The 64,385-nt window shown below is 36.7% G+C and overlaps 3 protein-coding genes, 2 long non-coding RNA genes and 1 other non-coding gene across 6 annotated transcripts; 5 read left to right on the top strand and 1 right to left on the bottom strand.

The window, feature by feature from the left end:
- The first annotated feature begins 16,215 nt into the window (after window positions 1–16,215).
- Window positions 16,216–21,173, top strand: LOC113326033 (protein ECERIFERUM 1-like). Its single transcript, XM_026573842.1, has 9 exons — window positions 16,216–16,475; window positions 16,614–16,840; window positions 16,923–17,155; window positions 17,270–17,489; window positions 17,608–18,028; window positions 18,139–18,249; window positions 20,027–20,386; window positions 20,494–20,703; window positions 20,817–21,173. The coding sequence occupies exons 3-9, from the start codon at window positions 16,951–16,953 to the stop codon at window positions 21,021–21,023; spliced, it is 1,734 nt and encodes a 577-aa protein (XP_026429627.1). The 5' UTR covers window positions 16,216–16,475; window positions 16,614–16,840; window positions 16,923–16,950; the 3' UTR covers window positions 21,024–21,173.
- A 9,912-nt stretch (window positions 21,174–31,085) lies between these two features.
- Window positions 31,086–34,313, top strand: LOC113326085 (protein ECERIFERUM 1-like). Its single transcript, XM_026573887.1, has 9 exons — window positions 31,086–31,350; window positions 31,478–31,710; window positions 31,808–32,046; window positions 32,139–32,358; window positions 32,451–32,856; window positions 32,937–33,047; window positions 33,293–33,628; window positions 33,784–33,972; window positions 34,062–34,313. The coding sequence occupies exons 1-9, from the start codon at window positions 31,291–31,293 to the stop codon at window positions 34,248–34,250; spliced, it is 1,983 nt and encodes a 660-aa protein (XP_026429672.1). The 5' UTR covers window positions 31,086–31,290; the 3' UTR covers window positions 34,251–34,313.
- A 3,027-nt stretch (window positions 34,314–37,340) lies between these two features.
- On the bottom strand, window positions 37,341–37,422 carry TRNAS-GCU. The gene has a single exon. It is a non-coding gene; the product is annotated as a tRNA-Ser (tRNA).
- Window positions 37,423–46,095: 8,673 nt separating this feature from the next.
- On the top strand, window positions 46,096–47,717 carry LOC113326946. Its single transcript, XR_003348629.1, has 2 exons — window positions 46,096–46,734; window positions 46,821–47,717. It is a non-coding gene; the product is annotated as an uncharacterized LOC113326946 (long non-coding RNA).
- Window positions 47,718–51,350: 3,633 nt separating this feature from the next.
- Window positions 51,351–52,924, top strand: LOC113327019. Its single transcript, XR_003348689.1, has 2 exons — window positions 51,351–51,963; window positions 52,050–52,924. It is a non-coding gene; the product is annotated as an uncharacterized LOC113327019 (long non-coding RNA).
- A 3,647-nt stretch (window positions 52,925–56,571) lies between these two features.
- LOC113326284 lies at window positions 56,572–57,453 on the top strand. Its single transcript, XM_026574040.1, has 2 exons — window positions 56,572–56,907; window positions 57,187–57,453. The coding sequence occupies exons 1-2, from the start codon at window positions 56,572–56,574 to the stop codon at window positions 57,451–57,453; spliced, it is 603 nt and encodes a 200-aa protein (XP_026429825.1).
- The last annotated feature ends 6,932 nt before the right edge of the window (window positions 57,454–64,385 follow it).

A 64,385-nucleotide genomic window follows, 5' to 3' on the forward strand; every position in this document is an offset into this window, starting at 1 on the left:
AACCATGAATTTTGGTAAATACTCAAAGTGGGAGGAAGATCAAGCCGAAAAGAAGAAAATCTGGGAAATTGACAGAATCTTGGTAGATACGGGGAGCTCGGTCGATATAATCTTTTATCATACATTTAGAACCATGGGGTACAAGGACTCGGATCTTGTGCCATCAGCGTACAACATATATCGGTTTAATGGAGTTGCATCTAAGCTGAAAGGAGAACTGGTTGTAAAAAATTTCGTTGGCGAGATGGAAACAAAAGTCACAGTATGCGTGATAGACATAGACTCACCTTACAATGCTCTCATATGGAGACCATGGATACACGGGATAAAAGGGATTGCATCTACATATCATCAGGCAATACGATTTCCCATGCCAAGTACGATTGCCGAGATAAGAGGAGATCCCCTGGATGCGCAAGATTGCATCAAGATGGATGTCCATAACTATGAGGAGAAACAAAGAAAGAAAATCGAGCAAAGGAAGAAGGCTTGCGAAGAAAGAAGAGAAGAGGAACTGATGGTTTAACAATCGGGACATGTGAAGTGTTGGACGCAACACAGAGGGACTTAGACGAGGAGGTAAAAATGACGAGTGATGGTGAGAAGGAACGCGAGATGACTCCAGAAAAGGGAGGTCAAGTGAGGTAAAGCAGAGTGGAAAGGAAAAGAAAGTAAAAACGGCTGAAGGAAGCGAGGTATCGAGAAGTGAGAAAGAAACCCCTACCGTAAAATAAAAACGCGAGGAGGAGAAAAGATAAACACTTCTAAGCATAAAAGGGCATTGAAACAAGAGGATGATGAAAGCGTTGAATTGCATGATTCTCTAGGTAAAGGGAAAAAGGCTTATGAAGAAGAAGAAATGGAGCGATTGAAGTAGGAACTCTACCAAGAAAGAAGAAAGAAGGAATACTTAGTGATGGAAAACATAAGGTTGGAAATACAAAACGAGAAGCTTATAATTAGTAACAATCATTTAAAAAGGAAGCAAGAGGGCAGTAGTGCACAAAGAGGAGAATATGCTCCGAAAAGGTTAGTTGAAGGATGTCGCGACTACCGGCGAGATAACAAGGGGCGAGGGGAACAAAACGAACGAGAAGACTTAAAGAGAGCCATAAAGAATAGCAGGAGGGATTTCATAGAAAAAGAATATCTAATGCAGCAATCGATGGTGGCCGACAGGAGAGGAAACAATACCCAAATAATAGAAAAGGCAATCGGTCTGCAACCCAAACTAATGAACAAATGCGCAAGAAGCGAACCATTCAAACCATAAATAGCAGCATTGTTTTCGTTAAGGCAAAGAAAAAATGAAAATCTGCGAAGTCTAGGGGCGAGATGGGACGCGATCTGCAGAGAACTAAAAGAAAGGATTTCAGAGAAAGATTTAGTGAGCTCATTCATCTATGTGTTGTCAACTAGGCAGTCGTTATTCACGACGTTGTTTAGGATCAGAAATGAATTAAAGATGAAGGAATTGAAAAGATATCAGTCTGAGCACATTCGCATGGAAGAAGAACACTGATAATCGAGGGAGGATGATAGAAACAAGACAAATGTACTTAATTTAATTTATCAATTGATAATGAATCAAATTTCAAAAGGATAACAATGAAATTTTCATGAATTTTGAGGAATCATATCTTGAATATGAATTTCACATTTACCAGAGCAAGATAAGACCTCATATTAGGAGGCAAATAAGATTCATGAAATAAGCAGTTTCTAGGGAAACTTAAAACCTTCGCCTAGGAAGGCTGAGAATCCACGACATGCACCTTAATTCGCATGAAAGTGCATGAGGAAATACCTGACGCATGTCGTGAACAACTCTCAGAGATATAAGCTAGGGGAAATGATAAGACCTATCCGCTAAGGGTCCATTTTTATAATGGCCTTCAGTAAGGGGTGCAGAAATATGACCAATGCACCGACGTATTCGGTTGAGCTGCGGGTGCCTGGGACGTCTAGAGCGTTACTGTCCATGTATGTATGGAAAGTCTTGGATATAATGCACTCGATCCCAAAGAAACCTCACTTAGGGTGTGACTTAGTAATCCCAAGACATATCGGCGAAGGTGACAAGAAGTCACGAAAACAACTGAATGTCGTAATAACTGGATGGTAGGAGACCAACATGCATGTTAGGGTTAACCTCCTTGAAGGGGAAATCAGGGGGAATATAAAGGGATGACACCCTCCATATTAGGGATCTGTGTGACCAAAAAAGACGACAATGTCATGGGACTAACATTCATGGGAATGGATAGACCTGTCGCATTGTCGCGAGATGGGTCAAAAAAATGTTAAGAAGAGGTTGATGGATTATTTTTTGAAATAGTAATAAGCGCCTGAGACTTCGTCGAATTAAAATCCTTCAAAAAGGATGATGCAAAATAAGACCTTAACTAGGAGGCGCACTAAGACCTTGTATAAAGTAACACATAACAGTCAGAAAGTGAATAAGAACTAAATATAGCGAGATGCTTCATGGATTCCAAAAGAAGAGAAGGTAAATGAAAACTCTGGCGAGATTCAAAGCTTGTGAGGTCACAATGAAGTGATAAAGGCAAGGCTATAGTCCATCTTGTGTGGCCTTGTCTTGATCAGCTAATGCTTAACGAGAACAAGAGTGAAGGCAAAGACAAGAGGCAAAGGTAAGAGCAAACGAAATAAGAAAGCTGATGATGAAGACAACATGAGAGATGCAGACGAAATACAAGATAAGATGTGGCGAGATACTTCGTGAAGGAAAAGGTCGAGGCACCACTGGGAAGGTATCGATTAACTATACACCCTACCTCGGAAATACACAAAAGAATAAGAGGCAAGTATATACTTTAAATTTCATTATTCTTTTGACTATTCCCTCGGTAAGTATATACTTGGAAAAATAGAAAATCATGATATTGACATAAAATTAAGTCAAAGTGTTAACCGAAAAAGTTAAGATATTTTGGCCCCCAAGCTTGGGAATGCCCGGAAAGATAAATTGTTTCCAAAGTAGTCAAGCATAAAACCAAAATATGAAAGAAGAAAACTAAGACTGTTGCTGAAGAAGGACGTCGTCAATAACTGTTATTTCAGGGATTGCATCACCTGTTCCAACAAGACCAACACCAGTACTAGAAGAGGCACCCTTGGACTCTTCCTCCTCAACCTTAGTGTCATCGATCTTCCGCTCCTCGCCATCTTCAGTGAGCTTATCTTCTTCACCCGAGATGACCCTATCATCCTCTGGTTTCTCTTCATCAGAGAACACCTCCAGAGGAAAAGTAGGATGAGGAAGACCCTGCTCGTCGCAGAAGTTGCCTAAAAGAGAGACCAGATAGTTCTGAGTATTCTTGCGAGCACACTTCTATACCTTCGCAAAAGTCTCAATCATCTCGTCCATATCAACGTTCAAATCATCGACCTCATTCTTGAGGAGAGAAACCTCTGTGGGAAATTCATCCCTTTCATGAGAAAGGGAAAGGACTTGGTTCTTACGGCGCTCTTCGGATGCTGTAAAAAGAAAAAACAAACAAAGCTTCATCAGAAACTAGAAGTTTGACATCATCAATAATATTTCGCACTGCACCTAAAGCTACCTTCCATCTACAAAATAGTGGTATTTAAGGTTCCTTGGACGTCGGTATAAAAATGGTCCAGCCTGGAGATCGCTAGATCCGACTCTTGGAGTTGGACACACAGCTCATGATATGCATTGTCCCAACCTTTACCATGGCCAGATTTCGAAGTATCTTTATCAGATCGAATGATAAGAGCACTCTTGTTTTGGCGAGAATCTGCGGACTTGGCTTAAGAGGAAGATTTGATGGACTTCGGGCAAGAGGAGTTATCTAGCTGAGACTGAAGGAGTTCCACTTTCTTTTTCAGACAGTCAATCTCTTCGTTTAGACCAGCTACCTTATTACGAGACTTGCGAAGATCAACCAAAACCTTATTTTTGTTAGTGATCACGCGCTCGTTATCTTCTTCCAATCTCTTGTAGGAAGTTAATGACGAGGAATGAAGATTCCGCGAAGTAAGAAGGGAATTGTTGACTCGTTGAAGTTCCAGCTTGAGGTGCTCATTGTCATCATGAATGAGATTACACATCGCCGACGAAGACGCTTGCTTCTTCTTCTCGTTGGCAGAAGGATCCCTAGTGGGCTTCTTGGGGCGCTCAACTTTGGGAAGAACATGAGGATCGACTACTTTGGGAGATGCGGTCGTGCGAGGATGAGAAGGTTGAGGCTTCGGAGGAGTAGAGAGGCTTGTAAGTATGGCAGATTTTGGAACTGCGGTCAAAGAAGCTAGATCCAAGACCTTCCGTTGCCTCTTATACTAGCCTGAAGGAGGGGCAGTATTTTGCGAAATAACAATATTAGCAGGAAGATGGCTAATAGTTTGAAACAAGAGAGGTAGTAATAATGACGAAGTACAATACCTGAGAAAAAGGAGGAGGCGCAGTAGGGTGGTCACGCCTTTTTCGCCCCTTTGTCGACCCCGAGGTAGGATGCTTAACAAGAGGAATATCGTCCTACAAGGAGAAAAGGACTATAGTTTAAGGATATCACGAGAAGAAAATTATAGGCGAGATGGATACCTGTTTGGGAGTTGAGGACTCGGTAGTTACAACTATTTCCTTGCCCGTCTTGAGAAAACCAGCGGCAGACATTAAGAACTGAAAGAAAGGAGAAACATGAGAACTAACCGAATCCCGAAACAAGGTGGATCGTAAGGAAGGAAGTCATACCTTGGATGGCACAGACCATCGAATCTCCAGGGATCACAACCAGCGAGATAACAATGTTTAGGAAGAGGTCCTTGGCGAGGAACCCCTTTATCGTCAAAACCCCAAACAAAAGGGCCACCCACCACCATAGGAAACATCGCCCAATCATCATCACAAGAAAGGAGAAGTTGGGAATCCACATCTAACAAGAGAGCTTTGATCGGAGCCACGACAGTCTTTCGAACAAGCTCAATGCCCCACTCCTGGTGCTCTCTCATGCCTGTGAACTTAACCGAATAGTTGGCCACGAAGGAACCCACGTTGAAGTCGCGAGAATCAAATTCTTCAGCCTCTAATGGAACCTGCGAAATACTATTACCAGAACGAATTTTAAACTCGTTGGAGATGCGGATTGCGTCACCAGAAAGCTGAAAAACCCCGTATTGCAGCTTTTCCAGAATCTCAAGGAAGATGGGGTTGGAAGGATCGTAAAGTGGTAAAGATAATCCAGACCTCAACTGACCAACAGTGATGATCATCTTGTCGGCCGTCCAAGTATCCGACTGAATCCACCTATAGTTAAGTTCCATGTCCTGAGTAGCAGTAACAGGTGGACTCACAGAAGAATCAACAGCAGGAGTTAGGGTTAAGCCCATCTTTTGAAAATATTCTTGGAAATCCTCAAGGGATTTGGGTAAAGTAGTTGCGGAAAACTTCTTGGGAGCCATGATAACGAAAGAAGAATATAGGGTTGAGAAGGAGAATAACAATGGCAGAAGAAGGAGAAAGTGCAAAAACCAGATAAACACATAAAAGGAGAAGAGGAGAAGAAACCCCAGACCTAAGTCAAAGTTGGATATCAATAGCACGGAAAAGATGACTGGCGTAAAGGGTTGACGACACGTTCGAGGTATACTAACTGGCAATAAATGGTTACCCAGAGAACGTAGTCACGTGGAGGCAGGGAAGTGGAGAACGTGGCGGCTAAGGAATCCGAAGCGGTTCTTATTCCATTCTCGTATGACTCGAATATAATAATAAAAGGCAAAATGTAGGTACACGAATAGGTTATCCACGTGTCGGACATAAAGGGAAGAAACAGGGATAGAAAATCTCACTAAAATATCCCAGTCAGAGACTTGTCAATTCAAATGTCATAATTATCTCGTCGTCGGTCTTCTTTGCGAAGTACAAAGAGAGTGTGTGAGGAAGCGAGGAGACTTGCACCAAGTTGAAGTATCCAACAAGATATCAAGGACGAAGTCTTAGGGACGAAGTAAGATTACTTGGCTGAAAAGACAATCCACGAGATAGATAAATTATGGAGAAAGAAAGAGACAGGTGTCCCGACAAAATCATGTGAGAATAGCGAAAGAAGGGGAAAAACTTTATGGAAATTGGTCTGGGCGAAGTATAAGGCACCTCTGCGAGAACGTAGCGAAGTAAAGTGAGTTTTACACCATTAGGGTTGGTTGGGCTATAAATAGAGGTCCTTGGGCAAGATGTGAGGGATCGTATTTTCGGAGAGTGGGAGAGCTTAGCCTAGAGATATGTTAGGGTTTCCTTGTATTCAAGAACTTGTATCTTTGTTACTTTGAATGATTCATCAATAAAGATTTTTGTGTTTATATTACTTAGTATGACTTAGATCTTGGTTACTATCACTTTAGGTGTGCTATTGGATTTCCAGTAGTTATATTTTGGCGTCCAGAAACAAGGATCTTAGATTGGGGATTCATCCTCATCTAAGGAGTGGAGAGAAGCTAAAGTTTTAGGAGTAATAGATCTTAGTGAGACATCTTAGCTAAAGTTGTAGGAGCAAGATATTTTAGAGAGACATCCCTTTTAAGATTAGGTATGGATTCATGTATATGTATTAATGTATTGAATTTTATTTATTTTTTTCATTAATTTCTCCATTGTTACGCCTGTAATACTCAATGCCGGCATGGTATTCCTACTTTCACCATGGCGACACACAATATCTCCCAAATTTGAAATTGTAGTCGGCATTTTTTATATAAAGAATGCTCCTTAAGTACACTTTCGGCACAAAATGTTCATTATCGAGCATGCCGATAGTGGTGACGGCATGGTACATTGCTTAACTTGCTATGCCGGCACATGATGCAAATCTCACAGAAACTTGAGTTTTTTTCACTTGACTATCAGCAGTGATAAATTTCTATTGAGCATGCCGACAATTAATTTCGGCATGGTATTCATACTAAAAGCAGTGAGGCATAGTAAACGGCATGGTGTTCATACTACAACTATGCCAATACGCACAGGAGCGAAGCCAAGAATCATGGGATGGGGCTGCAAAAATTTTCTATGGAGTGCAAAATCATTTTTTAGGAGGTGAAAAAAAACACAAATAGGCTTATATGTAACAAAATTCTAATTGGGCCTAGAATGGGATTTGGAGCTAGCTGAGCAGGGGATGAGCGCATACCCTTGCAATGGGCTGGCTCCGCCCCTGAGTACGCAAAATCGACATTGTACTCATCATGAATATAATGCTGATATTAACTGAAACTAAAAGTTTTCAGTTACAATCTTTGGTTCTAAGCTAAACGAGTTCTTTTAAAAAAAAATCGATGATTAGGTTTATTTCAAGGAGGCGTGTTTATATAATCGATTAATCGCCGAAGAAGTTTTTGAAGCAACGATAACACCATGTTGATATCGATGATGCATAAGTAAAACTTAGAAAGAGGAGAAGAAAAGTTGAAAGGGAATGGGGGTATGATGAGAAGAATAGATTTAGGTTTTTAGATTTAATTTTTATTTGTTTTAAAGGGTAATTCAGTACTTTCGTCCCTAGAAAACACCCCTTAGTATGGCCCTAAGGATGGGAATAGTATTTCATATCCCCTAATTAAGCTTAATTTTAATGGAGTTTTTAATTTCAGAGAAAAATTCGATCAGGAGAAAAAACTTGCGACGTAACCGAACTCAATATATATTGATTTCATAGAAAAGTTCGGTTAGGGAGGAAAAAGTTGTGAAGTAACCGAACTTTTATCTGAAAGTTCGGCTTGCAAACTAAAAGTTCATCTAGGAAATAAAAATGTTCTGCCAGGAATTTATTTTTTGCAAAATAACCGAACTCAATGTATAGTGATTTCAGAGAAAAGTTCGGTTATGGGGTAAAGTTCGGATAGGATTTTTTTTTTTTTTTTGCGAAATAACCAAATTGTTCGAGAAATTTCGACTACTTCGAGAAAGTTTTTTCAAAAAATTCCTAGCCGAACTTCTTTCTGGAAACTGTGGAGGGACGACAAACTTTCCTTACTGGGACTGAAGTATAATTAATATTCCTATAACTTTTACAGCCCAAATGAGTGGAAAAATATATATGCTTTTTGGCATTTGGGTGGCTCCAGCCAGTGGAAGATTGGCTTGCTTTCACCGAGGAACTAGTATCTTGCCTATGCGTTGCACGAGGAAAAGTTGATGTAGCCCGATCACCATCTCTGTATTATCATTTGTGCTGAAATGTAGAGATTGAAGAGTATTAGCACACCGGATAGAATCCACATACACAAAAGGCCAATCTTCTTCATATATACTGTACTAAACAAAAACGCCTGCACGTGCTTTGCACGTGCTACAACCAATCTAAATATCTTTAACCATGGATGGATTTTACTTCGTAGTGATAACCCCCTAAACCTAAACCCAATATAGTCTTCTTTCTTCTCCCTCCAAACCTGTACAATCTCTTCCTAAACCTAGACCCAATATAGTCTTCTGATCTAGTTGGCTTTATTAATTTGACGTGATTATCCGTTTATCGAGGGTGGACTGTTTGTATAACCATAAATTTTAAGGTAGAAGAGAGATTGTCCAGGTTTGGAGGAGATTTTCTTCTTCACCGACATCTAGATCAGAGATATTGCGATGACAGCATCTTTAGGGAGGTTGAAGACCAGGGATTCTATTCACTCAGGAATGCGAAAGAGAATGTGAATAGAGGTAGGCAATAGCAGATAGGAATTGGGAAAAATATCGTTTGGTCCTTTTTTAGGTGGGTCCATGTCTGTTTGGTCTTTTGGTCAAACGCCTTTACTGTTTGGTCCATAATTATTTAAAAATATTAAACTGACAAAAATACCCTTTCATGTTAATTTTTATTTATTTTCTTGTAGCAGTTCATTCCAGATATGAAGTTCATACAAAAACCTAAAAAAAACAGACTTCATTCCAAAAAGAAACTCCATACAAAAACCTAAAAAAACAGACTTCATTCCAGAAATGAACTCCATACAAAAACCTAAAAAAACAGAGTTCATTCCAAAAATGAACTCCATACAAAAACCTAAAAAAACAGAGTTCATTCCAGAAATGAAGTCCATATAACAACCTAAATAAACAGACTTCATTCCAGAAATGAATTCCATATAAAAACCTAAATAAACAGACTTCATTCCAGAAATGAACTCCATACAAAAACCTAAAAAAACAGAGTTCATTCCAAAAATGAAGTCCATATAAAAACCTAAAAAAATAGAGTTCATTCCAGAAATGAAGTCCATATAACAACCTAAATAAACAGACTTCATTCCAGAAATGAACTTCATATAAAAACCTAAATAAACAGACTTCATTCCAGAAATGAACTCCATACAAAAACCTAAAAAAACAGAGTTCATTCCAAAAATGAAGTCCATATAAAAACCTAAAAAAACAGAGTTCATTCCAGAAATGAAGTCCAGATAACAACCAAAACAAACAGATTTCATTCCAGAAATGAACTCCATATAAAAACCTAAAAAAACAGAGTTCATTCCATAAATGAAGTCCATATAAAAACAGAGTTCATTTCTGGAATGAACTCCATATAAAAGCAGAGTTCATTTCTGGAATGAACTGCAGCATCATCATCTTCGTCGTCTTCAACAACAATAGCAACATCTTCGTCTTCAAAAACACCACCGTCTTCATCATCAACGGCAGTAGCAGTAGCAGATCTTTATCTTCTTCATCTTCTTCATCATCAAAATCAAGATTAACACCATCGCCTTCATCGTCAACAGCAGCAGCAACAACATATCTTCATCTTCTTCATCATCTTCGTCGTCAACAGCAGCAGAAAAAAGAAAATCAATATTAACACCATCTTCTTCATCATCATCTTTAAAATCAAGATTAACACCATCGTTTTCATCGTCAACAGCAGCAGCAACAACATATCTTCATCATCTTCATCGTCAACAACAGCAGGAAAAAGAAAAAAATCCCTAAAAAAATCGTATTCAACAGTACCAATATCATCGTATTCATCGTCTACAACTACCGATCTAAATATCTAAATCGATTTTCACCTTCATCACCATCGTTTACAGCAGCATGAAGCAAAATAGAAGAAAAAAAATGGAGACGCCATTAATAGGAAGAAAAAAAAGAAGAAAGAAAAAAAGAGAGAGATTAGATTTGGAAAGATGAGAGAGAAAGTAAATCTGATAATGATTTATTGTCTCTTACTTTTTGACTATATATATGGTCCTTATCCAAAAGGGTATTTCTGCCACCACAAGGTGACATTTACATCATCCATGACATCATCCTAGGACCAAAGCATAATTTTTAGAACCAAATTATAATTTGTATTACCAAATAGGACCAAACAGACAATTGACTAGGTCCACTGGACTAAACAGTTTCTAATATATTATTTATAGGACCAATTGGTATTTCCTTCATAGAAATTTTTGGTTAAAACTAATTCGTATCGAATTTGTTCGAATTTTTGACCAGCTTTTTCGTGGACACGATCATCTAGCATAATATATTATAAATTTGTCCTTATGTAGTAAAACGAATTTAAATCTCTTTATGGTGTTCTTTTCATATGAAAAAAGAGTCATAATCGGCTAGGTCTTGATTTTTTTGGACCCAGTCGATCACGGTGAGTTGGGCAAGTTACGAATTTCAGGGTTAAAAAAAAAAAAGTTAACCCAAAAAAAGTTAATAATTTCAAAGTAAAGTATGATGTGCAAATAGTTTAAAGGATGATATAATAATTTTAACAGATAAAAGGTAATTTACTCAATTACTATATACTAGAACATTTCTTATTGTTGAGATTACGAGACTCAAATTATCTGGGTTATCTAAAATCCTGCGATTTATAATTTTTAGGGCCACTTTACTCATCGCCAATTGGTTTTGAGTTAGATGCCCATATTATAACATGGTATTAGAGCAGGTTATTTATACTGTGGCGTCACCAAATTTATTTTGTCCATCCACGTGTTAGACCCTAACGAAACTACACGCAAGGGGACGTGTTGATATTATTATTAGTTAGTTCCATATTGTCTGGGTTATCTAAGATCCCGTAGTTTATAATTTTTAGGGACACTCTACGCATCGCCAATTGGTTTCGAGTTGGATGCCCATATTCTTACCCTTATCCACTAAATAAACTTTTCTAGAGAGAGTTGAGTAGTGTATGCTTGCTAGATCCGTCAAATGATATTAATGCCAAAATGCAGGAAGAAGCAAACTATGTAACCACAGAAGTTTAATCAATTCAATCTTTTAGTTTCAAGGAAAAAAAGAACTTTTCTAGAGAGTGTGAGGACACTTACTGGCCCCAAAATGACAGTCATTGACCATCATCACTTCTCTAATGGGCCGACGAACATTTGGTCTCCATCGTCTCGATCGGCTCTTGTTATTTTTGTTGAATGATTTTTTAGGGACCATGGTTTTTTTGAGGGGACCATGATTTTATTAGGCCATCTTTCGTATAGTTATATGGAATGTCTTAAAGTGTTGAAATGACTAACCTACCATTAACCTAATTTAATGTAAAACCAATCTAATAACCACCTATATATATAACCACCACCTCCTCCCACCACCACCGCCGATTACCACCACCACCACCACCAACCACCGATTACCACCGCCACCTCCGATTACCACCACCACCACCTCCAATTATCACCACCACCAACCACCGATTACCACCACCAACCACCACCACCTCTATATATAGCTTAATTTAAAACATTAACAAAGATAGTCTCACAAACCCATTACTTGTCATTCGTTTTTGGTGGAATAATTGAGAAGTAATCATCAAAATAAGTTGAAAATGGAAGTTGCAGAAAGGATTAATGGAGGGTTTTTTTTCAGAGAAAAGTTCGGTTACGTCGCAAAACGTTCGGTTTAGTCGCAAAAAGTTTGGTTATCATGAATTAATTTTTTCTTAAACGAACTTGGAGTTCGGTTGATTCGCAAAAAATACTTTTAACCGAACTCCTTATATTAGAACAACACAAGTCCATAAGTTTGGTTACTTCGCAAAATAAGGATATCAACGAACTTTAAGTTCGGTTGGTAGAGCAATTTGATATGTAACCGAACACACAATATCTACCCATATAAATTGTTAAGTTCAAAGTTCGGTTACCTACCATTTTATACTAGGTAGCCGAATATAGCACTGTAACTTTGGGTTTTTTTTATCGGTGAATTCGGTTAGATACGCTTTTGGATAAAAGTTTGCGATCCAACCGAACTTCTTACACTTGGAATAATTTTTTTTAACGTAAAGTTCGGTTGGATAGTTGGTTGGTATGAACTTTGCGTACCAACCGAACTATGTACAGTTGGTAAAATTTAATTTTCACATAAAAGTTCGGTTAGTTATTGTTTGCAAAGCAACCGAACTTCTAGACCCTAAAGTTCGGTTACATTGCGGGAAAACCGAACATTATACAGTACGACCAAAACCTCTATTAACGAGCGAGTTTGGTAACCTGCATGTTTGGAAAACGTAACCGAACTACACTTTCAGGTGTGTTTGGTTACATGTTCTTGACATATGGTAACTGAACTGGCCCAAATCTACATAAAAAATTTCATGTTTTATGAAAGTTTGGAGCAATTAAACCAACATTATCTAAGTTTGAAGCATACCTGATAATCCAAATGCTCTTCCTCCGGTTTTGGTTGAACTCAAAAAAAATTATTTTCCATGTTTTTCTTCTTCATCTTCTCCAACTTTACTCTCTCAATAATTCTACTTAATCATTTCACTAATGATTTCACTAATCATTACCCAAAATTAATCAGGAAGGTAGTTTAGGTATTAATATAAATATCTAGATAAGGGGTGATCTAGATTTACTTCTAAATGTCTTATTAAAAATAGAACTATGGTCCCCCAAAAAAACCATGGTCCCCAAAAAGTCGTTCTTTTTGTTTCCGTTCGCGAGAAACTAACCTTGTTGCTGATCCATGAAGGCTTGAGTGGAGAGAAACTAAATTTGTTGCTGAAATATATAATAATTCGATCGCTCTGACAGTATGACTGTTGTATAAAGTGGGCATTTTCCCCTATTTTAAAAGAACGATTTTCTAGGGACCAGCCTTTTTTTTGGGACCATTGTTTTATTTTGAGTAGGACAGTTAGAAATAAATCTAGGTCACCCCTTATCTCATATTAATATTAATACCAAAACTAGCCTCCTGATTACTTTTGTGTAATGATTAGTTAGTGTAATTAATCATTGATTAAGGTTAAATTAATAGATGATTTTTTTAAATAGAATTATTGAGTGATTAAAGTAGTAGAAGAAGAACAAGATGGATAAAAAAATTATTTTGAGATGGGTGAATTCGGAGAAGAAACATCATTTGGGTACCCAGGTATGCTTGTAACTTAGTTAATGTTGCTATAAATGGCCTAAAATATCTTCAAAATGAAAATTGTAACAAAAAATTTCAACTAGGTCAACATAGTTCGGTTATATTATATGAAGAACATGTAACCAAACTTTCTACAAATGCAGTTCGGTTAATAAATCCAAGATACACCGGTAACCGAACCAGAGCTTTAATGGAGTTTTTGTTTGTCCGACTATCTGATGAAAAATAAAATGTAACTGAACTACTATGCTTTAGCTTACAGAGTTTTGTTTGGTTCAGTCGACTCGAACACGTTATGACCGAATTTTAAACAACGGAGTTCGGTAGGTTCGCAAAATCTGTACGAACCATCCATTCAGCCGAACCCTTAGTTTTTCCATGCACTTGAAATCTATAGGTTTGAAATGATCACAACGTTTATAACACATTGTCGATCCCTTAGTTCGGTTAGAAGAAAAAATTGTGACTTTACCTAATTCATTATATAGGTTTTCAGAGTAAAGTTCGGTCAGGAATTTGTTTTTGCGATTTAACCGAACTCAACATTTGGCTATACAAAGAAGATTTCGGTTTTGAATTTTTTTTTTCAACTCAACCGAACCCAGGCATTCGGTTAGGAACAAAATAAAAATTTTAGCCGAAGTGTTCTTCATCTTTATAAGTTCCGTTATAAAACTAGGTTTTTTTTTCAAAATTATCCTAACCGAACTTACTACTGTAATCTCCATATTCAACCTATTTTGATGACTACTGCTCAAAATTTCAATCAAAACCAATTTAGAAGTAATGGGTTTGTGGGAAAATTCCTATAGACGGGTTTGTTTACAAAAGATAGATTTATCGACGATGAAAATTCATTGAATCGACGATGATGAAAATTTGATGATTTTTATTAGATTTGTGTATGATCAGGTATAGATGATCATAAATTGATGAAGAAGAGAAGAAAAAAGTTGTAGAATTAAGAAGAAAAAGTTGTAGATTAATTATAATTTTAATTACGCTAAAGGATAAACTAGTCATCTCCACCTTTTAGAACACCCTTTATACCTACAGGGAAGGTGATCTAATCAAATCATTATCCCTGGAAAACAGTGATGCCAAAAAAAAATCGTTCATATAAATGGAAAATCTCTTTTAGAGGCCATCCCATTAATGGTGCTGGCGGTGGGGCTCTACACTCGTTGGCTATTTATGTTAACTTCGTCGATTTTAAAAATCTCTTGGTGCTGGCCAGCTGAGCTGGTTACACGGCAAGTCATAGGAAATCCTTTTAATGGCCATCCGTCTTAGCTAACAAAACATCGATCTGAGTAGTAAACCATCTAGCAATTTCCGGTACATACGTGTTCGTTCCTCAGAAAATAACTCAAAAAAGGGTTATCATGATCATGAGTTTGTTCAGAGAATAACTCAAAAAAAGAGTATACAAGGTAGGTACTTCGTGCATGCTTCGTAAAGAGATCCATCTGAAGCGAGTGCGGTTTACATTTTGAGTAAGTTAATTAGTAGTATATAGTGATCGGGTCACAGTAAATAAGCCTCATCTCTGAATTTCTTGTCGACCCCGAGTCCCCGACGAATCAAATCAAGAAAAAATAGTAGTCCTATATGGCTGGCCTAATAAATGTACATAGTAGAAATTGGGCTAGCTAGCTAGACTAATAAATGTGGCAGTGATGATGGATTTCTCATCAATGGCCTTACAACGGCCAACGGCTGTTGCGTTTGTAACCTCTTAATTTTCTGCCAATATCAATTCTGTATCTTGCCATCATGCTCTCATAACTCAGTAGTACTAAAATCTAATAAGTTTTCCATTTAATGGTGTCTCCGTACATATATTATTTTCATTCTCTAGCCACATACATCCCCACCTCCCACATGCATGCATTATATGTATAAAGTTTAAGCTAAATTGATGAAACATAGCCATCTGTCTTACGTTGCATAGATACTTAACCCCAGTATCTATGTTGGGTGTCATAAATGCATATAGTGATCGGTGATCGGTGATGGTGATGCTACCACGTGAATTTGCTTCTTCTGATTGTGATTTTCCTAAACCATAACATTCATGCACGTAGGAAGATTACCTTTCCAGCTGCTTACTGTTGCATGGTATGTTGGGATGCTCGACTTCGTTCTTTGATTGAACTTCCAACGTCTAACCATATTTAAATAAATAGTTTTTCCGTACACTGGCTACGTGTATAGAGAGCGAGGATTTAAAGATGCGTACATAACATGATATTCGTTAAAGGTACGTACTGTTATACTGTGTATATATACGTATAGCAATAGCATGGCATGTATCAACCAATTAAATGCACACTGTTTAATTTAACTCTCAACATCTAACTACCTCAGTCATGATTTAGGGAAATCCGTACATAACATGATATTCTTTAAAGTTTAAAGGGACGTACTGATATACTGTGTATATACGTATAGCAATAACATGGCATGTATCAACCAATTAAATGCACGCTGTTAATTTAACTCTCAACATCTAACTACCTCTGTCATGATCATCAACAATAAATGTTGGCGTTCGTTTTGGACCATCTGATCCGACCATGTCGATCTCTTGGGACGATCGATAATTGTTAGTATTGATTATGCTTGCTATTTTTGGTTGATGAACTAATGCGGGACTTAAACTCAAGATGGTGCTGCTTTTATGCATGTTAATCTTCAATACTAATGGAGATTAAACATACATACATATATATATATGTGATGACAATGTTAATATTTGCAATTGGTAGTTGGTACCCAATTAATTTATTCTAGATAGAGAACCCGAGTGATCATTAACCAGAAGCTGATTAATTAAGCAAACTGAAAACAACAAATTATACTCAAATCCAGGACATCTCTAGATATATATTCTGGAGAGGGATGATATGAAATATGTACCTTGACCAATTTAAAGCCATTCCAGTAGTGTGTATATATATATGTGCCCATCGCTCTTAGCCATTTATACACACACACAATAAGCATTAGAAAATATATAAGAGATATGGCATCTAAACCAGGCATCCTCACTGAATGGCCATGGGCACCTCTTGGAAGGTTCAAGGTATGCAGTACCTTTACAATCACATATTGCTCATGCATCCTTCAATATTATCATCAAGTCATCGATAAACCACAATCGAGATTATTTGTTGTATGTGTGAATGAACTGATAATGTTGTTTCCGTGTTGTGTGATGCAGTACATGTTGTTGGCTCCTTTTGTGTTGGACAGCCTGTCTCCACTGTTCTCTGAAGCAGATACCAGGAAATGGGACTTGAGTTACTTGCTCACTTTTCCATTTCTCTTGTGGAGAGTGATTCACAACCAGATATGGATAAGCTTTTCTCGTTTTAGAACTTCAAAATCCAAGAACAGGATACTCGACTAGTCTATCGAGTTCGAACAAGTCGACAGAGAAAACAACTGGTATGCAAGATTTTATGTGGTAGCTAGCTAGCAGAGTTGAGAGTTCAACTTATAATGACTAACATACATATACATGTTGTAGGGATGATAATATCTTATTGCAAGGACTGATGTTTTATCTGGGACAAAAATATCTCGACGGCGGTTCACACCTTCCCTTGTGGAGAACTGATGGTATTGTCATGACCATTCTACTTCATACCGGTCCTGTGGAGTTCCTCTACTATTGGCTTCACAGATATCTGCATCACCATTTTCTCTACTCTCGCTACCATTCACACCATCATTCCTCCACTGCCACTGAACCCATTACTTGTAAGTAATTACGAACTGGCCTAACTTAATTCATCTGTGATTTTAATTACTTAATATGATGAGGATATTAATTAATGGTGTATTGACATTTTTGACATACGTACGTACGAGCAGCTGTGATACATCCATTTGGGGAGCACCTTATGTATTTCACACTGTTTATGATACCATTGTTAAATATGGTTTTCACCGGGACTGGATCGATAGTAGCTTTCGCTGCGTATATCACTTATATTGATTTCATGAACAACATGGGTCACTGGAACTTCGAATTTGTACCGTCTTCTCTCTTCAAAACATTTCCATTCCTCAAGTGCATCTTCTACACGGCATCGTAAGTATATACTCGACCAATCCCATTAAATAAATTACTTCATTGTTATATATTAATCTTCATAAATAACATAATAATTATATGCATATATATTTCTATTCATGGTATGATTCAACAGGTATCATTCACTTCATCACACCCAATTCAGAACAAACTATGCACTGTTCATGCCAATGTACGATTACATATACGGTACAATGGACAAGTCCAGTGACGATCTTTACGAAACCTCGCTGAAAAGGACGGAAGAATCACCGGATGTCGTTCATCTAACTCATCCAACAACACCGGATTCCATCTACCATTTACGGCTAGGATTTGCATCCTTAGCCTCAAAACCATATATGAGAGAAGCTAACAACAAACACTATTTCATCATCAAATGGATTCTATGGCCATTGACATTTTTGTGGAGCGTATTGTTTCAAAGGATGTTGAGTCACACATTTGTACTCGAAAGAAACATTTTTGATGATCACCATGTGACCAAGAAGCTACTCCAAGTACAGACATGGGCAATACCTAGATATTCTTATCAAGTAAGTAAAGAGTTATTAAAAATTACTTGAATTAGCGACATTTTTCTAGGATTATGAAAACCATGCATCTAACCCGCCATATATACGTGTTGCGCTGTTGTGTTTTGTAGTACAAAAGGTTGACAAGGCAAAGAGGAACAATAAATAGTTTGATCGAGAAGGCCATACTTGATGCTGATAAAGCTGGTGCCGAAGTGATAAGCTTAGGCCTCTTAAATCAGGCACGTATACATAACTGCTTTCTGGATTACCTGTATATGCTGTGATAGGTCAATTATCCACACGATGCATAGCTAGCTCGCCTTTAAAAACAACGGTATGAAAAGGATAGCGCATAGGTATATATTAATCGGACGAAAATGATATAGATACCGAGCTAATATCCCCAAAAATATCCCAATATGAGTTGGGGAATTAAAGCATGATATGACCGGGCCATGTGATCGTACCGATCCATGGATATTTATTTCTGAGTAAAAAGTACTAGTAATTAAGCGGTGTACAGAGTGCATCAAGATAAGATGCCGGCCGGCCATACATATATGGCTGGTGGGGGGGAGTGATAAGTGACCAAACCAGAGGATCAGCTGATCATCAGGCATGTGATCAGAAACTTTATGATTCAGCGGAAAACCTTCTCTTTCACATTTACTGCTCCTACATTTTAATGTTGACTGAACACATCCACTCCACATTAAAATGTCCTAGCCTTTAGGGAACAACTTTAATATAAATCATCATAAATCCAACCTAGTCATTTAAATTTCAAAAAAAAAAAGAGTTTTGGTGGAAACTGATGCCAAATTGTGGTATAGCCAGATTATTTAGGGTATATACCTTATAAGACAAAACCCAAGTCATTATAAGGTAAAACACAATACCTCTTAACTAGTTATTTTCAAAATGTCTAATCTATCCTAACTTATTTAACATTAATAATGTATTTAGTTTAATTAATTTAGTTAGTTAATTAGTTGAATTAAAATTCTCAAATTAGGTATTGCTTGGATTGAACTCATGAATTATGTAGTATGATTTTTGAGGATTTTTTTTTGTAACTGAAATGAAACCACACTAGCCAAACACCTACAAAGAGGATTGCAAAGCTGCTGAGTGATTTCATACTCAAAATTACAAAAGGAATCAACACTTTCAATTCTGAAAGTATGAAAAGTCAGCAAGGTCCACAAAAAGAATACCCTGCCGACTATAGGATTTTTGACATACAGAGAAAGGTGTTACAAATACATGATTAGTCAGCAAGATATTAATTTCATAACCTGCCGACTAAACTATAGTCGTCAAGGTATAAGGATGAACACCGTGGCGACCCAGCGAATTCATGAATTAATAATAAGGGTAATTTGGTCTTTTAAAGTTTTTTAAATATCCCTTACTACACTATCTTGGATGGGTTTAAAATTGGTATACCCCAATTTGGTCAAGAAAAAGATCGACTGAGCACAGCTTTTCATTTTTCTGCTAATGGATTTTATTTCAGAGGCCATTGGGTTATTCTCATCGCAAAAGTTTATGAACCGATAAAATCCAGCCATTCAAACTCTTTAGAAGGCCCACTCAAACTTAAAAAAAAACCCAATCCCAATAGAACTAAGTGGTGGAGGGAATTGGTCCACATTTTGACGATGTTTTCGGTCCATCCCTAGACGCGTCGCATTTTCAGCTAGAGAAAATTACTAAGTTATCTTTTATATTTTACTTTGGAACCTATTTTCTACGCTTCCAAACATCTAGTTATTATAATTAACCAATTAATTTGTTTTTTTGATGTTTGATTAATCAAAATGGACCGACTTGAGTTATGTGATGGGCCTGTTCAGGGGTAGGTCCATGGGGTGGATCTGCTTGGAATGGCAGGCCCAAGCGTATCCAGCAACAAATTAAAATTGCTTAATATTGGCCGAGTAAGTGGTGGGACTCCTATGCGTGTTTAAGTTTGATAAGTTTGATAAGTTAGAACATATATGCATGCTGCAGGGAGAAGAAATGAACAGAAATGGTGAAGTTTATATACAAAAGCATCCAAACTTGAAGATTAAGATTGTGGATGGGAGTAGCTTAGCTGCAGCAATCGTGCTTAACAGCATCACTAATCTTACCGCGCAGCAGAAACTAGTTGTTATGATGAGAGGGAGACTGACAAAGGTGGCTTGTCATATTGCCTTGGCTTTGTGCCGAAAAGGAGTTCAAGTTGTAGTTAAGTTACAGAGTACAGACGATTTTGAGAAACTTAGGTCACGGTTTTTCAGCACCTCGTCAGCATCACAGGCGTCGTCATTGGCAGTAAATAATTTGATTCCTTTCACAAAGTATAACAATGCTCATGGCAACCATCAGGTACGTATATATACCTCGTCATGCCTATGTTCGGGTGATCGATCCCAAAAATTGTGAGGCTATTACTAGTTGCCAAACACTCAAACATATGCATCATGTATGCGCAGGTGTGGTTAGTTGACGATGAATTTAGTAGCGAGGAGCACATGAGTGCACCAAAAGAAACCATCTTCATACCATATTCACAGATTCCTCCTTGGTCTAATTTTAAGAAGAATCCGATAGGGGCTGCTAATATTCTTCGCAAGGATTGTGTTTACTATAGTACACCACCCATGATGATCCCTTCATCTCTCGAAAATGTGCACTCTTGTGAGGTACGTAAATGGGACATTTTGATAAGTTAGACGTGTGTGTACGTTGTAACAACGCATAATCATCTCTACCTCCAGTTTATGTAGATTTCTAATTGGATGGTAATTTTTGACAGAACTGGTTGCCAAGAAGGGTAATGAGTGCATGGAGAGTCGCGGGAATGTTGCACGCACTGGAGGATTGGGAAGGACATGAACGCGGGAATTGGTTTATCAAGGAGGAGGACAACATGATCGATAAAGTCTGGGCCGCTAGTTTGCGCCATGGTTTCCGCCCTTATTATTTACTTGTTCCCTGCACCAGCACTGTCATTGCTGCTTAAATAATTAGCTAGGTACCTCTTGTTATCATCTATATTCAGGTTTATTAGTATGAGATGCGAGATATATGTACTTTTCTTCTCTTTCTATATCCTATTTGTAATGGTATAAGTAAACTCCAAATAATACACGGAACCAAGAAGCTTTAACAATCGATCTTTCAATTACATATGGTTCCTAGCTATATGTACTGCATCAGGATTGGCCGAGTGGGTAACATGGGAAGTACACCGTACACGCATCCCTTTGGGTTTCGGTTTAATTTTAATTTTAACTAGTTTTTCACCCGTGCAATGCGCGGGTCTATTTCTTGCTAATGAAATTCCTGCTTATGTAAGAGCAATTCCTATGAACTCAACAGATTTGTTCATTTTGATTCCACTATGGACTCAACAAAGATAAACAAACTAACAAATTTGTTGGTTTGTTTATTAAGTTGGATGATCAACCGGGCGTTTAAGGGAGAGCCGTGCAGGCCTACAGAATTCTCGCGGACCAAGACAATCGGCAGGCGTTTCTACAAAAAAAAACGATGGCGTTTCTACTAAAAACACGCTCACTTCAAATTCCGTTTCCCAAATATTATTTCACTATTTTTATCTCACTTTATCATATTTTGTCTCACCTAAATCCAATATTTTAAACTTTAACTTTATCCTACCAAAGATTTTATATTAAAAAGAAATAATAGTGGGACACTAAAAAACCAAATTTGTTGATTTTTCTCCGATTTACCATAGTGCAAAAACGTGTTTGTTCATCCACGTGGCTCAACAAAAAATCTTTTTTGTTGATTGCCATAGAAATTACCCTAAGAATTGATCTGAATGATGAATCTACTGATTACTGAGGACTTTTGATTTGGTGTTAGGTTCTCCCTATATCTCATCCCCATTTTTCATATTTCTCATCCACTTTACAATTTTTAAAATCAATTTACTTTTTATTTCTGGTTTTTCTATGCATCACCTATAAATTTTTATTTGTCTTCTTCTTCGTTAATCCCTCTTTTTGATAAATTTTCAGATGGAATGTTTGTTGTTGTATCAGAAACCCCAATGTACATCGGATTTTCATTCTCATTAAAGGCTCCTGATTTCAAGTAGATTCAAACATTGCATAAACCATGTGCTGAACACTTGTCCATGTGCATTAACATCTGGTGAGTAGTGTTGTGTCCTTGATTTCATCACATGCCGCCCTATTACTACTTCCTCTCCAACCGAAGCTCTAGTCAGTACTTCAACAACAATTTCATGTTCTAGTAGCTGTTTTATAATTAACCTTGTGCCAGAAACAATTCCCTTGGTCAGGAAACTCAAGGGAATAGTTGGCATTACTACTTTCAATATTAGTTCATGATGCGGCATGTACGTAATTTCAACCTTGTTTAGAAATTTTCTAGGATGCAACTGTGTTGCTTTACTGTAATACTCCGTAGTACATAATCCATGCTTAGGTATTCACGGTCTTCTCCGGGAAAGAGGAACCCCATACGCCTATATATTTCATTAGCTTTTTCATCTCGAAGGGATTGAATAGCCGTATGAGTGACGTACTGTTTTATGAAATTATTTCTTACAAATCTTCATATGATGTTACGATTACTGCATTGACAAACTCGTTCTCTGTTGATAGAAATAGATAGATTTGTTCCGAGTAGTTCTTAACTCACGTATAGTCAACAAAAACTACATTTGTAATAATTAAAAGAATAGAAGAATATAATAGCTTAAACTATACACGTAATCATGTGGCATGCAAAAATAAAAAAAATAAACTACATTTAATTCAACAATTCACAAAAACCGAATATGGACTTAAATCTGATTTTTTGCAGATCCTCTCTATGATCTCATTTTTACACCTCCGCTGATTCATCCTAGCTTGCTCTGGCTCCAAAGTTGGGCGTATTGGTACCGTTGTCGACTGTAAACTTCTTTAGGTACTAAAAACGCAATCCAAGTAAAAATATAAAAATAAAATAAAAAAAATAATAAATCTTCAAGCCAAAAATAAAGATAAAATAAAATAACGAAGAAAGATGGGCTGTTATCGAATACTAGTATACATATGCATGCACCTGCATCTGAACTCCGGAGGATTTCACACATTTTCTTGTTTCTTCTTTCTAGTATCACGCCCTTAAGCTTTATACGATTTGCTCTTGCTTGGACTATATACACGTACAAAAAATAAAAATCATTCCCATAAAATTGAAAATTCTAAAGCATGCATGACATCAGACTAAGCACATACAACAACAAATATTCCACACCCAAAAATACCTGCCACTCCCATCCATTAGCAAGTCAAAGGAACACCCCTCATTTACAAAAAGATGAGCAACTCTCAATATTATGAAATCGTCAGAGGAAATAAAACCAATCATTCACTTTGATTTTTCTAGGTCATGTGGATTAATTTGCAGATTGAATTCTCATCTCATTCGATCAACTTCCCATTTTTAATTAATATATATTTACATATGTAAAATACGCAAACAAACCAAGGAAAAATACCATCTATTAACCTGGGTCCTTTTAGCAAAAACAAATATTATCTATGGCCTTTAACAGGATTTTCTTCTAAATATATAAAGTTTCTCATCCCTGCTCTCTAATTACTATTCCTATCAATAACCATATAAACATAAATGTGTACAAATCTACGCTTAAAATAATTAGAGATATGAATAATAATTTGAGTATTCTTTTCTAAAATTCTTTCCACCGAATGGAATCAAAATGATATTTATGGGGTTAATTTATTTTATTCAAAATTCAATACTAAAATACCCTTTGATACATATGCATGATCCTTCATCCTTGTTATATTCATTTTAGAATATATCTTAAAAAACGGTCAGGAATTACGGAAATCAAACCATATGCATGATCCATGGCTCCATGGAATTAAATTTTTCTCACCGTGATCTAGCGTGGCCATTTTGGACTGGAAACAGGTCCCTTACTCATTTGAGAATGTGTTAATCAAGAATCTTTTTTTTTTTTAATTCTATCTGGATCCAGATTCAAGATCTTTTACGGTTTAACTGAGACCTACTATCTCACATTACATAATATATTGATTTAGCCACCGATTCTAATCATTTTTAGAGAGGGGGATTGGAGATTAGAAAGAAAAGCATATATACAAAGAAAAGCATAATATATGGTTTGTCAGATAATATATCTTCTCGTAAGCATACAGACTGAATCTCAAAAAACAATAACATTGCATCCAATATTTTCGAACCATATACAGTATTGCAAACTGCACCCTTCACCCATGTACATGAAACCTATTTTTCAATGTTTTTCCTCGCATCCATGTCAATATCGTTTTTTGATCCCGTAAAATCAAGCAACTACGAAAAAGTGGGTGCCTGCAATCTTATCAAAAAAAAAAATGCGGGTGCCTGCAAAACAGATACCAACAAAGATATAAATTTTTTGAAAATCCTATGAAACTAAGCTTTCCTTTATAATGCTAATCGGGATACACATATGTAGGATCAATTTCATTCAGTGTGACTCTAACGTATAGCAAGCTAACTAAATAGGTAAGCAAATATACCAGATCAATTACAGAATATTACAGAGATACTTATGGAATGGTCTTTCTTGACCATAGACTGAATATGGCTTGTCACGTGCCTCGTAGGGATGTAGAACAATTTGCTTTCTCAAAATAAGTTCAAGGCTATGTGGTATGTATCTAATTTTCCCATGACATGCCTGCGAACATACTAAGGATTTTTGGCCGGTTTTTAGAGAGGGGATAGGAGATTATAAAGAAAATTTGAAGGGTCACCAGGATCTGTGGTATATATCTAATACCCATAGTGGGTATGTGTCCATGACATGCCTGCAACATGCTAAGAATTTCCAACTCATTATTACCAGGTCTTACAACGGCCTTGACCGGTTTCCGAAGCGCAGGAAATATATGCACGTTAAGGCTATTAGAAATTCAGTTTCACATATATCTTTTAACCCCGATTTTCACTGCGAGTCCAAAAACCAATAACAACCCACAAAAAAAAACCTAGAATAAAAAGAAAAAAAGATTAGATCCATCACCTCATCCATGCATTTGCATCTTCAGGTTATTTAGTTCACACGCCAACAACAAAATTAGCCAAATCAGTTTCATAACCTCGTTCATTTACAGAGGAGAGGTATCACCAATTACCAACAACTGCAAAAAGAAAAAAAAACCAAGAATACAAAAAGGAAAAGAAAAAACATGATTTAACTATTGAATACCGTCTGAGTTTAACGCATCGCTAGAGAGCTCCGAAAGAACCGATATCACTACTCATAACCACTCTCGTTGTCGCAGCTATTAAAGTACACTGCAACAATACAAACAAAAAATGATCAGATTACAAACCCCATTTTTTTAAGTATTTACAAAACCCTAAACTGCAACAGGAAGACCAAAAACAAACATTCCATTAGAAAAAAGTTTATTTAGGAAAATAATATCAGTCCATATCTTAATATTAATACCCTTTTTATATCCTTTTTATAATTTTGGAATAGCTTATATATTTTTGGATAATATGCTTCAAAAAGAAAGAAATTTGGATAGCCGCATTTATTGGCTGCAACATTTATGTTTAAAAAATATTAAGCACATCTTACACGTATAGGAATAGAACCCCCTTTTTTTTTGAGTGTTTTTTTTTTAATTTATGGAAATAGTTTATATTAAGAAAATAATTGTTGATTTGTTTTGCTATGCACCTTTCTACTTTGTCCTATCATAATTCATCATGATTCCACGTTTCTTTACCAAATTGTCTTCAATCAACACACGATTTTAACGATTTTTTCCATTTTGAATCTTGGATAAGATTAATTCATTTTTTTGGGGAAAAGAAATCAGGCTTTTATATGGGTAAGTGTCTACAACACTATGTATTTTAATTTTAATTATTCTTCTAAATTTGACCAAAGTATTTATTTTTTTAATTGTAATTATAACTGTAAACAGTTCAATTATTAGTCTTTTGGAAATGTAATTAGGATTAGTTAATTAAAAGAAATGTAATTGGACATTGGACATCAAACATTTTTATTTTCAAATTTTATGGTTGATTTAATATTGTGATGAACTCGTGATGAACAATAATTTCCTGATGTGATTTGTTTTAAATTGATTGGTGAATTTTAATGTGTGACTTAATTAAAATATTATACTTTTTAATATATTTTTGACAACTTTTGTAAGATTTTATTAAATTCAGTTGTTTTAGGTAATATTTTCTTCCTCAAATTTTATTGGCCGAAATTTGAAATGGTGGGGCCAGAATCAACCAGAACCTCCGGTTAACCACGTCCCTCGAAAAAGCATTGTTTTAATTTAATTTTAATTGTAAGCGCTTACACGTTCCTGTGCCTGCCTCTTTTGCCACCATAGAAGAAGAGGATAATAATCTGAAATCTTTCGAGATAATAATCTATAATCAGTATTACTTACCTGAAATCTTTTGCATTCACATTCAAATTATGAGAACTTATGAGAATAGAAACAAACATTCAATTTATGTTTATGAGAACTTATGAGAATACAAACTTATGATTATGAGAATATTTGCATTCAATTTATGGGATGGATCTGTTAAAGTCCATGGACCTAACTAACCTAAAAAATCGGCTTGCCCAAAGCATATACACTTCACAAACCCAGAAAATCTAGGCGATGCATGTGGGGTTATACTTAACACCAATCCCCTTCGCACATGGGGGAAAATAATAGTGAAAACTACAGGCAGACCCATTTTACAGATTCTTCCCACTGTGAAACCCATGCTCAAAAAAACACAGGCGCGCACCCATTTTCTACGACAAAATATCTCCGAAACCCATAATTTCTGAAATTATGTTTCAGTCTTTTTTCTTTTTCTTCTCCGATTCGTATCTCCCTACTGTTTTCGTCTCAGTTCTTCATTGGAGCTTCAATTCATGGGTAAATCTGAACATCTTCGTATTTGGGGGTTGAAAGGGGATCTGAGCATCATTTTGAGCTTCTGCAGTTGAACTGAAATGGAGACATCAAGGATTGATTGAAGCAGCGATGACGAGAATGGATCTGTGGTGTTTGGGGGTTGAATTTCAAGCCAATTGCTTCAATTCTCTCAACAACAACGATTGAATTTGGGTGTGATTGCTTGTGGATTGATTGCAGGTGGTATAATTTGGGGTCTGTTGATTGAAGAACTGGTGTTGTTCGATGATTTGACTTAGGGTTTCTTCCATTGATTCATGGATATATACGAGAAGTTTAAGCAACAGATTTTGGGGATTTTTGAAGTTAACTGAAACGGGTTTTATATGGAGTTGTTGGATAAATGAAATGGATCTGTTGGGGTTCAGCGTGGTGCTCGATTGAGACAGAAATTATGAAGGTAATGGTGGTGTTTGCAGGTCAAATTGGTGTTGATTTCCGTCGAGTGTTCTCTGGATATAGACAGAGTTTGGTGGAGTTTTGGTTATGCCAGAAAACCAGCTGAAATAGATGCCATTGTTGCTGTCAACTGGGGTTTTGCTGTGGCCTGAAATTGGAGGTTTGTATTTGAAAAATCAACAGTACCTGGCAGAAACTAAAATGGGATTCTGGGGAATTCTGGTTTTGAACTGAAATTGGGGGTCTTTGATTAATTGAATCGATTCCGTGGAGATGGGTTCTTACCCATTTTTGTTCTTGATTAAACAATGGTTGTCGACTTGTCCGGCAGAATTGCAGACACAAATGGAGAAGACTCGAGCTTCAAAGCCACTGGTGGTTGTGCTAGACAGATCTTTAGACGTTGTGAACACGGGGAGTTGAAAAAGATGGTGTCTGTCCTTCTCTACTACATTGCTGATGGAGACTGGAGTGAGCAACGAAGAGAGACTTCGACATTTCTGTGCTTCAGAGACCAAGTCGAAGATGCAATGTTGTAGCGACTCGATGGGTGATTGCAGGCAGCAGTGGTCTACAACAACAGCAACAACACAGATTTGCGGAGGATTTTTGGATGTGGATTAAAACTGGGTTCAATTGAGAGGTGGAGGAATGTGATGATATGAGTGCTACAGCAAAATGTCTATGTTGTTAGCTATAGATTGTATGGATGAGTTGTGAAGAAGGTTTAATTGCAGATGATGGTGTAAATACATGAAAGAAGATGATGGTGTAAATACATGATTTTGACCAAGATCCCCCGAATAACTGAAAGATAATGGTTTGCGTGGGAGTTAATGAAACATGAAAGAAGATGATGATGTGGTTATGACTGCATAACATGTCATTCATTCGAGAAACTGTATGCATAACATGTTATGCATTCGTGAAAATGGATGCATAACCTGTTATGCATCTACAAAATTTGTTGCATAACTTGTTATGCAGTCCAGAAAACCTGCATAACCTGTTATGCGTCCGAAAATATGGCTACATAATGCATTATGCATCGAGAAAATAGATGCATAACCTGATATGCATCCGTAAATATGGATGCATACTGCATTATGCATCAATTTTTTATATGTACGGCTAAAATCAACCAAAACAATGGTTACATAATTTGTTATAGATGCATAACTTTGTTATGCAGATACATAACTTGTTATGCAGTCGAAAAATGGTTGCATAATTCGTTATGTCTAAGTTGCGCTGCCAATTATACCCCTAAAAAAGATAGTATGCATAACGAGTTATGCCTGAAAAGATAGTATGCATAACCAGTTATGTATTGATTCATATAATAATTTCATATAATTATGGGTGTCGCGGTATACAAAATTAATTGTGGACCTGAGAACGAGAATATTATTTTTTTTGGGTCTCCCCCTAATTTCCCAAAAATAATACCCTTACCGAGTCAATATTCTTAGTGGGTCACAAACAAACGATCCCTTAGCGGGCCAAACAAAACAAGCCAAGCCAACCAACAAATATCCACGCACCACCTAAACACCTGTCCTTTTGTGATATCAAGTTAAAATTCATGGGCCTAACTAACCTCAAAAACGGGCTTGCAGTGACGAAAGCAGCCCACCCCAAAATTTGTAAAAAAGAATTGGCCCATGAAGAAGGTCCAAAAAGAAATAATTAAACCCATCCTAGGATCATAGTCGAACCGTATGTTATATCACTCCTATCTTAACTCCTTTGTAGCGTTTTCTTTTTCAGTTTTACTTGTTCATCTCTAATTCTGTCGTCGTGAGGTAAAGTTGGAGATTTCAAATTTAAGCTGTTTATGATCTATTAAGCTTTAGCTAGGAAGTTTTCTGGTCTCTAGAAGCTCTACTCTTTATTCTCTCCCCTTGTCAATTACTCTATTTAACTTTATGTAAAACTTGGAGTTTATATATTATGTTGGTTTAATTTGCTATTTGATTTTATGTCTAATTGGTGTTTGTAATTTGATTAATTTGCAACTTTGTATCTGCATCTCATGTGAAATTCATAGTTTTATTATCCTTTGCCAAACCCATGCGCGAAAGCTATGCATATAGAAAATAACATTTGAAACATCGGCCTTCAGACGCCATTTCGTATAATAATACTCTCTATTACTGTACATAATTCTATGACCAAATTAAAATATGATTCTGTCACTGAGCCAAACCTCAATATACAGGAAATGAAAAAAAAGCATATAATTGTTAAACTATGACTCTGTCACCGAGCCGAACTTCAATATACAGGATGATATGAAAAAGATATGGAATTACATAAAATAATTTTTTTTTCTTTTTCTCTTAGTCCCTCGAGCGCCTGTTCCTGGTTCCGTTGTCGCCGGCTTGCAAGATTAGGATGGACCAAGTCATATACACTTCACAAATTCAGGGAATCTAGGCAATGTGAGACTATACTTAACAGGATCGACTCAACTGCCCGTCACTAAATTGATGAGTACTGACCGACTAGTTAGTACATACAATTATAAAGTAAATTCAAGTACAAAACAGAAGAAGATGCAATGAAGTGAAATTTGAAAACTCTATGGACTTGTCTCCATCGTGTCATTCCATTTCCTACAAGTTTTTATGAACGATCGATCTCATGAATTAGCTAGCTAGTTGGTACGTTTGAACATGAAGCCAATTAATTAATCAAGCCAGTTGTTGAAAGTATATATAGTCCCCATATGGCACATGATGAATATATGCAACAAGATTCAATATTATGATATGATTTTGGGCGCGTCATTTAACTGTTTAGGTGTTCATAGTTCACACACTTTTATCTAGTAACTTGTGGTTTAAGAGTATCTAATTGAGTAAATTTTGCCGGCCGGGTGGAATCTAGAAACCTTCTTTTTTTTTTGATGGGTCAAGAGAAAATTCATTGATAAGAGAGGTACTTAAGAGGGGTACCTCAACCCAATGAAAATAAAAGGGAATGAAAAAGCGAAGTGTAATTCGCCAAACCTAAAACAACAAAAATCAAGTTCACAAAAGCGGAATAAAGAGTCCCATAAAACAATCACCATATTCGCCATTAGACCTAGCATCCTTGAGTACCTGTACTAGAAACCAAAATCGGAATATATTGAGTACCTGTACTAGATATGAAATGCATGTGCATTGCAGCAGAAATCTGTTGGTGGGATATGGAAACAGAAGAATGTACAAAAGCAAAGTCAAAGAGAAGAGTAAACTGAAGTAGAATAGTAGATATAGGACGGCTAGCATCATAGTAGAATAGTATACCAATAACGTTGTCTCGTGTATATCCTAATTGAAATAGCAAATTAGGCCTCTTCTTTTCTTTTAGTACCACTGATAACTTGACAACGTCTACTTATTTGAGGTAAAATGAAAAGAGTTATACAGATTATAGTTTGTGTCATCTGGTAAAAACCACATACGCGTATCCATCCAGAGTCCAAACCACATTGGACTTCGATAGCACTGAACCATGTGATTTATTTTTATTTTTCGGCAAATAAAATAGTAGTTAGTTGTCAACAATAACTCAGCAGCATTTATTAAATGAACATTGTTTGTTTCTTTTGTTACGTTCACACAGTTTACATTTCCCTACTTAAAGGGAGAGTGTTGCAAGGGCTTGTTATTGAGAGAGTTGAAGGTACATGACCATATATGCTTTTTATCTAGCTGCACTGGCATGGTTTTATGTTTTCCTTCTTTTCATTGCAAAACTCTCTTCCTAATTTTGTGCTTTCGATTCAGCTGAGTTTACATACAAAGAAGACCGAGAGAAAGAGAGAGATCATCAGTCGTGCATATCGTCGCAAATTAATATATGGCTTCTAAACCAGGCATCCTAACAGATTGGCCATGGACACCACTTGGAAGGTTTAAGGTAATATGCAACACTAATCATCATGATCACATCATTTTTGCTTCTAAACCAGTCATCCTTACAGAATGGCTAGTAAGTTAGTGTTGACATCTAATATTGTTATGTGTGTATCTTTTGATGATTCTAGTACATGGTTTTGGCACCATGGGTGGTGGATAGCATCTATTCGACTTTTCTGAAAACCCGGAACGACGACAGAGGACTAGACATGACTTACATCCTCATCTTTCCCATTATGTTGTGGAGAGCCATTCACAACCAGATTTGGATAAGCTTATCTCGTTTCCGAACATCCAAATCCAAGAACCGAATAGTTGACAAACCCATGGAGTTCGAACAAGTTGACAGAGAAACCAACTGGTAGTAATTAATTATCACGGCCATCCTACTGAGCATTCATTTTCATATTTTTTCTTTCTGTGATTTTTTTTTAAAGAGTTTTACATCACATTTGCAGGGATGATCAGATCATATTGCAGGGTCTAATGTTTTATCTGGGTTACAATTTTATACCACTGCCAGGTGCTACATACTTTCCCATCTGGAATACAGATGGTATTATCTTAACCATTTTACTCCACACCGGTCCTGTCGAGTTCTTATACTATTGGCTTCACCGAGCTTTGCACCATCATTTCCTTTACTCTCGCTACCATTCTCACCATCATTCTTCCATTGTCACTGAACCCATTACTTGTAAGTATGCTTAATTCAATCCATAGACATTTTACTTAAAATTTTAACGGTAGCCACTGAAAAACTAACGGTATGACTATGCGAATGGGCAGCTGTGATCCATCCATTTGGGGAGCATCTCATGTATTTCGTACTTTTTGCGATACCAATACTATCAATGGTAGCCACTGAGACTGTTTCCATCGTAGCTGTTACCGGTTACCTAACGTACATCGATTTGATGAACAACATGGGTCACTGCAACTTCGAGATTGTCCCTCCATCTCTCTTTACCTTCTTTCCATTCATGAAATATATCTTCTACACTCCTTCGTAAGTATACTAAGACACTACACACGTATTCGATTCGTTCATATGGTACACATCACACATATATGTAATTTTGCATGATTGGTGATGAACAGATACCATTCACTTCACCACACTCAGTTCAGGACGAATTACGCATTATTCATGCCCATGTACGATTACTTATACGGGACCATGGACAAGTCAAGTGACGATATGTACGAAAATTCACTCAAAAGACAGGAAGAATCGCCTCATGTCGTTCACCTAACCCATCCAACTTCACCGGACTCAATCTACCATCTACGCATTGGATTCGCTTCCTTAGCGTCCATACCATATAGCAGCGCTACTCCTAACAAGAAATGGTATTTCTTGATGACTAAGGGGATGTTATGGCCGTTGAATTGGATGTTTAAATACATCAACAGCACATTCGTAGTGGAGAGGAACATCTTCGACGAAGACGGAAAAGGAACGCTCAAAATGCAGACTTGGGCTGTACCAAGATACTCTTACCAAGTTAGTATAAATATGATTTTAAGAAGTTAAACCATTTCATTAAACTTAATAATTCGTACTAATTACACTAATACTTGTAGTATATATCATCACCAAAGCAAAGACAAGGAATAAACAAATTGATTGAGGAGGCCATACTTGATGCTGATAAAGCTGGAGTGAAGGTCTTGAGCTTGGGACTCCTAAACCAGGCAAGTACAAGGCAGCATTAACTTCTCATGAGTCATAACTAGCGTTGAGTACTACTATCTAACTGGTACCATCTCTATTGATCTCAGTCCTGTGTCATGTCCAACTTAGTTAAGCATTTAGTTTTAAACCCCGTACGTACGTATTCACCAGTCCATGCATGTGGGAACCTCATCAGGAGGTGAAGGAGCTCGGGTGGGGATCCATACCTCTATTAACTTATTTTGCGTTCTTAATGATTTACCAGGGAGAAGAACTGAACAGGAATGGTGAAATTTACATGCAAAAACATCCAAAACTGAAGACTAGAATTGTAGATGGGAGCAACTTAGTTGTGGCATTTGTTGTTAACAACATGGTCCCTAAAGGAACAAGCGAAGTGATAATGAGAGGTACACTTACAAAAGTTGCTTATGGGATTGCATTTGTTCTTTGTCAACGAGGCGTTCGAGTTATTACAACACGAAGGGATGAATTTCAGAAGCTCAAATTGTGGTTAGGAAATAATAATTTTTTTACTGATAACTTGACCCTCTCAACATCATCTACAACAACTTGTACCGGTAATGCTCATCATCAACAGGTAATGGATTAAATCAACCATAAATGTAGAAACAAAAAAAATATCTATGCTAGCTTTATTTGCATCCAACATCATTATTGAGCAAAAAAGTGTTCCAGTTATTAGCTAGGAATAGCACCAGCAGTAACAACGTAACTTTGACATGATGCGCGCAGGTATGGCTGGTGGGCGATGGATTTAGCGCGGAAGAGGAAAAGAGTGCACCAACTGGGTCACTTTTTATTCCGTTCTCCCAGTTTCCTCCTTGGATGAACAGAAAAAAACTAGTCCGTAAGGATTGCGTGTATTATAACACTCCGTCACTGACAGTTCCTCCTGCTCTTGAGAATGTCCACTCCTGTGAGGTAATTACAGTCATGTCATTACGTGTATATGTCGTAATAATTACAGTTAAAATCAATTTTCACTAATGATATTTGTTACATGGAAATAGAACTGGTTGCCAAGAAGGGTGATGAGTGCATGGCGTGTAGCTGGTATAATTCATGCACTGGAAAAATGGGAAAATCACGAATGTGGCCACTCAATGTCATTGATGCTCGAGGAAGACATTGACAAAGTATGGGCTGCAACTCTCCTACATGGATTCCGTCCACTGGATGTTCCGATTACTGATGCTTAAAGAAATTACTGCTTGTTTATTATATGTATGAAATTGAATACATTATTACGTATGATTCTGTTATTATTGTTGCTTCTAAGTTTTAAATCTTGAATGTTTATTAAGAAATTAATGCTTGATTAATTTACCTAAGCTAAGAGTATCATAGTGAGACCCCTCTCCTTTGCCCATAGTATTGCTTCTAATGCTCCTAAAGCTTCCGCTTGTACTTCATAAGCTGCAGCTACTGGAATGCATCCCGTCCCATTACAAATACCTGCAAATGAAGAGCAGATTTTGTATTATCATGAAAACTCACATCAAAGTTAATTTTATCATAAGGTGTGATGGGTGGACTCCATCTAATGCTTCTGTCCACAATAGTACTGGCAGTTCTATTCCTATTGATAACTTCCATAGAGCTTTCCCAATCTACAGTATACATGTTAATCCTGTTGACTAGAACAGCAACAGTCATAGTGCCGCCTTCAAAGACTAGCGTGCATCTGCATACCCAAAGATGCCATAGAGCAATACCTATACTTGTAGCAAAATCACATTCCAAAAAAACATGCTGAATAGATTCAGGCCGATTGTTACAGAAAGGGTATCAATTGTAGTTAGTTCTTAATAGAATGTCTAATTGAAAATGAAGCTAAGATTGTTACCATGAGCTGATTTTGTACTGTAAGTAATTCCACGTGAGATAAACTTATTTTACTATCTGAATTTACTACAAGGGAGAAGAACAGAATAGTGCTAACTTAGCTGTTGCAAGCTCATATGTTAGAACTTATAGTCTAGCTCATGCGCCAAGACTATTGTATAACTAGAGATAATCCACTCATGAAACGCAGAATTAACTTCATATAGCAGTTAAACTCAGCAGAACAAGTGGTGCCATATATATTTTTAAAACCTATAGCAGACATATGGAGATAAAAAAGGTAGATGCAACTGCAACCACACTGCAACAGTTTAGATAATAATTATTTAAGAGAATTGAAGAAGATATTGTTACGTCAGTTGCCGAGTGTCATACCTCATTGATGTTGCTGGAGCATAAATGTCAGTTGATTTCCTCACCATCCTGAGTGGTCTGAACAGGCAATAGAGTCTCGAAGAACGGTGTTATTTGATATCTGCCAGCGCCAGCAGAAGTATGAAATAAAGATTCATGCCGATTTCGATAATATTTCTTTTCTTTCCTGTTATAATATAGGAGACATTCGTGTTGCTTCTGACTGATTTTTATGAATTTTACAACTGCCAGTTTTGTGCCGGTGATGGCTTTAAAATCTAAATTGAACAATTCATCCCATCGATAGGGCATTTGGATTGTCTCTTTAATCCAATTACCACCAGCATTATCATTATTATCGGCATAAATTACAGAAAATTACATGGAAAAAAAAAAAGATAAACAATACAGTATATGAACTAGCAAGCATCATCTTAGGAGAGCTCATGCGCACAAACAATACATACACCAGCTTAATGCCATCCCAGTCACTTCGGATAAAGCTTTTCCTCCCACCTAGCCACCAGATCTTCAAAGTATAATCCACCGAACACTTTGGATGGAAGTCCCCACTGATACAAGAGAGCTTTGACTGCAATAATTGTGTCGGCTTCATTTTGGCTTTTATTATGGAAGAATCGTCTATTCCTCTCCAACCAGACAGCCCACCAGATAGCATGCGGAAGGCAATTCCAAATAAAGTTGTGCCTGACATTAGGCCACTGTCTTGTCCACCCATCAAGGCACATCCCTGTCGTGAAAGGCATCGCTGTATTCATTCCTGTGTATCTTAGAATGTAGCTCCACACCTCATAAACAAAGGAACAATGAAGTAAAATGTGGCTGATAGTTTCCTCTCCATGAGGCACAGCTTACATCTAATATCCGTTGTTGGTGGTACCACATAAATCCACAAGTTGAGCTGGTCATCTTTTTCTTGGACTAAAACAACCAAATTTCCATCGACTTCTACTAACTCGTCCACTAGCTTTCCGGTGTTGCACGAAGCATAAAGCTTAGGGATGCAATCAGGGATTGTGATTACCCTAAATATCTCTCTTCCCACATCAAAAACAAGTACTTCATCTTCTTTGGGTATAATCAGTAATGAATCCAACATAAACAACCATTTACATAAACATATTTTTTATTGCGTGTGATCCTCACTGGAACTTGGTGATTATCAATATATCTCCATTTATTCTCACCAACAGTGTACACCCCACACATAATAACTTTACGGCTATCGACGATGTTAAATGATCTAAATCCGAAGTGATGTCCCCTCTTGAATACGATAATCACATATACGCAGAGTACTTTGTGTTGCCTAGTAATTGGGTCGTATCCGAATCCAAACAAAGTAACATCAGTGCCGTTTGAAGGTGATGATGATCCCCGTTCATCGCCATCAAACCTTAAATCCTCTGGGGAGAACATAATACTCTTGATTTCTACTATCCCAGGAAACGGACACTGTGGTGTTTCGTGTGGTATATGAGACCATGTTGGACAGACGAGAACGGAAGTGACCCGTCGATGTGCTTCATGTAAATTTATCAAACATTTGTCTTGTGTTATCATGGATTTCCAGTGTTTAGACACACACTTAAATCTCATTAACGACTTCCCTGGAAGCCTACTAAAGATGTGAACCAAAACTAAATCATTTCAATCACGAAAACAACAGCCATGTTCTGTTCCATTACTGCTGCTGCTGCTACTACTCAATGATCTTCTTCGTTTCATTTCTAATCATGTTCAAAACTCTACGATTAATCAAAGAGAAATATACACGCAGAAGATGAAATAGTTACCTGATGAGCATCATATTAATAAATTATCTGGGGTTCTGATTGATTCAGACTTGGAGAAACAGGAGACTGAAGATCCCAAAATTAAGCAACTAGGGTTACTAAGAAAATTTCATTTTATCGATCACCAAAAATACATGGGCAGTTAAATGGCATTTAAAAGGAAAGTCCGATCGGCTCTGTTGTCGTTGAAAAAACTGCCCGGCCACGGGGCCGTACAATAGCTGCAGTTGAGATCAAAGTTCAAAAATAAAAAAAAAAAAAAAAAAAAAAAAGCGACACCTGAGAGATTCGAACTCTCGCGGGAAGAGCACATGTACTTAGCAGGCACACGCCTTAACCACTCGGCCAAAGTGTCTCTTTTGTTTATGGAAAAAATCTACAAGATTTTGTTCAAACTATCTGACTGCTGCAAGTGGATAACCCAACAACAACTGACATTATCCAGCACCAATACAATTCCAACTGTGGACAAAGGAGGCCATAATGTGGTTTAACCAACACAAGATTTGGTCAAAAAATTTGATTAATCATTTGCACATTCCAATACATACTAGATTGATAGTTTGATTTTTGAGTGTATGTATTGATAGTTTTAAGTGACAGTCAGTCAGACAAAAAAGATAAAGGACTTGGGAAAATATAAGAATGTTGTAATCGCTCCACTGAAAATAAATGATGATCATAAAGTGTAACCGCATCCCCATGGTTCTTGATCTGACCCTGTTGTTATTTTAATGCTCACCTCTACTTGATAACTGTTGGGGTTCAGAGCCATCTACGTGTTAATCTTGCGGAAACATATTAGCTAACAAGAAATATTTGATCTCTCGGATTGATCCATGAACCTTACTATGATCTAGGATAAGAAGTAGATAAAGAGAACTACATAGATGCAAACCATAAACAAAGCAACAAGAAGTAAAGTGCTCACGGAGTTAAAGTGGTTCAACAATATACATAATGTGTGTAATATTGTCTACATCCACCAAACGTATACGACCTCTTTATTCATTATAGAATCACCACTGAGAATTACACAACTGATTGACTAAATCAATCCATCGACTCACCACAACGTGACCGAACATAAGAAATCTCACAAGCACCCTATAAGATCCAAAGTAGCATTTTCACCCATACGAGATAATGTTTACCACATTATCTACCACAACGAGACGATCTTTTTTGCACACCCTGATATAGATTATCATGGACGCCTTTAGCTCAACACCAATAATCTAATCCAGCACCACCAAGATGATCTTCTCCTCAACAAGATGTCTTACCAACATCTCCATATGAATACTCCATAACGACATATCTTCCAACATCGATAAGTATCCCATAAACACCATAATGATGTACTCCTTCCACCATTAGGTCTCTCACATAACCGCCTCAATAGGTGGGATGAATCCCTCACATCTCTACGAGATTTACATTGAGGATTGCATGACTAAAACACTTAGCCTAGACCTCCTTATATAGGAGTCACAAACTTGGTTATGCCCAAAGCCTTTCAAAACAATCATCATGTCACAACGAAAGTTACTTTATGGTTATTCCCAAAGCCTGTATGAGTCAATTCCCAACATTTCATCGTTGGAGTCAATATGGATTCAATAATCCAAATACTATAGTGATTTACATTTCACTGGATTGACTCATTAGTTTCTCTAAAATATATTTCCTTCCAAATATATTAGAGACTATATTATCACTGTGAGGTTCCACATGATATCCATTTGCATGGGTTTCTTTGGAATTTAACAAGGTGTGATTATCTCTCGGTACATGTAGAGATTTTGTGACATGTTTGTTCTATCTTGTGAATGAGACGATCAACTGTTATCCCTATATCTTCTGAACATCGATTGCACCATCACTGGTTGTCTACATATCCTCAATAGGAATCAAACCGAAATGTAGTTCATCCAAATTGTTTCATAGAACCTCCACCAGAAAAGACCAAACCAAACTTGAACGTCACCAACTCAGACTTAACAATCCAACCTACCGGTGATTGTACAAATCTCCACCACGGTGAAAAATCTGACCATCTCAACAACTATCATCATATGATCATCCGTTATGCAACATCTTGAGAAACACCTTACTCTTTTATGTTCACAACTCCACATTGATTGGCACCATTCTAGGTGTATTGCATGCCAACTCAATCAGACCATACACTATCGTTGTCCATATGATACCAATCGAACTTAGTTACAATCATTATGCGCCTTTGAGCCTTCTCTACCTCTTGAAACTTGCTCCACCATGAGCGCAGCTCCATCTCGTCCTGCCTTTCTCCACCTAAGTTAATGTTCCACTATTCTAAGCCACTAACTCCAAGTTGCGCACCACATCCATAAGTACCCGATAAGCAAATGAAACTACCACAGTAGCTTCCATGTGTCTGCCTAAGCATTACCTTAGCAGAACCATAGTCTTCATCTTCGTCTTTAAACTCCATCCGAGTCAATTTCTTATTTAAACAACTGATCACATACTTGATCCTTTCCACGAGCATGTCTACCAAAGTGAGTTAACGAGATACTTTGTGTTAGTTTGTAACAAACCAACCTCCATGTTAGCTTCCAAGAAACTAACCATATTGTATGTAACAAAGCATATTGAGCATGACTCTAAACGCACACCAAATACAACCAATCCATGGATCATTGCCACTACGTGCCAATATCGAGCTCATCTCTATGAATCTTGCTTTACAAGCCTATCTACGATTGGATCATGATTCTACGACCATATTTCTCCAATTGAGTTTTACTCCTTTTTAAAAAGCTCATCATATCTTCAACCATTGCATACATACCAAACACGTGTCCAGCTTCACATAGACTTCAACAACTGACACACCATCATTTTCTACATCACCTCAACAACTTCAACGGGCTTTGACAATAATGTCCTTTTACATGCGTAATTGTCAAGATAGTATTTTATCAATTTCTTAAGCAAGCATGTAGTTTCTACTTCATGACAGTCAAACCATAACACAATCGGACTCGGATAGAACTGTGACCATCGTCGAAGAATTCACTGCTACCCTCATAACAATGCATAAAGTCACACATTCTGTCTTATGCATATCCCTTTACCAATCTTGCTCCAAAAACGTACACCAACGTTCGAAATCTGATAATCCGTCCTCACACAAAGACCCAATCACACCCAGCCATAATCTGAAACTTTCGGTAACTTCCTCAAGCTCCAAGAAATTCAAGACGATGTTGTTTTATAACTTGACGGAAACTATGTCGTTGCTGAAAAATAATTCTCAATAGAAATTTCTACCTTCATCTCTACAGGCTCTATCACTATTGAAATCAATTCAATAACTATAGCAGATGAGCAAACCCCTAAATATTATCATTGCTATAATATTGCTCTCTCCAACAGAAAGTCTCACACTGATCATCGGGAAATCAAATAGCCAATGCATAATAAAAGGTTGATGAAAAACACACTGAAATTGTAGCCCACTCGAATTCATCCACCGTGTTTTCTCCGAGTAGTATGCGCTAGCTCCCGTAGACACACCACCATACACATTGTAGTATTGTATCTTTATTATTTAAACTCTTGAAGTGTCCAAGCGATACCTTTTTAATTCCTCACAATGGGTCTTTACCAAAATAAGAATGTATTTGCAACACAAATAAACCAACCTATTTCTCACAACGGTCTTGCACTTCAACTAGCCCCGATCGACTTCAAATGGTGTATAACAAAAAACAAATCTTCGATTGAACGTCATCGACAAGAATCAAAAGATCACAAACTATCTAGCTTCTCCATCGGAAACAGTACGAGAGAAACTCTAAAACATTGTTCTACCCGAAACAATGTCAAACTTCAACACAGACAAACAAACCCTAACAAACTGTGTCGACAAACTGCTTCTTATACAATAATAAGAATCCATATCTCCACCACAACCAATATCACATCTCATCCAACGATCACTGTCATGCAACTTATTTGCAACCACACGCTTTAAATACTAAGACTGAAATCAAACTCTTCACCACCGGAACATATCAAACCCTGGACAACGGACAATACTTTCAAAACGAAACCTACAACGAGATTTTCCCATTTCCTTTTGTAACAAAAAACTAAGGCAGAACGAGTATCAATGCATCTTCACATTCTTCAACTCCAGGTTAAATACAAGCAGCAACATAATCCAATTGATGACGATTGATAACCAAATTATTGTTTCATTGGTTTGGAACAATGATGAGACTTTGACATGCTTATATTCCGTCTTTACTTCCACAAACATACAAATCAATATTTGTATCCCAACTACAATATTCTTGCCTTCTTGTGTCTTTCCAAGCAAACACCGATTAATTGAAAACCAATCTACGCAGGTCTTTCAAACAGTTCCAAGAATAGTACGAAGTATAGAGAATAAATAAACTTACTTGAAGACATGCATAGGGTTTATGCTCCAATAAGTATCAATGTCAAATCTCCAATGTAGAGCAACATAAACATCAAGACAACAATTCTTGACCATATCGAATGTATATCACCTGATATAATCCCATTCCTTTTGATGTGCACTTCACTTTGCTTTGTTCCCAAAACTGATGAAATCAAATCTCATATTAACTTGAAACATCAAACTCTGCATCTTCGGAAGCTATAACATCAAATCCTTACATAATTGATGAAACCAAATCCTTCGTCTTAAAAATTTTCTTCCAAACAGAAAATCCAAAACTTTCTCTTCAAATATTCTACCCAACCTATAGCTCTTATACCAATTTTTGGGGCAATTGGTATCCAAGACAATGCTCTGATACCAATTGTTGGGGTTCAGAGTCATCTACGTGCTAATCTTGCGGAAACATATTAGCTAAAATGAAACACTTGATCTCTCGGATTGCTCCATGAACCTTATTATGATCTAGGATAAGAAGAAGAGAAATAGAACCACATAGATGTAAGCCATAAACAAAGCAACAAGAAGTAAAGTACTCACTGATTTAACGTGGTTCAACAATACACACAATGTGTGTAATATTGTCTACATCCACCAAACTACGACCTCTTTATTCATTATAGAATCACCACTGAGAATTACCCAACTGATTGACTAAACCAATCCATCGACTCACCACAACGTGACCGAACATAAGAACTCTCACAAGCACCCTATAAGATCCAAAGTAGCATCTTTACCCATACGAGATAATGTTTACCACATTATCTACCACAACGAGATGATCTTCTCTGCACACCCTGATATAGATTATCATGGACGCCTTTAGCTCAATACCAATAATCTAATCCAGCACCACCAAGATGATCTTCTCCTCAACAAGATGTCTTACCAACATCTCCATACAAATACTCCATAACGACATATCTTCCAACATCGATAAGTATCCCATAAACACCATAATGATGTACTCCTTCCACCATTAGGTCTCTCACATATCCACCTCAATAGGTGGGATGAATCTCTCACATCTCTACGAGATTTACATTGAGGATTGCATGACTAAAACACTTAGCCTAGACCTTCTTATATAGGAGTCACAAACTTGTTTCCCAAGTATTAGCCTCCTTGGTTTAGGAAACTAACTCATACTAGGAAACCATGGTCCATTAGGCAACTCATATTATGTATGGAAGTTGACCCAATTTAGGAAACCCACCGTTTCCTTACAAGTTGCCGAATAAGTATCATTATGACTGAGGTCTCTACACAAACAAACAAGCACATCATTCAGATAAGAGTCCATTAGGGTAAAGTATATATAGCACCACTTAATGAACAAGGTAAAATCATAGAAAGAAAGAAAAACATACAAGAGTTTTTATGAGTTGTCATTAGAGCAATGGACTATAACTTCACTAGACGAATTTTTAGCAAGATTTCTACATAGAAGAGTTCAGATTGTTATTACGCATTTTTAAGCATCACTAAACTACTGTACAGCATATACTACCGTTGATAGATAAGAAAAAAGTACGCAGTTGTGCAACTTACATCCTTTCGAGATCTAAGAGGAAGTCCAGATGGTATACTTTTTCCAAGACTATCATTTCCTATAAAATCATTAGCGAAATTAAAAATTGACCTCCATGTGCTTACTACTACGTGCCTAAACCGATTTTGGACACAAAAATAGCGAAAAAAGGAATATATATCAAAAAAGAATAAGAGAAAAAGAAAGAAAAAGAGACAGTTTGGTGAGCTATTATGATAAGATGTTTAGAGTTAATTAGATAGTACCTTAATGAACAGTTGCAAATACTTGTCAAAAGCTCAAATTCAATCGAATGATTTCAATGAAACATAACTGAAACACGTTCATAAAGATGAAGAGATTAGTACTTATTATTCTCTTAAGAGAGGGAAACATCATCACGCGATTGCAAGATCCTTCACAAAATCACGCACAAAACAATTATTATTCTGGGGGAGGAAGAATCCTGCAATAGCGTGATCATATTTGCCTCTCTTAAGACCAACAGTAAATACTAATCTCTTCATTATTATCAATGTGTTTCAGCTATGCAGGATTTAAATCGTTCGATTTTATGAATTTGAGATATAAGTGTTTGCAATTTTTTATTAAGATACGTATATCTATTTACTACATAGCTTATCATTCATAGCTCACCCAACTGATTAAGCTAAACCAAGCTAAATTGTTAAAGATACAAACATTGTTTATACTAACTAAACAAATAAATGAACTGCTAGGCTCCCCCGCTATTTACCAATATCCAACAAAATTAGACATTCGTTGATCAAATTTGAAGCAATGCAATAGTAATCGTAACTTTACCTTGTTGGAATTCATCTTGAACTTGTCATTGTCTGTAACTCAAAATAATGGAGTTGTCATTGTATACTTGTTTTTTTGCTGCTTTTGAAAGAAGCTCGAGGAATTGGTACTGACGTACGCCTACACATCAACCAAACACAAGGTGTTACCAGTTGTTCTCGGAGTGAATAAATGTCATTAATCTTAATGTTACACATGACAGTGCTGAAGTCATCAACATTTGATCGACGAAAATGGTATACTTGTGATGTTTTCCTTGTAAGGGTAAAATATCGCACACCAAATAATTATGCAAAGCAGTGGTATTACAAAGGAGCGAACGGCTTTCGCACATAGCATATCCCAGATGACGGAACCAATGACGTCATGAAGTCACGAGTAAAGTGTGAAAGCTGTGCGAAGTTCAAGACCACGTGCGAGAAGATCCAACATAAGCGTGCGAGAACATCGGACGTCAGATCCGAAAATAGGGGCTTTATTAGCTGTCTTCCACTATGTAAAACTCCTATATATATGACCAACTACCACTGTGTTGAGGGAGAGATCTTTTTGAGAGTTTAGATAGAACTTTAGGAGAGAGAAAGTTATTTTCTCCCCAAGTTAGGGTTTTATCTTCTTTCTTTGTATTGATTTCTAAAACTTAATAAAATTCTTACAAGTGTTCTTCATCATGATTTCATAGTTTAGTCTATAGATTATTCAAGGGGTGTAGTTGTAGGATTTCCTGCAACTACATTTTGGTGCTAGAATACAGATCGGAGAAGGGATTACACCTTCTTGTGAAAGTCCTAAACTGATTTTTCGAAAATTTCCTACTATTCTTGTTTTCGTGAAAGATTTTGATTGTTTTCGCTGAGTTTCAATCTCTAGGTTCACTCGTCAAAAACGGGGTTTAATTTAGGAAAAACTTGTGAAAGGTTTCGATTTATAAAACAAATAGGTTGGTTGATTTTGTTGGTTTCGAATTTATAAAGTAATCCTAAAGATTATAAGTTTTTTTTCAAAAAGTAAACTTTGCAGATCTGAAAGAAGATTTCCTTAGAGGTATTTGGAGAAATTATTCATATTTTAGGAACAAACTAATCGAGGCTGTCTATAGATAAAAGGGGAACGAATTGATGTGAAAAGCAGAGCAAACAAGCATGTATATGCAACAGGAAACGAGCTAATCCACAAGAATGATAAAGACCATCGGAGCGAAAAAAGGAAGCAGGCGTCTACAGTGTAATATGATAACAAAATCAGGTGTGGATTCATAGATTTTCATGCAGGAATTACAGGGCAGATCCACAAACGTGATTATGAAGGAAGGAAGATCTTACCTGTCGAAAATATGTCACCCCTGCACGAATGGAAAAAACAGAAGATCATATTCGAAGTGGACGATATACCTCAAAGAAGCTGGGGGCGAACAGATCCATTGGTAGTAATTATACCTTCGCGAAAGGTGGAGAAGGATAAAGATGCGAAAGACTCAGAGGAATGGGCGGTCGAACGAACTTTGATAGATACCAGAAGCTCATCCGACATCTTGTTTTATCGCACATTCAAGGACATGGGATATAATGACACGGACTTAATGCCGTCTACATACAACATCCGTGGTTTCAACAAAGCAATAACAAAAGCAAAAAGGGAGGTAATTATAAATATGTTGCTAGGAGAAATAGAAATGCAGGTAACATTGTGCGTGGTGGATGTGGAGTCACCGTACAACATGCTCTTGGGAAGACCATGGTTGCATGCTATAAAAGGCGTTGCATCAACCTTACATCAATGAATATGTTTCCCAATGCCGAGCGGAATAGGAGAAATTGGAGGCAACACAGAAAGATAAAAAGCATGCAACCAATTAGATGTTAAGAACTGTAAAGACCCTCAAGCTTGTCAACGCTATTAGACTAGTCAAGAGATGTCTTCGCCACTAATTACTCGATTAGTCTAGCACGAACGTTAATTAAGAGAAATTAATCTAACAATAATTTGGTTACGAAATTAGCACTGTTAGATAAAACTCGTGAATTTATGCGAGATGGACTACTTGAACGTGTCATTCGGACACCGGACGAAGAAGATATTATCGGATGAGTATGAAGAGTAAAAGAGTCATTTTTCCGATTAACCGACCTGACTCTCCTTAACGCTTGGGTGGGTGCATTTATTATGGGGCTTTTTCCTTATCACCAAGACGTGTCGAGAGAAGACTTTCAGTTTCACTCTCTCTTTTCTTCTTTCCTCTTCTTTTCTGCTTCTTCTCTTCTCTTTTCTTTTCTTCTTCAGTTCTTCGCCTCTAGCGATTCTATCAGTTTCTGAGGATGTGAGGTCACGAGAAATAGACAAGTTATCATGAACTGAGTGAGGTGGTGATGATGTTGGAATTGATTTAGTTTCAGAAGAGGAATTGGATAATAAGATTTTGAGATTAGGGTTTCTGCAAGATGAAGTTATGAAGGAGTTGATTAATTAAAAGAGGATTTGCGCAGTTGGTGATGAAGAACAAAGGGGGTTGGTGTTTAATTGTAATTATGAAGTTTATTCAGTGTTGAGTTGAAGAGTTAGGGTTTCGTTAAAATTCAGGGAAACTATTGAAAGGTGAAATCGATGTTCTAAGAGGTTGATTCGAGTTGGGTAATGATTGAATTGAGGATTTGGAGTGATATTACAGATGAAGATAAGTTCTAGAGGATGAAATCCAATGATGGTGATTGAATTTAGGGTTCTTGATAGAACAGAGTTTTGAGATTCATGGGTTTGGTTTGGTGATGGAAGAGATGATACTAATGATATGTAATTAGACGAAGAAGAAGACTTTTGTGTTTGTTTTTGAGGTAATATCTTCTTACTTGATTTAAGGCTGTTATATTTGTTGAAGCATGGATGTAATTGATGTTTGTGAAATTTGTATATTGAACAGTGATTTGATTATGGAAATGGGAGTAAACTGGTGGTTGTGTGATTGTGGTGGAAGTGACAACATTCCATAAAACAGGTGGTGTTGGTGGAAGATATGAACTGCTGGTGGAGTTGAAATAGAAGATGTGATGTATGTATGGCCATGGGAATGATTACAGGTGCAAGAGAATGTTTTTGGATTTGGAATTGGGTATAGTGGTGTCATTATTGCTGCTGTGGGTTAAAGAATGTGGGGAAGCAGTTGGAAGTATGTTAATAGAGGCTATGTGAAGATGAATGTTAAGAATTTGGAGATGATAATGATATTAAGTTATCCAGTGATTAGAGGATATAAATGGAGTTGGGGATGAATGAATTAATGGTAATAGTAAATTGAGAATGAATGTACAGATTTGGAGTTGTTGCTGCTGTTGTTATTGTTTGTTAGAGTTTAGTTGTTGCTGCTAAGAGAACTGAATTGAGGTTGATGTGGATATGGTTTTGGAAGTGAACTGGTGGTGTTGTTTATGAATATGAATGTTGGGATTTGACTGAAAAGAAGGCTTCATGAGGGATGGTCTGAGGTGGTGAATTGGTTTCGTAGTTGGTGGTGTTTCTGCTGAGAGGAGAGGTTGTAACTGAAGTTGGAATGGTTGTATTATTGAAGTTACAGCTGCAGTTCAAACTGTATGCAGTGGTGCAAGTTCTGTTATTTGGATGACGAGTGAACTAGTGTAAGAAGAATGAGTTAATAGAGTTGTAGATAGTGTTCCAGTGAAAGCTTGGGACTGCTTTTGCAGGTAAAGCTTAAATTCCAGTTGTATATTGAATTCTTGAATTCTGTTAGAGTGAATATTTATGTAATGATCATTTTGGATAGAATCTGAGTTAGTGAACCTGTATGAACTCCTGCTCCTGAGATTTAGGCTTGCTAGTGATCCTAGTCAGATGTCTGACTGAGTTAGTTTAGCTGACTTGGTGTTGAATCGGTGTTGACTCACCGAGTTACCTTGTTCTGACCTGAGTTGACCTAGTTGACTATAGACTTTGACTATTTGACCCTGGACTTTGACCCGACCTTGGAAGTTGACTGTTAGTTGACCCTTGGCCGTTACTTTGACCATTAGTTGACCCAAAAGGACCAGGCCTAGTTTAAGGAGATGGTTTGTTGGGCTTGGGCTTGTAGTTAATTTCTATTTTGATGTATTGGACCCTTATGGTCTGAATTAGTTTTGATTCCTTCTACAAAGTTGTAGATTTTCATAAGACTTGTTTAATGGACTATAGTTACAACCTAATTGAATTATTAAACCTTTGGATATGCAATAGATGGATAACGAAGATGTGCAGAGCCATTAGATAGACTTATATGATTCTTGTGTGAGCCATTTTGGCTAGAATTCTTAGAGTTCTTGTGTGATTAACAATTATACTATATTAACATCGATCGATTCAAAGGACGAACCAGTGGATCGTGGATCTCGATGTAGGCGTGGCTTGTCATCAAAAGAGGTGGGAGTACATTTGACTCTTTTGTAACCATTATTGTTGCTTTTACAAAAGTTTATGCTTAACAAACTCATGCATTGTCTGTCCGTGCATTTCATGCTTTGTTTAAATTGCATTATGATAATTTTGTTGATTCTGTGGATCTTTCCACGATTTGGAAAGTACTTGTAATGTTTTGTTTGTCATTATGAATTGTTATGGGAAATGAGAATTTCCACTTGTGGTATATAGGATGCGCTCCTTCACATTGATATCTACATGAATTCAGCTTTTATTGCTTAGAGTGGGTCATCATGATCTTGGTGATATCAATATCTATTGAGTGTGGTTAGCACGAATAGTATACGTTGTTTGAAGAAGGAGTTTGTCCATATACATGTTTGTTTATTTCAGTGACTTGGTCACTTTTTGATGTTTGGGAAAACAATAATGTTTTCCAAATCTTGCCATGATTACTTGAAAGTTTAATGTTATTCCTACTGGGCACCCCTTTTAGGGATGATGTGCTCACTCATTCCCACTTTCAGTTTCAGAGACAGATCAGAGTTGCGCAGTGAAAGCTTCAAGGGTTGTTTTCGTTAGTTGGTTAACTTATATTATGTTTATCATGGTACATATTGTATCTGTAAACAAAATGACTATTGTATATGTATCATTTAAGAGGAATTCTTGTATATATATGTTTCATAGCGGGTTAGTTTTGGGTAAAGTTTTGTATCGCATTTCTTAATTGAATGCTTAAGTTCATGTTTTACATTCTTAGTGCCTCTTTATTTAGTTAATCTCTTGGATTAGTCAGTTGCTAGCTTAGGGGGCGCTACAGTGTTGGTTCCAGAGCTCACTATTAGATCTTATATGGGAAAAGATAGAGATAGCCAGTGCCAGTTAGAGAACTTGAATAGTTTAGAACTGGGTTGGGTTGTGAGATAAATCTTAATAACTAAAAGCTACCAATAATTGAAAGATTTATTTGATTGATTGATTTGCTTGTTTGGTTGTTTGTTTGTGTAATGAAGTAAAAATTGTAGGGTACACCAATAACTTTAGCTAATAGGGATTTGAGAATAATTAATCTAAAAAGTATGAACACGTAGACAATCTAATACTATAAAAATATTGAGATTGGTATTTTTGATAGATCTTGTAAATCACATAGAAACTTACTGAACGCATTGACTTAAATGAAAAGTAAACAATTTATAACCACATAAATGTTAATAATTTTTTTGGGACTTAATAATAATTGAAAGAATAGTTAGAATATTAGTTCGACCATCGAAGCTAATAAAATTATTATTAGAGTAATTATAGATGATAATAACGGTAATAATAATTTTAATAAAGTAATGTTAGACCAATTAGTACCATATTAAACTTAGTTAAAATTTCAATAAGGATATATAACGATAAAAATAATAATTATAATTAAATAATTAGGGAAAATTGATAACGCTTATTACAATTAAGTTTTGTGAATTAAACTAATTACAAATAAGAGGTATATGTTTTGCGTCTAAACTAGATAGTAATATAATACATATTAGGTATTAGATATAAGAAGATAAGGATATAATGTATAAAATAAAAAGACTCAACTTGCTAGTAATCTTGTACCGAAATTATCTTTAGTCAAAAAAATGATCCAGTAAATCTTTAAAATGAACAAATAAACATGAAATAGTAATGATAGTATTCGAATGTTTAGTGTAATACTAGAATTAAAAGAAAATAAATTCGTATATTAATAGGAAAGTTTTCATTAATAGCAAAATCTAAAGACTGTTAGGATATATTATAATTTTATGCAGACTCAAATTTAGATCATATTAAATTACTAACGCCAATATCTAACAAGATATAGTATACAGATTCAATATGAATAAATAAAATCTCAATCTTTACGTGAATGTAGAGTTATATCTAAAAGATTAAGGCTTAGTTTACCAACTGCACTAGCAACTTAAGAATGATGAGACTAATAACACAATTGATAATAGTATTCGAGTTAAAATTATAACAGGTAATATTTGGGAAAATATTATATGTGGTATTGTTGTAAAGTTAAAATTATCAAATTGTTTTAAATTGGCGCAAATATCGAATCGAGATTATTTAATAAATAAATTTAGATGACTAAATTGCTTAAATTGATGTGAACTATCTATATATTCTACGAAGTAAATTTATCAGACTTACACCAGTTACGATAAAATATTAGAAACTATTTAATCTTAATAAATTAATACTTAGTTAATCTAGCACTGGAGAATAGTGAAGGTTTTGTTTTTTCTGTTCGTAGAAAAACATTGTTGGGACTGGCCAACCCTGACAGGGCAACTGCATTCAGAGATGACCGATCATAGAAATATACTGTAAATTAATTTAGAAATCTAATAGACGTAAGTTCACTTAGAAATATTTTAAGGATTCTTCCTTGAAGTTAGAGTCAAAAAATCTTGTAAAATAGAAATTAGTTTAAGAAAAATTAGAATTCTTTATTTGATAGAATTTAAATCAGTGTAGTTGAACCTAGAGCCACAAATTTTAGTTGTAGAAAGCCATATAGGTTTGTGCTTTGTTTCATTTTGTTTGCGCTTAGATAAGAGATAAGATTAGCCTAGAAGGTGGGGAGTTTTTGAAGACAAGAAGGATGGTTTTATTTTCGAGGACGAAAATAAATAAGGTGGGGAGAATGTAAAAACCCTCGAGCTTGTCAACGCTATTAGACTAGTCAAGAGATGTCTTAGCCGCTAATTACTCGATTAGTCTAGCACGAACATTAATTAATAGAAATTAATCTAACAAATATTTGGTTACGAAATTAACACTGTTAGATAGAACTCGTAGAGTTATGCGAGATGGACTACTTGAACGAGTCGGACACTGGACGAAGAAGATATTATCAGATGAATATGAAGGGTAAAGGAGTCGTTTTGCTGATTAACTGACCTGACTCCCCTTAACGCTTGGGTGGGTGCATTTATTATGGGACGTTTGCCTTATCACCAAGACGTGTCGAGAGAAGACTTTCAGTTTCACTCTCTCTTTTCTTCTTTCCTCTTCTTTTCTGCTTCTTCTCTTTCTCTTCTCTTTTCTTTTCTTCTTCAGTTCTTCGCCTCTGGCGATTCTATCAGTTTCTGAGGATGTGAGGTCACGAGAAATAGACAAGTTATCATGAACTGAGTGAGGTGGTGATAATGTTGGAATTGATTTAGTTTCATATGAGGAATTGGATAATAAGATTTTGAGATTAGGGTTTCTACGAGATGAAGTTATGAAGGAGTTGATTAATTAAAAGAAGATTTGCGCAGTTGGTGATGAAGAACAAAGGGGATTGGTGTTTAATTATAATTATGAAGTTTATTCAGTGTTGAGTTGGAGAGTTAGGGTTTCGTTAAAATTCAGGGAAACTATTTAAAGGTGAAATCGATGTTCTAAGAGGTTGATTCGAGTTGGGTAATGAGTGAATTGAGGATTTGGAGTGACATTACAGATGAAGATAAGTTTTAGAGGATGAAATCCAATGATGGTGATTGAATTTAGGGTTCTTGATAAAACAGAGTTTTGAGGTTCATGGGTTTGGATTGCTGATGGAAGAGATGATACTAATGATGCGTAATTAGACGAAGAAGAAGACTTTTGTGTTTGTTTTTGAGGTAATATCTTGTTACTTGATTTAAGGCTGTTATATTTGTTGAAGCATGGATGTAATTGATGTTCGTGAAATTTGGATATTGAACAGTGATTTGAGTATGGAAATGGGAGTAAACTGGTGGTTGTGTGATTGTGGTGGAAGTGGCAACATTCCATAGAACAGGTGGTGTTGGTTGAAGATATGAACTGCTGGTGGAGTTGAAATAGAAGATGTGATGTATGTATGGCCATGAGAATGATTACAGGTGCAAGAGAATGTGTTTGGAGTTGGAATTGGGTATGGTGGTGTTATTATTGCTGTTGTGGGTTAAGGAATGCAAGGAAGCAGTTGGAAGTATGTTAATAGAGGCTATGTGAAGATGAATGTTAATAATTTGGAGATGATAATGATATTAAGTTATCTAGTGATAAGAGTATAGAAATGGAGGTGGGGATGAATGAATTGATGGTAATAGTAAATTGAGAATGAATGTACAGATTTGGAGTTGCTCCTGCTGTTGTTATTGTTTGTTAGAGTTTAGTTGTTGCTGCTAAGAAAACTGAATGGAGGTTGATGTGGATATGGTTTTGGAAATGAAATGGTGGTGTTTTTTATGAAGATGAATGTTGGGTTTTGACTGAAAAGAAGGCTTCATGAGGGATGGTCTGATGTGGTGAATTGGTTTCGTAGTTGGTGGTGTTTCTGCTGAGAGGAGAGGTTGTAACTGAAGTTGGTATGGTTGTATTATTGAAGTTACAACTGCAGTTCAAACTGTATGCAGTGGTGCAAGTTCTGTTATTTGGATGATGAGTGAACCGGTGTAAGAAGAATGATTTAATAGAGTTGTAGATAGTGTTCCAGTGAAAGCTTGGGACTGCTTTTGCAGGTAAAGCTTAAATTCCAGTTGTATATTGAATTCTTGAATTCTGTTAGAGTGAATATTTATGTAATGATCATTTTGGATAGAATCTGAGTTAGTGAAACTGTATGAACTCCTGCTCTTGAGATTTAGGCTTGCTAGTGATCCTAGTCAGATGTCTGACTGAGTTAGTTTAGATGTCTTGGTGTTGAATCGGTGTTGACTCACCGAGTTACCTTGTCCTGACCTGAGTTGACCTAGTTGACTATATACTTTGACTATTTGACCCTGGACTTTGACCCGACCTTGGAAGTTGACTGTTAGTTGACCCTTGACCGTCACTTTGACCATTAGTTGACCCAAAAGGACCAGGCCTAGTTTAAGGAGATGGTTTGTTGGTTTTGGGCTTGTAGTTAGTTTCTATTTTGATGTATTGGACCCTTATGGTCTGAATTAGCTTTTGATTCCTTCTACAAAGTTGTAGATTTTCATAAGACTTGGTTAATGGACTATAGTTACAACCTAATTGAATTATTAAACCTTTGGATATGCAATAGACGGATAACGAAGATGTGCAGAGCCATTAGATAGACTTATATGATTCTTGTGTGAGCCATTTTGGCTAGAATTTTTAGAGTTCTTGTGTGATTCACAGTTAGACTATATTAACAACGATCAATTCAAAGGACGAACCAGTGGATCTCGAGGTAGGCGTGGCTTGTCATCAAAATAGGTGGGAGTACATTTGAATCTTTTGTAACCATTATTGTTGCTTGTACAAAAGTTTATGCTTAACAAACTCATGCATTGTCTGTCCATGCATTTTATGCTTTGTTTAAATTGCATTATGATAATTTTGTTGATTCTGTGAATCTTTCCACGATTTGGAAAGGACTTGTAATGTTTTTTTTGTCATTATGAATTGTTATGGGAAATGAGAATTTCCACTTGTGGTATATAGGATATGCTCATTTACATTTATATCTACATGAATTCAGTTTTTATTGCTTAGAGTGGGTCATCATGATCTTGGTGATATCAATATCTATTGAGTGTGTTTAGCACGAATATTATACATTGTTTGAAGAAGGAGTTTGTCCATATACATGTTTGATTATTTCAGTGACTTGGTCACTTTTTGATGTTTGGGAAAACATTATTGTTTTCCAAATCTTGCCATGATTACTTGAAAGTTAAATGTTATTCCTACTGGGCACCCCTTTTAGGGATGATGTGTTCACCCATTCCCACTTTCAGTTTCAGAGACAGATCAGAATTGCGCAGCAAAAGCTTCAAGGGTTGTTTTCGTTAGTTGGTTAACTTCTATTATGTTTATTATAGTAGATATTGTATCTGTAAACAAAATGACTATTGTATATGTATCATTTGAGAGGACTTCTTGTATATATATGTCTCAGAGCGGGTTAGTTTTGGGTAAAGTTTTGTATCGCATTTCTTAATTGAATGCTTAAGTTCATGTTTTAGATTCTTAGTGCCTCTTTATTTATTTAATCTCTTGGATTAGTCAGCTGCTAGCTTATGGTGCGCTACAAGAACTATGAAGGAAGAGCAAAAAAACGAAAAGATAGATGGAGAAAGGCAAAGCAGTTAAAGAAAGAAGAAGAATTCAGGGTATACATGGTGCGAGCAAAAGAAGGTATAAGAATACCAAGCGAAATCCCAGATGAAGAAGATGTACCGGCAAAGGAGATCAAAGAGCCATCCCGCTAGGTGAACGAAAGGCGAATTTTATTGCAGCAGAACCAACTAAAGAAGTAAACATAGTTACTGAAGAGGAGCCCAAGATGATTAGGATAGGAACCGGAATGGGGGCAGAAGAGGAAGAAAAAAAAATTAACCTTCTGAGAATATATAACGATGTATTCGCGTGGGACATGGATGAAATGCCAGGTATAGATTCTGATGTCGCATGTCACAGGTTAGATATCAGGAAGGACGTTCGTCCATTCAAGCAGAGAATATGGAAAATAGCAACCACATATCACCCGCAAATAGAAGCTGAGTTGCAGAATATGCTAGACGCGAGAATAATTCGACCAACAAAGTATCCAGAGTGGATAGCGAACATGGGGGTGGTTCCGAAAAAGAACAATGGGATAAGAATCTGCATCGATTTCAGCGACTTGAACAAAGCATGTCCAAAAGACGGTTTTCCATTACCAGATATACCACAGATGGTAGAGGCCGCATCAGAGAATAGCAAATTATCACTAATGGACGGGTATAAATGCTACTATCAAATCCCATTGGCAGAAGAGGACCAGGAACACACGGCTTTTTCGCACCAAGAGGATTATACTGTTAAACCAGAATGCCTTTTGGTTTTAAAAATGCAGGTGCTACATATCAGAGGATGGTGGAAAACATATTCGCGAAGTGGATCCACAAGAATTTGGAAGTGTACGTGGATGACATGCTAGTAAAGAGCAAGAAGGCCGAAGATCATGTAGACTATTTGGAAGAAATATTTGAGGAAATGCGGAAATACAAAATAAAGATAAATCCAGCGAAATGTATCTTTGGAGTGGCATCAGGGAAATTCCTGGGATATATCGTATCCAAAGAAGGAATATAGGTAGATCCGGAGAAGGTGCAAGCAGTTCGCGACATGCCAACAGCAGCAACATTGAAGGATGTACAGAAGTTGAATGGACTATTAGATTCATTGGGACGATTTATCTCGCGCTCTTCAGATAAATGCAAGCAATTCTTCAACATTCTAAAGAAGGGTTCCAAACTCGAATGGACAGCTGAATGCGAAAAGGCGCTACAAAGCATAAAGGCTTACTTAATGAATGTGTTTATTTTGCAGAAAGCTGAACCAGGGGAGGAATTATTATTATACTTAGATTCGACACCGCATGCATTAAGTGTCGTACTACTTCGCTTAGATGGAGAAGTTGAAAAGCCAATTTATTACATAAGAAAAACATACAATGCAGTAGAGAAAAATTATGCAAAGATCGAAAGGCTCCTCCTCGCACTGGTATATGCAACTCAAAAGGTTCGCACGTACTTTCATGCTCATAAGATCAGAGTCCTTACAAAAATACCAATTGAATCTGTAATGAAGAGTTCGAAAAGATCTGGAAGAATAGAAAGATGGAATGCACAAGTGGGGCAATTCGAAGTCAAGCATGAGATTTTATCCTCACCAAAATCACAAGTAATTGTGGATGTCTTAGCAGAGTTCCCATTGGAGGAAGATGGGAGTGTAGAAGATATTATGGAGGTGGATGAAGATCAGGGAAACCCTCAAAATCTGTTAAGAGAGAAAAAATCAAAAAGGTGGGAAATAGTAGTCGATCGATCTGTAAATGGAAAAGTAAATGGCATAGGAATAGTGATTATCTTACCCTTAGGAGCGAGAATGGCATATTCATTCAGACTGGAATTTGCATCCACCAATAACGAAACAGAGTATGGAGGAGTAATAGATGTGTTGCGGTTGGAAGTAGAAATGGAAGTAGATGATGTCAGAATAAGTAGTGACTCACCATTGGTGATCCGCCAAATACTGGGGATATACAACATGAACGAACCATCATTACAGAAATATATGCTACTCGCAGAGGAGCTATCACAAAAATAAAGAACATGGAATGGAGACACATATGCAAAAAAGACAACAGATTCGCAGATACTTTAGCATTCCTCGTATCAATGCTGGTGGATCCCACCGCTCGATATATAAATATTACAACACTTTGTTTCCCATCAATCAAAAAAGAAGAAGAGGCAGACATAATTATGGTGGAAAGAGAAGAAGGAGAAAAGAATGATAACGAAGAGGATTGGAGATCGCAACTTCATTCATACTTGGAGAAGGGAGAAGTACCGAGGAACAGATTGGAAGCACACAAGTTAAAAAGTCGTGCGTCAAATTACGAGTTAAGAGAGGGTGTACTTTATTGTAGATCATTCCTCGGGCCCTCTCTCAGATGCTTGAGGCGAAAAGAAGGAATGGAAATACTAAAGCCAATACACTATGGAGATGCAGAAAACCATAGTGGGGGAAGGTCATTAGCGTACAAAACAAAAATGCAAGGATATTATTGGCCTTATATGCATGTGGATGTGAAAGAAGTATCTAGGCGATGTGAAGAATGTCAAAGGCATGGAAAAAGAATACATGCACCAGGAGCGAACTTAAATTCATCAACAAGTGTTTGGCCATTCGCGAAGTGGGGCTTAGACATCGTGGGTCCATTCATACCAGGTTTAGGCCAAAAAAGATATCTAATTGTCACAACGGATTACTTCAAAAAATGGTCAGATGCGAAAGCAGTTCAACATATACGTGATAAGGAAATCTTCATCTTCATATTTGAGAATATCATTTGCAGATTTGGAATCCTTGTGCAGCTGGTGTCTGACAATGGAAAGCAATTCGAGGGCGAGAACATAGAGATGTTGTTAAATGCCTTCAAAATCCTGATCGGAAAATCAACCCCATTATATCCGCAGAGTAATGGCCAAACAGAGGCAATAAACAAGACACTCACGGATATACTAAAGAAGAAGTTGGAGGGGCACAATAAAGGATGGTGCGAACAGGTCCACAATGTATTATGGGCGTATCGAACAACACGGAGGGAAGCAATAGGAATATCACCATTCTTTTTAACATGAGTAGGAGTTGTATTACCAATCGAAGTCATCATACCAACAACAAAGAAAGAAGCTTGGGAAAAGAATCTAAATACAGACTTGATACTGGCAAAATTAGATGACTTGGAGGAAAACAGAGAAGTTGCTTTACAACAAATGGAAAATTATCACAAGAGACCTGCAAGAGAGTATAACAAGCGTGTCAAACAAAGGCAATTTCAACCGGGAGAGCTGGTGTTGAGAGAAGAAATATCGTCTTATCGGAAGGGAGGAGATGGAAAACTGGAGAAAAAACGGAATGGACCGTATATAATAAAGAGAATTGTGGGAAATGGAGCGTACGAGTTAATGGATAAGGATGGAAAGAACACGGGGCGAAAACTTAATCATCCATGGAATAAAATGTGTCTCAAAAAGTATTATCCATAGGGCATTAAGTAAACTGATGTGTGCGAAAGAAGAAAAAGAAAATTCACAATGTATACGGGAAGATATGAATAAAAAGGAAAATTTCTCCTTCTTCAAAATAAGGATCCATACAAATATACAAGCAGAAGAACGAGGAAACGATAAGACCTCATGAATAAGACCTCAATAGAGGGCAATAAAATCTAAAACCTCTAATTAGGGAGGTTAGGAATCCAATTGTGGCGTGCATCCTAATTTGCACTTGTGCAAAAGGCAATATAAATAAGTCCTAATGTGCGTCATAATTGGGAAAAACCTAGTAATGCATGGTTCACTGAATCTGCTCGTATCGATCTGGATCCAAATCAGATCTCATCTCTTTTTTCTTTTCTTCTTCTCCATGTTGTCACTGAATCTACGATGGAGATCTTTATAAGTAATACCCAATATCAAATTGCTCAAATCAAGCTGATATCTAAAAGTAAGAATTGAAGAAACTCAGTGGTGGCTAACAATGCTGTAACGGATGTGCCGGTGCAGGTAACACCTTTACAATCATTCCCTCCTCCACAAGGATTGCCACCATTTAGAATCCATCCTGTTAGCTGTATGGGATCAAAAACATAATTAGTCCTTCATTCTTTCATTCAAAAGTCATTCATCATTGCTGTCATTGCAGCAACAAGTCATTGTCATTGGTACAATCCTAAAGTCATGACTGGTAACTCCAATCTCATTCAGAATCCACTGAGTTTATCTAAAACAGTTCAATCATGATCACACGTACTCCAGTTACACCAATAGTTACTAATTAAAGTTCAAAAAATATGTTCCCTCTTTTGCCTATGTCAAAAGCCAGCTACAACTTTCCTAATCTGTTATATATAATAACTCCGAAAAATCTTTCCCATTACGCGAATACCAAAACCCAAAACCTAGAGCTAAGATATTAAACTGACGTATCATCCATAAAACAAGTGGACATCCTTAGTTTTGTATTCTATTATATTCATGGTTCGTTCATATAACGATAACAAGGGGGATTGTGTGGGGGTATGGTGAAAGTTAGATGCAAGTTACAAAGGTAATTTTTAATCTGATAGAATAAGCTAAACCAAGCAAAATAGGTAAACTACTCGGCTCCCATGACATTTACAAACATTCGTCGACCCAATTAGAAGCAATGCAATTGAAATCGAGGTTTACCTTGTTGGAATTCGTCTCGGAATTTGTCTTGAACTTGTCATTGCTGTAGTTCAAAATAGTGGACTTGTCATCGTATGCTTGTTTCTTTGCTGCTCTTGCTCGAAGAATTTGTGGTGACGCCTGCACATCAACCAAACACAAAGTGTTACAAGTTGTTGACGTAGTAACTAGTAATTAATGCTACACATGACGGTGCTGAAGTTATCAACATTTTGATGAGATTTCGTTCTCTGCTTTATACTTAAACCAAAGTTCAGCATATTGCAGATTACCAAGAGTTGCTTATATGTACAAGAACTTTTTGTCCGATAAGGACTAAGAAACAGAGAATGTAAAATGTCTTGCAGGACCCATCACAGTGTTGCCTCCAAAATATATGAAGAGAAAGCATATAATCATAAATCCAGCAGAGTTGTGAAAACACAGTGATATTTAGAGTTGTCGTTACCGCAGTAGAGTATCAGTAAAGTCAGCATCCCTGTTGACAATTCCAGAACCTCATAAATTGAAATTGATTCATAAAAACTCAGAAGAGAATGCATTATAGTAATGGGTCACAGAGACCGGCTAAAAACAAGTTTCCTGTCTTCCCTAAAGATACCTATCTCTAGAATCTCTTTTGTGTTCTAGTGATGGATGCAGAAGCAAGAAATAACCTATTTCTACAATTCCTTTATGTTCTAGTGATACAAGTGGAAGCAAAAAATAAAACTAATCAAAAAGTTTTATGAGTAAGCAAACAAGTCTCAAACCCAAGAGTCAAAACAGTAATAGCAAATATATTCAATCAAATGACTAAGTTCCTTAACTTGAGCTGATACATTCAGCTAAACCAAGCTAAAATATTGAAAAAGTAAAAAGGATTCATATACTCGACTTAAACCCAAGCTAATTGACACAGACACACTTGAAAAACTTAGCCATCTAAAACATGCATATTTTAAATACAAAAATGAGAGATTGCATAAATTCAATATATTCTTCCCTTTAATACTAACCAAACAAATAAGTACAAACAGACATTCATGGAATTTAAAACATCGGCAATGCAATTGAAGTCGAGCTTCACCTTGTTGGAACTCGCCTTGGATTTGAATACCACATTCAAGGTCAGTTCCTCCATGTTGATATGAATTGCAGCAATTTCGTCGAGCTAGGGATTTTGTCAGATTGCCGCAGTTTAGGAAAGCATCCTCTATATTACTTAGTGTTGCATAAATAGGTTCGGATGATGGACTTACAGGTGCTTCTACAATAACTAATCAACATGAACCCATTGTAGAAGCACCTGCAAGCCCGGAACCCAAACCTATGAGTAACATAAATGACGCTTTTCTAAACGGACAAATTTTCTTCCTCCTTTTCTTTTTCTCGATGAGATGATGATCCATGATCTGTATAAACCCTTCAAAAAAAAAAAAAAAAAAAAAAAAAACCCAAAATCGGATCTCAATGTTAGAGATGAAAACATTGGATTAGATTTATATACTCGACTCAAACCCTAGCTAATTGCCACTGACCCAGCACTTGCCAAACTTAGATAGCTTGTGCATCTAAACATGCATATTTTCTTCCCTTATTAAACTTTAACTCCTATAAATAATAGATTGCGAATAAATTCTATGATTTATCCCAGGATATCCACCCATACCCTGCCTTTACCAAACAGTGCTGAAAAAAAGTATACCTGTATTTTGGGTGTTTCCAAATCTGCCACCCAAATAAAAGCAACAGCAACAGCGAAACAGGCTTGCATCACTTCGGCCCACAAGTAAAGCTAACCCCTTGCACAGCAAAGTTAGTGGCAGAGCCACAGGGGATTTGTTTAGCTGGCAAAAACTGACCTCCTGGTGCTTGGATGGATACCTATTCAAGCAGAAATCAGAAGACAGTAGATAGCATAATAACAAAGTTGATTCATAATTCTTGAAAGAAAAAAGAATTGCATAATGGAGAAACATAAGACATCTTCTTCAGAGTAGACTAGTTTTTTTAGTCTTTGTAATTTGATTAGCTGCACTATTAAAGCTAATTATGTTTCTCTATATTCAAATCAAATGTAAAGGAAAAAGAGACAAGGACACAGGCTGCTTTTGAAGGACTCTAGAGCGCCTCTTCTAGGTTGAACTGTTTACTCATGAAATAAGGTCATCCAGGAGTTGCCTTGTAGTATAAAAGAAGAAAAAGGAAAAAAAGGCCAAGAGAAGTTCATCAAGCTTCTCTGCAGTAGTTGACATTCTAACTAAAACTAGGATTTAGAAGTTGTAGAACTGCACTTTGACATGTGAACTAAAAGTTTATGCACTGTGCAGTTAACATAAACTGCATGACTGCCTTTGCGTTCTGTCTCTGTAGCCTTCAGTACACAAAACTGCACCACATTCTGTTTCAACGACCCCTCCTTATTGAAAATTTCTTAGCATTGAGAAGGCTAGACCTGCAGTAAACAAAAAACATACTTCGACGCTCAAGTCAGCAGGAAATTTATGCAAAACATAGTAAACATAGAATTAGAGTTAAGAGTATTTACATTTTCAGCAACAGCAGTTTTCCGGATCGCAGATTTTTGGCCCACAGCATTTTGGTTCATAGCATTTGACCCATCGTGTTTCAGTTTACCACTTTTGGCAGTGTATCAATGGCTGTGTGTCATGGCTGAGTGCCATTAGCTGCAGGGTGACAGTTGTGTGTCGGTAGCTGCATACCTATAGCTGTTTGCTTTATGCCTGCATAAGAAATCACGTAGACTGTCAGAAAAGCTTCATAATTGACGACGAATAAAAAATAATGCTTTAAAAATAAAAAATAAAACCTTAGCAATTGGTAGAGGAAATTAATTGTAAATCCAGTAGAGATGTGAAAACACATGAATATAAAGAGCTGTTCTTGATACTATTGTAGTTGAGATCAGTAAAATCACCATCCCCGTTGTTGTCTCTAAGTCATTATGAATAATTCTTAAAACTATGACAATGTAGAATTTATATCAGTTCTGAAGAATGCATTATGCCATTATCTAAATGAGTCTGAGAAACGGGCTTCAAACAAGTCTGCTGCCTCGCCTCAAGATATAAAAAACCTATCTATTTCTAGAGTTCCTATGTTCTACTGATTCAAACAGAAGCAAAAAATAAAAGAACTGCAGAGACTCCACTGCCAGAAACACACACAAAAAAGCGCGAACAACATTATCCAAAACTTAAATCATAGTCAAACAGACTCAAACGAAAGAAGAACAACATGAATTTTTTTTTTTAATCCATCGACCTTATTCATTTAATTTGAATCCACAGACTAAGCTAAGAGACACTATACTGCTAAAGAAGAAAACATTGGATTTATATACTGGAAACAATCCGTAGCTAATTGACACTTTCCTAACAGAGATCACGCACCTAAACATGCACATTTCCTTCATCTATGGGCAAAAATTGCCTGCATACAAGAATACCCATTCAAACACAAGTATCTCTTCTCTGTGCAACAGAAAGTTATGAATCGGGAGATGCAAAATTAAGGAAGAAACATTAAACATTCATACAAAATGAAAGACACTAAAAAAAGCAGAACAAAGTGGAATTCATCCATAGACTAACTCAAAAACAGACATTCATCAATCAAGTTTGAAACATTGGCAAATGCAACTGAAACTGAGCTTTACCCTGTTTGAATGTGACTTGGATTCGCATTGGTGTGATTAGTAACTTAACTTTAAACAGTGCTGAAATTATCTACATATGACGAAGAAAAGTCATACCTGTGAATGTGATGTTTTCCAATTCAATTTAGCACGACGAAAGCAGCCTTGCATCACCGGCTGCAGACCACAACTAAAGCCAACCCCTTGCACAGCATTCCTAGCAAAGTAAGTGCCTCTTACAACATTCACAGAGATACAAGGAACTTTCTTCAGTAGGTGAAAGTTGACCTCCTGGAATACCCCATTCTAGCACAAATTTTTGTTGTGTACAAGACATTATAAAATTGAGAGATGATGCAGAACATGGAATCAAACATTTACACAAAATCAAAAGACAGTAAAGTGCAACATTACTGGCAAAGTAAGTGCCTCATACATCAAAAGAAACGAAATCAAAATGAGCAAAATAAAGTAAACGATTTGGTACCTGTGTTGCATATACAAACAATTCTTTATTTGCAAAGAAGAACAAGGAAATGGTACAAGTAATGTGAAAGGAAATGGCACGAGATGAAGCAGAAACCTTTCATACAACAGCATTACCTTAAAAGCATTGGAAAGTGTGGAATCCATAAGATCAAGAAAGAGGCCCAGATATTGGCCCCAAAATTCATTCGCAATTGAAACAACAATGCTAACCACAGAGAAAGCGTCAGCATTTGTTGTTGGAGTGACTAAAATGTCATTCGTAACACAAAGCTACTCATGTACCAAACACTTACACTGCTCAAGTAATCTAACACTCAACAAAAAGGTATGCCTGTCAATTGAAATTTAGCACAAGGTTGTCTTTGTCTGTGCAAGAGACTAATCCAAGAAATGCAGAACAAGGATTGATACAAAATGACAAATTAAGAGGAACCCAAAGATTAAGAAGAGTCAATGCACTGCAGATTCAAATATTGAATTCATTTCATAATTCTTTGAATACATATACAAATACTAAAGAATCAAATGCACTCAATAAAAGGAAAAATCATAATAGCAGTGAAATAAAGAAAGATGAACTTGCATTCAGCAAAAGCATCAGCTGGTAGCAAAAATCATAAATTTCCCGAATAGCAGCAGTCTTTAATTTGACTCTACAGTCCGACTCTCAGCCACTAAAATTGTTATTTAACATTTTTCAGCCAATTCAAACGGTACAACCCCTTCCTCTTCCAGCACCTAATACTGCTCTTCTAAACATTATGAGAAGCTTTAGATCGAGCTTATTTTATAGTGTGAGAGAGAAGTGCTCGACCATGCGAAGCTTATTTCCGAATCTGCTCATACCGGTCTGGATCCAAATCGGATCATATCTCTTTTTTTCTTTTCTTCTTCTCCATGTTGTCACTGAATCGCTATATGGTGGAGATCTTTATCAGTAATACCCAATATCAAATTGCTCGAATCAAGCCGATAGTAAGAATTGAAGAAACTCAGTGGCTGCGAGGGTACTCTCGAGAGAAAAGAGAGCAAACAAGATTAGATTATAAGTGGATGCCGAAAATCAAACCCTAGAAGAAATAAAGTGCGCCCGGCCCCAAAATATTCAGCGTGAGTGCTAATAGTAATATATACACTACAATTCACTTTTGAATTCTGGACCGGGCACTGTCTAAGAGCAACCGGGGTTCAATGATTTGATGGAAGGGTC

The sequence above is a fragment of the Papaver somniferum genome, unplaced genomic scaffold (assembly GCF_003573695.1).
Source record: "Papaver somniferum cultivar HN1 unplaced genomic scaffold, ASM357369v1 unplaced-scaffold_10, whole genome shotgun sequence".
Taxonomy (NCBI): Eukaryota; Viridiplantae; Streptophyta; class Magnoliopsida; order Ranunculales; family Papaveraceae; genus Papaver; species Papaver somniferum.

Bases quoted from the DNA above. Each gene is read 5' to 3' on its own strand.
- LOC113326284 (XM_026574040.1), top strand. From the start codon at position 56,572: ATGGTGGAAAGAGAAGAAGGAGAAAAGAATGATAACGAAGAGGATTGG. The intron at 56,908-57,186 runs GTATCTAGGCGA...ATCCTTGTGCAG, and splicing joins TGCATGTGGATGTGAAAGAA to CTGGTGTCTGACAATGGAAA.
- LOC113326033 (XM_026573842.1), top strand. From the start codon at position 16,951: ATGTTTTATCTGGGACAAAAATATCTCGACGGCGGTTCACACCTTCCC. The intron at 18,029-18,138 runs GTAAGTAAAGAG...TGTGTTTTGTAG, and splicing joins TACCTAGATATTCTTATCAA to TACAAAAGGTTGACAAGGCA. The intron at 18,250-20,026 runs GCACGTATACAT...TGCATGCTGCAG, and splicing joins GCTTAGGCCTCTTAAATCAG to GGAGAAGAAATGAACAGAAA.
- LOC113326085 (XM_026573887.1), top strand. From the start codon at position 31,291: ATGGCTTCTAAACCAGGCATCCTAACAGATTGGCCATGGACACCACTT. The intron at 32,047-32,138 runs GTAAGTATGCTT...GCGAATGGGCAG, and splicing joins TGTCACTGAACCCATTACTT to CTGTGATCCATCCATTTGGG. The intron at 32,857-32,936 runs GTTAGTATAAAT...TAATACTTGTAG, and splicing joins TACCAAGATACTCTTACCAA to TATATATCATCACCAAAGCA.